Genomic DNA, 58242 nt, shown 5'->3' on the forward strand with positions numbered 1-58242 from the left:
AGGCACACAATAGCACACTTTTATCCGCCTTAAATGTTTATCAAAGCAATGCCAGGAGTTTAGCTAATTGCGAGAATTGCCATTATCGAAAACGATGACGTCCTCAGTCAACCAGTAACCATGGCCCCATACTGGTCTGCCAGCTAGGGTTTGCATAAAGTGCTCTTCGCAATTGTAAATTGCATTATAAAGTTTAAAATTTTTGCCGAATTTCAAAATTTTTCAATTATTTTTGACTTTTCAGAATATACTTACATTCACTGCACAATAAACACACTAAAGCCCAATTGGTACAATTATTCTTATTTAAATTTTCATTTTTAAATTGGTTAAAACATAAAAAAAAGATTTTTGAATACGTAAATTAAGACCGTTTTTTCGATTTGCGTATATTGAAGTGTAGTGCACAATTCTAAAACAAACTTGAGAAATTATAAAAATAAATGTAACTCAAATAGTCTCTGAGACATACAGTAACGAGCAGATGTGGATATACAGTAGAATCCGGTTATAGTGACATTCAAGGGACCGACGATTGTACGTCGTTATAGCCGGAAGACGTACTAACCAAAAGGAGCAACAAACAATTTTTTTGTTTTTTTTATAGTTGCCATGTTTGTAATGGGGTTTTAAAATAAAGCAAATTAATTAAAAAAAAAAAATAAAAAAAAATTAATAAATTTTATTAAATAACATGATTTTTTCATAATATGTAGTATACAAGTTAATTATTTGTTTTAAAATAATAACAAAAAATATATTTGATTATAGTTCTGGTCGGAACCGTTCTTTATTAAATCAAATTAGAGACTAAAAACTAATTCTGAAGCTAGCCCTATATAAAGCTGTGAGTTTCAGCAGCGGCGTTGACAGCGCTGCTTTGGTTGGTGAATTGGGTGCACTGCTCGATGTTCCTGGAATAGCTTGCACCGGCATGAGGCGGATGTGTTGGGCAACTTGGTTTTGGGTCTTCTTGGAATATTTGCACTCGGCGCATGCAGGCAGTTGGTCAGACGCTGAGTCTGCATATTGGACTTATGGGATTTGTCGTTTGAGTTTCGTAATGTTTTGTGTGTTAACCCTTCCCCCTCTAATTCGTGCTTGTCCTCAGGCCATCTTTTTTTCAAAAGAATGGGATGTTGTTGAATTGAGGCAGTGGAGTTTTCTGTAAATAATCTTGCTTGCGGAGTGGTGACTTCAATATTTCTGATCGGACTCGTGTTGGTCCAAGTTGAAGGGTGATGGTGTTCTTCTTCCGGCTGCAAGCGTGAAGTCCTAACGCCGTTATCAGGATGACACCGTAGAGCGTTAATGACCATGGAGTGCGTCTGTATGTATTGCAGCTTGTTGGTGTTATTGAGATGAGTGCCTCTAGGAATAGAATCCTTAAACGTTCAGCCTCTTCGGCTGTTATTTGTGAGATTGGTTTGCATAATGACTGGCTCAATATTGTTGAATAGCCGCTCTTTGATTTGCATGGAATTGTTGATTAGGTGGATTAGAAATGACCCTTCTAGATGATTTCCGGTTCCATTCCAGACCAAATTGCCGTTGAAGTTATAGAGGAGAATTTGACCATTGTCACTTTCCTTTATCTCCGGGATGTAATCCGCGTTGCTGAAACTGCAGAGTGCTTTCTCTCCCTTAACTAATTTCGGATACAATGTGTTTGGCTTACATCAATGACATTCTTTTTTTTCGCAAATTTTTATGTTTAAGTACGTTCTACAATTTTTTGGTATGCCATATACTATATTATTATACAAAAATAGTTGACCTATTTCTAAGTGTACAATTGCGTTATATTGGTTTTAACAAATAGATCTCCTGGGGTCGCAATAATGCTGTTGCGAATGATACGTTTCTGTTTTAGGAGGTGAGGCATCTATGTATTATATGGTTAATAGTTGTAGTACTCCAACGATATAATAAATAGGTGTAAATTAGTACTTTTGTGTTAGAATATTTGGTATATTGTATTTTAAGAATAATACCGTACGTTTTGCTTTTAATAAGTATATTCTGGTGAATTATTTATTTATTATTATATATGTATGTATTATACATAATGTATATATTCCCAAGGCAGCCTTTGATATAATTTTGTATTTTTCGGTATATTATTTGGTATATTATATAATTACTATCGAAGTGTTTTGCTTTTATTCACAATGGGTAGCTGGTATCTCGCAGTCAAGCATACAAGACTATAGCTTTCATACTTGTTTTATTTAGTTTTTGTATAAAATCTATGATGTATAAGATAGCATTTATAACGCTTATGTCCTTTTAAGGCTAAATATTTATTTTAAAAATGATTTCTACGTTTCTGGGATATTTTATATTGCTTAAAAGTTATGAATATGGAACGACAAATACTCATTCAGTGCTACCCAGAAGCTTTATTCGGTATATTTTTGCTCCATTTTTTAAGTTTCTATTAGCATAATGCCATTACTTATGTATGTTGTTATGAAACTTTGCTAACTTCCAAGTAATGTAGCAAGCAAGTATGACGATAAAATTTAAACTGGATATAATAGATTCGAACTGTTAGCTTAAAAGTGGCATTTGTATTCAGAGCCAAGCCAAAGCATAATCCTAACTCAGAGAAAATCATATTCTATTTGGCAATTAACATATAACATGAATATTTGTATGACATATATTTTATGCATTTTAGTTTATTTGAATGTCCTTAAAATAAGTATTTAATTTTCTCTTATGGTATAAGTTACAACTCGGAGTATGCTGTTGAGTAATTGTGTGAAACTAAGAATATTAATTTCCGCTAGTCCGCTTTTATTTTTTTTAATTTAAATACGAATTGTGTGACGACTTGTGCGTTAATGTCAAAAAGAAAAGCTTTTATAGTATAAAAAATATATATAAAATAAATAAATAAATACCAACTTTAATGCCCAATAATATACATATGTAGTTACAGAATGAAAAGTGTTTAGCACTACAGAGTCCAAGATTTTTTCCTTTAGAATTTTAGAAGAAGATATTTTATCGTATTTATTTTTGAAATATAGATTCTATAATAAGCACATTTTATGAATTGTTTGAATATTTGTCATCTATCTTTTTAATTGTGCTATTATTTTTAAAATTCTCCGCCACTCGAAGCGATTTGTTAAACATTACTTTAATTTGCATATATGTATGTATGCATCCTATGTATATACATATGTATGTACGTACATGTAGATGTAGATGTCGTTTACGTAGTCAGCATCAACGTGTGCTTCAGTGACATGTCGCTGCAACTTGTAGAACAAATCTGCTTAGACAAGGCTTCGTGTTCGTGCACGGGGCAAAGCAAAAAAAATCAAATTATTTATTATATGAATGTATATGTAACACTATGATGATCATTCGGTTGATGATAATGACCAACGCTTGACGCCTGCGACATCGACGCAGCTTAAATTTTTGCTTTGGTTTGGATTATGGCACGAGCTCAATTCAGTTGAGTCCAATTTCTGGAACGGGAAGTGTCGATCAGTCTCGTTGTGAAGAAGCCAAAAAGGCAACTTGATCGCATATAAAAATTCATAGGATTAAGATTAGTACAAGGTATAAGAACGAAAATTAAACGTATGTAATTTGTACTAATCTGAGTGAACGTAATAATCAGAATGCCAACCATTACCGAGGACTGCATTGATGGGTTTCAGCAGTACTATGCTAGGCCACTCGAGCGCCCAAAAAAGAAGTCATTTAAGCAAATGATCTATGACGATGAGGATAATTCATATTTCGGACGCACTATTGACAGTTGGGGTAAGTCTGGGATACATATATACATAGCTATATTTGAATGTGAAAGAATCTTTTTAAGTGTCTGCTTTTGTTGTCAACAATAGCGCGTTTAATAAACTACGCATGCATTTGCTCATTCATATACACATAATCAACTGTATTTTAGACATAAAGTAACTTTCTCATAAATTCATGTAAGTTATGAAAGCTTAAGGGTTTGTTTTTGAATAGCTCTCGTCAATTAGGGGTGGTAATTTATTTTGCACAGTATTGGCCGACATAAGTATCAGACTAATGTCGGGTCAAATATACTGCTCATCATGTTATTATCCAATAAATTTTACTACTTGATGCTGATTTATTGTGAAATTCCTGTTTATAAAATCCATTTGTTGACCAAAATAAATTATGTCGCAATTAAAATATTAAAGCATTTTGTTTTCCAAACAAAGACTAACCACAAAAAAAACTAAAGTTTGGATTAAATTTAAAATTATAAGTCTGTTTTATTTCTTGTCGTATTTAGTTGTTTACATAAGTATAAAATGTTACAAAATGTGATCTATTAAAAATGTATCCCAATTCTTGAGTAAGGCTTCCTTTCAAAAAAGCTTAAACAATAAAGAGTGTTGTATAGATTCAAATAATGTCATATCTAATTTATATTGCTTTGGAATAAATCAAATTGGCGTTAAAAAAAAGGTTGCTTTAAATGGAAAATTCATATTATCTGTAAGATGTATAGATTATACATTCTATATAACATTATAAAGTCAAAGATTTTGATTTCAGTTATTAGTTGAAATAAATATAAAAGGTTAAGATAACACAGATGTTAAATCTAGCATTTTAAATGCACGGCGGATGCAACTAATTTATGCCGTACTAAATTGAATGACCTTTTTAAATTGATGACCTCCAAGTTTATTATGTCTCTGATGACGACCTTTGTACGCATTCAAAGAGAGAAAAAACTTATGTCACAACTTTATTTTGTTTTCAAACAGGTAAAACTAAACTTGATTAGCTTTAAAATGGTAAGGGAAGCTCTAATTTAATTTTTAGATTCCAAGAAAACAAAAACGAGGCACTCGAAAATAAAAGAAGTTACGATGTTCGAGTGTTCAAACATAAATTTCATTTTTTTGTAAGAGAGGGAGCTAAAATCTTTTTTTAACAACAATTCTTGTTGCAAAATTTAGTGGTATATCAATCAAAAGCCTAATAGTAGACATGGGAATTTGGAGAAGAAGATTCACCGATCTACATTTAATTTAATTATATTTACAAATCACTTCAACAAAATTTGTTAGTGCTCTGCTATATTTTAACACTTTCCTTAAATTTACCTTTATATGTATTAGGTTGTTTGGTAATGACATACCCGTTTTTAGATTCAAATTTCGTGCTTCGCTTGTGAAGTCAAATATAGTCGTATTTACATGAGCTTCCACGTTAAAAAATTACAATCGATTGAAATGGAGTTCACAAACGCAGAAATTCGGGCAAATTTTAAATTTTATTTCGCACAAGGAAAAACTTCTGCGGAATCTCGCAGACAGATTATTGCTGTCTTAGGAGATAACAAACTTTCGATTCAAATCGCCGAACAGTGGTTTAGGCGTTTCCGAAGTGGCAATTTTGATACCGAAACACCCAAGCCTTCCGGACGACCAGTGACCGTTGATACGGATAAAATAATGGAAATAGTGGATCGAGATCGTCATGTGACATCGCAGAGGGGCTGCAACTAAGCACGGAAACCGACCATAGGCATTTAAAGTCGAAAAATTTAACAAACAAGCTCGATGTGTGGGTGCCTCATGTGTCATCCCAAAAAAAACCTTTTCGACCGTGTATCAATCTGCGAATCTTTGTTGTACCGTAATAAACTCGACTCATTTCTGGATCGGTTAGTCACTGGTGATGAAAAATTAATCACATATGACAACATAAAGCGTAAAAGATCCAGGTCGAAGCACGGTGAGTTGTCTCAAAAGGTGGCAAAGCCAGGACTGACGGCTCAGAAGGTGTTGCTGAGTGTATGGTGGAATATCAGAGGAATTATCCATTATGAAGTGTTGCCCTATGGCCACACCATCAATTCTGACCTCTACTGTGAACAACTAGAGCGATTGAAGATTGCACTTGAACAGAAGCGGCCAGCCATGGTGAATCGTAAGGGCGTTGGGTTCCATCATGACAACGCCAGGCCCCATACATCTTTGGTGACGCGTCACAAGCTACGGGAGCTTGGTTGGGAAGTGTTAATGCATCCACCTTATAGTCCGGACATAGCCCCAAGCGATAACCATCTGTTTTTGGCCATGCAAAATTTTTTTGACAGCTCCGCACCACTTTTGCAGCTTTCCAAATAGCGAAAACTTCAACCTAAGAAATGCTACCCCCACCCCCTTCCAACTTCGAGCCTTGATGGTTGTGGAGATCATTATGAATGCGCAGCCCTACATATATAGCAAAAAATATATTTATGTCGTCAGTACAAGGGAGGAGGGTAGTATAGTCAGACGCTACGAGATACTGGACTTCCAGTAATGACACTTGGCCCTCGCTTAACACATATCCTCTTATTTTGTACTGAATCCATGTTTCGCTTAACACGATGATGTATAGGAACGTAAACCCCGTGATAAGCGAAAGGGTTTAATGCAAAATAAGGTTCAATACAATATTCTAAATTGGTAGCAATAAAAATTTTGTATGGTTCAAATTTGGTCTGTTTTTATTAAAGTTTTCTACATTTAGTCAAAATTCACCAAAAGTTATTGTGGATATGCCTTTAATAAATGCATAACATTCATATTTTCAATATTATTATTTGGTATTATATAAAAAAAAGTTGCTTCATATAATTAATCAACCGGTTAAACTTTATAGAAACTTAAAAATGCTAAAAACTAAGATCATATATATACCCGCTACCCATAGGGTAGAAGGGTATTATAACTGTGTGCCGGCAGGAAATGTATGTAACAGGTAGAAGGAGGCATCTCCGACCCTATAAAGTATATATATTCTTAATCAGCGTCAACAGCCGAGACGATATAGCCATGTCCATCTGTCCGTCTGTGTGTCTGTCCGTCCGTCCGTATGAAACACTGGATCTCAGAGACTATAAGAGATAGCGCTATAATTTTTTTTCGACAGCATTTGTTATGTTTGCACGCAGATCAAGTTTGTTTCAAATTTTTGCCACGCCCACTTTCCCCCCCGCAAATCAAAAAAATCAAATAACAAGCGTAATTTTAAAGCTAGAGTTGCGAATTTTGGTTTATACAATAACTACTTTAGTAGTTATGATTCCTGAAAATTTGGTTGCGATCAGATAAAAATTGTGGAAGTAATTAAATAAATACTTTTGTATGGACAAAAACGCCTACTTTCTAGGGGTCTGAGTTGCTTTGGCCGACAATCTAGCACATTGTGCCGTCTATGGTATATTTTGAATGGTGTACTATATCGATATACCAAACATATCATTCGGTATATTTTTAGTATTTTTTAGTATTTTCGGTATATTTTTAAAATGATACCGCAATATTTTGGCTTTATTAAATTTGGGTAGCGGGTATCTCACAGTCGAGCACACTCGACTGTAACTTTCTTACTTGTTTTCTATTCATATCAAATTTGAAATGGATTTAGTTTCATTTATAGTTTAAACCAGTTCCTTTTTTTCAACATGTTTTCTTCTTTGGTGGCTCCCTATAAAAAAATCAGTCATTTTCGATTGTTTGGTGGCTTTTAAAACTTCTTTTAGCACTCCTTATAAGGCAAAAGTATTTTCGATGACCGGATCTGAATTTAAAAATTCAAGCTGCTAGCATATGCAAAACCTTCTTGGAGCTTTTCTATCGTTAAACCAATCTGATCGATTTCATCCGCGTTGAAATTTTGCTTGGGCAGGAATTCCTTTTCTTTAATGAACCTTTGTATTTCTTCTGGGTATGTGGTAGCAGCCCCATCATCGGCCGATGCCGCTTCGCCCTTAAATTTTAGGCAATGAATGGAAAACCTTTCTTTTATTTCTCGAACCATCCATTACTAGCAACGAAATCTATGCTGGAAGAGGGCTCTCCATTTTGCTCGAGCTTTCCATAAATCCTTAGTGCCGTTTCCTGAATGATCCGCTGTCTTAAAGGGATCTTTTCTTCGTAGCTATCGATATATCAATATATCAATATTTTGCAATCGTGCAAGAACGAGGTTTTTAACGTGTTAAATGGGGGATGGAAGCAAATTTGTAACCGTGTAAGGCCGAATTCGTGCTAAGACAGTCCGTGTTACGTAAGGGCCAAGTGTATGTCGATACCAATAATCTCTTCAAATGATTTAGTTGGGGTCAGCCTGAGAGCGCCTCTGATTAAGTAGCGCTTGACGGTTTGTCCTTTCCATGATGGTTAAAAAGTCTTTTATATTGCAGTTGCAAAATGCTTCTGTCCTCCATATAAGCACTTAACTGGAAGGTCCATCTATTGGATTAACAGCATGTGTTAAGGCTAGATTCCAATGAAGGAGCGAGAAGACTCCACCCAAGACTACCACATCGCGCCTCCTTTGTCATGGTCGAGTCACCCCATGTAGCTAACAATCCCATGGATTGAGGATTAAGGAAGCGATAGATCGCTGGTGCAGTGCTAATAAAAATAAGACCCTGCGTAATTGAAATCGCATGTCAAGGAATTATTGAAATCGCATGTCATCGATTGTCAAGGAATTTTTGGTTTAAATGATTTTTCTATGGAGAATACTAGAGTATAGAGAGGAGGCTCAATAGACACACCCTCTATGTACGCATGCTCGTTAGCCATCGGATGCACTGTAAGGCTGAATATCATATAATCGGTGGGAATCCAATGACTGTATTTACTTGCCTTCGACGAGAATGTTATCTTTGAGTTGCTCTAAAGGGTAAGGCATAAATCCAAGCGAAGGTGGAACATTTTAGTAAACTTACTAAAGTTGCATCGATCTTCTAGTTCGACTGCAGAGCCTGCACAATTTACGGAATGCGGTGAGGAATCCTTTTTATACCCGCTACCCATAGGGTAGAAGGGTATTATAACTTTGTGCCGGCAGGAAATGTATGTAACAGGTAGAAGGAGGCATCTCCGACCCTATAAAGTATATATATTCTTGATCAGCGTCAACAGCGATATAGCCAGTCCGTTCCGTATGAACACCTAGATCTCAGAGACTATAAGAGATAGAGCTATAATTTTTTTCGACTTTGCACGCAGATCAAGTTTGTTTCAAATTTTTGCCACGCCCACTTCCGCCCCCGCAAATCAAAAAAATCGAATAACAAGTGTAATTTTAAAGCTAGAGCTACGAATTTTGGTATATATAATAATTACTGTAATAGTTATGATTCCTGAAAATTTGGTTGCGTTCAGATAAAAATGAATTAAAGAAATACTTTTGTATGGGCAAAAACGCCTACTTACTAGGGGTCTGAGTTGCTTTGGCCGACAATCTGGACATTGTGCCGTTTATGGTATATTTTGAATGGTGTACTACATCGATATACCAAACATACGTTTGGTATATCTATTTTCGGTATATTTCAAAATGATACCGCAATATTTTGCCTTTATTAAAAATGGGTATTTTACTTGCGGACCTAGTCTGGATATTTACGTTTGATTCTAGCTTCTTCATCAAGTGGATTTTACTTGCGGACCTAGTCTGGACTGAATGTTGTTGTAATCCATGAATTCCTTCTAGGGCATTGGCGTCCGTGTCGATGATAAGCTACTTTCGGGAGAACCACTAATCTAATGAGATCTTCCGGTGGAGCAGGTCAGTCGTGCTAACAGCAAACATCCTACACAGCTATAGCATTACGACAGTAAGATCATAGGTACTGTAATAAGGCAGTATATGAGCTTTAAACTCCTTCCCAATAAAGATGGCAGTTCTCAATCTACTTACCATCGTCGGAATAAAATGGTTGTAGTTTTCGATTCCCTGTTGCCATTTGCTATGTACGGTTTCTAGACCAACGCCATGTAGACAACTCCTTTTTCTATGATAAAGAGGAGCTCCACCGAAACTGTTTTGAATTAATAGTGGTGTTAAGTTTAAGCACATTCAGTAGAGGTTCGCAAACACACTGTGGAGTTAGTGTACAGGAGGAGTCCGTAGCGCTATCTAGACCAAGATATATTTCCAAATCAACTAGCTACAACGGGTTCTCATTGAATGTTCTGAGGTAAAAGTTCACGTTACGCTTAAAGAACTTATCCTCGATTTTTTTTATCTGAAGGATCACGTGTCCTACTTTATTGGTAAGAGCACATTGAAACAGCCGGGTTCTCCTTCTTTACCTTCTGAAAAAGAACCCATTCTCCTGAACAACAATTGCGAATTGAATATTGGCTTTCCGCATGAACTTAATGTTGTGTCTATCCACTACGTCTTGCCTGACTCTCTCCTATAAGCCGACCAGTTCTTATGGTCTGCGTCTACAGGGACCTACGGCACCCGCGTAAATCAACCTCATGGTTGTGTTCGTGACAGTAGTGTTGCGGGGTAGCACCTATACCAAATCAGAAATGTGATCGTTGGCGATTTCCTTCGATTTCCTTCGACGTTTAATCTAACATCCTAGCCCAAGTTGTTTTCTTCGTATACATAATCAAAGATAAAATGGGTAATTTTATTCTTGTCAGAAAATAGGACACGAGTGGTCACAAAATTAATAAAATGGCGTAGCATATAAAAAACAAGTTAAAAAGGTACAGTTGAGTGTGCTCGGCTGTGATATACCCGCTACCCGTTTTGAATAAGACCAAAATATTGCGGTAATATTCTCAAAATATACCAAAATAATATACCTCAAAAATACTAAAAATGACAAATTGTATAATTGATATATTGATATGGTACTAATTTAAAGATAACCCATAGATTGCAAAATATACCAAATTGTCAGCCAAAGCATATAAGACCCCTATTAGGTAGGCGTTTTGGCCAATACAAAAGTATTTCTTCAATTTTTATCCAATCGCAACCAAAACCAGGAACCAAAATTCGAGAGTCTAGCTTTAAAATTACTCTTGTTATTCGATTTTTGTCGATTTGCGGGGGCGAAAGTGGGCGTGGCGAGAATTTCAAACAAACTTGATCTGCGTGCAAATATAACAAATGCTGCAATAGCTCTATCTCTTATAGTCTCTGAGATCTAGGTGTTCATACAGACGGAAGGTGAGACGGACAGACGGACATGGCTAGATCGATATATCGATGTTGGCCTGACAACTTCAACATCGATAGTGACATTACATCGACTGTTTTGACATCAGAGGCAAAATACGGAAATATTCTCCTATTTTTGAACAAAAATAACGATTTAATTTGATCTCAAAAGATCCCTAAATGAAAATTTAGTTAATGAGAAAAAACGAATTGTTAGTTTGTAAGAAACTGAAAATAGTGTTCTGTTATATTCATTTTAAGTTGTTTTTGAAATACATTTATTTACTTTTTTCGTCCATTTTTCGTTGTTTTATAAATTGAAAAAATTTGTTCGATATATCGATGTGTCTGGGAAACATCGAAAACATCGATATTGGGGAAACATCGATGTTTTTGCACCTCCAATAGTGATAGCACGATTAATCATATGATACCTCTCAATCGTTTAATTTTTTTTCAATTAGCGCTTTAATTGTATCGAAAAATGGAATTCGATTAATTGAATCACTAACGGAGTATACTACAAAATAATCGCGACACTAAATGTTTAGTAGCATTTTATAATGGTTCCAACAACCAGCAAAGTGTAGAAACATTTTTACAAAATGAAGGAAAAAAGTGCAGTGACGATTATGCGAGAAAAAGTTGAAATATTGCAAATAATATGTTTTAGCATTTAAAGCTGAGCTATACATTATAAGCTATATGTACATATATATGTATGAATATGTTATATCTGGCCTGTATTGCTTCCTTATTGGCTCATCAGTACTGGCAGAGCGTCTTTTTTATGGCGAATGCTACTTCTACAGAAAAGACTAATAGGCTAACTTCTTCGCGTCTAATTATTTTTTCTTCATTCAGTACTAAATAAATAAGTAATTGCATTACATTCACATGTAAAAAAAAAATTGCTACGCAAAAATTAATTAATCGATTATTTTTATTTTGTTTAGACTAATTGCAATTATAAATTGTATGGTTTCAATTAATCATATGATTTAATAATCGAATATATTAAACGGTAACCCAATATATGTACCAGAGAACGGCACGGGTATACACACTCAACGGGTGCACCCGTTACTCATGTGCCTTTTCGGTAGCCTTACACTCGCGAGTGGCCAAAAATACACACACTCGCGAGCCTTATACTCATGAGCAATAAGTGTATCGCGAGCCTTACACTCGCGAGTGCGAGTGCCGAGGCATACTCGCCACTCGCGAGCCTTACACTCGCGAGTGCGAGTGCCGAGGCATAATCGCCACTCGCGAGCCTTACACTCGCGAGCCTTACACTCGCGAGCAGTGTTGCCAATTCTTCTTCTCATAAAATAGCTAAAGTAACATATGAAAAACGCTAGAAACCGCCAGACAATTAGGATGATAGCCAAAATATAAAGCTACGTTAGTAAAACAATATTTGTATTAATTTGATTTTTTTATTAAGTATTTTTGATCAGTAAATTTCGTCAATCATGCCCTATTCTGGTGCAGTTTGTTCTGTGAAATTTGTTCCCGCACAACAATCCCAAATGGTCAATGGGCTGACCAATGAATGCGTCGCAATATATGGACATATGTATAAAGACAATGCCGCCTCTTGCTGGCAGGTTTTTTTTAGAGACAGTCGGTAACAATCGTTATTTTTTATTCGTCTGTGAAAACGCAGATGACGAAGATTTATGGTTGCGTGCAATTCACAAAGTTTCGTATTAATGGTGCATTTGCAATATTTACAAAAGCATTTGGGATCATCGGCTGCACCTAGAGGCAACCAATTCTTAAAGAAGGGCCTTGCAACTAAGCATGACGCGGGGTTTTTGTTTATAAATCTTGGTATTTTAACTGCCCCACACGATCGTTTTGGAAATTGTGAAATACCCAGATGGTCATGTATATAGAGTATAAAACTAGTAAAAACTATAAATCGATAAAAATGCAAAGATCTTTTGGCATATCGATGTTTTTTTTTCCATTGCAATGCAAAATTACTGCAAGGTTTTAAAGTGTGGCATAGTAAAACATAAAAATACACAAAGGTACCAGATGTTTTTAAAAAACTAAAGTTCCATCAGTTTTGTTTTGCAAATAGCTATAATTCCCGCTAGCCGCTAGTTTTCAATTTATCCCGCATTTTGCTTTTGAAAACCGTCAGATCTAGCGGGGAAATAGCTAAATATGGCAAAAGCTGCTCGCGAGCCTTACACTCGCGAGCCTTACACTCGCGAGTGCGAGTGCCGAGGCATACTCGGCAATTTGCGATCGGTGATTCTATGCACTCGGGTAAAGCCGGTGCCGGTGGTTATGGGTGGACCGGCACGATTGTATGTATGTACATACATATGTACGTTTGTGTGTATGTATATTGAGATGCAAGAAATGCCGTCGGCTTTTTGTATTGTTCTTGTTATTGCTGGTGCGATGTTCTTGCACTCATTTTATTTCTTGAAAATTTAAATTCGAAAACTATTTTTGGCTTTGTGTAGTGTATTTATTTGATGTCTTATATAATAAATAAAAATTAAATTTTAATTTTAAAGAATTTTTATATATTGATAAGGAACAAAACAAGTAAAAATACAACTAATCTGTTTTATTTTTATGCTTATAATAAGAATGTAAAAAATAAATTTCAGGAAAAACCACCTGATATTTTATTTGATCATTTGTCAAAGTAAAAAAACACCCAAAAATCATTCAAAGAAGTCAAAAGTCATAAAATCTACCCGCGAGCCGCGACACACAAGCATCAATAGGGGTGGGGGAAAAACACCCGAGTATTTGCTCAGACACTCGCGAGTGTCTGATCAAACACTCGCGAGTGTCTGAGCAAAACACTCGCGAGTGTCTGAGCAAAACACTCGCGAGTGTCAGAGCATTTCGTCAAGAGTGTCTAAAATGATCGGTTGCACGAAGAACAACCACCCGCGAGACACAAGTGTGTACAAGCCGAGTGCCTAAAATGATCGGGTGCCTTTGAATAGGCGAGTGCAAGAAAGGCTCGAGTATGACAATGACTCATACTCGCAGCACTCGCATGATTTTGAATGAGTGTGTATCTCTCACTCGGTTTGCGAGTGCACGAGTAGCACTCGCACTCTTAAAAGTACGGGTGTGAGTCGAGTGTCGAAATTTGCCACCCGTGACGATGTCTGATATGTACATACAATATACACACATATAGTAAGCAAGTCAGCGTATTAGTTGCCTAAAAATTGTCTTGTTCTTCTTTTATTATTCAGAATTATGTTTATGCAAATGATAATAGAAACAGCACATAAATATGGAATATTTTTTAAACACAAAACTACCAAAAAAAAAAAAAAATCGATGAGAATAAAATAAGTAACTATTTTCTTGGCGTCTCATTTAAAGTCGGCAATGGCGAAAAGTCAGCAGCAGACTGTATACTCGAGTTTCCAAGTCTGCTGCAGTTGTACAACCACCCGCGAGACACAAGTGTGTACAAGCCGAGTGCCTAAAATGATCGGGTGCCGAATAGGCGAGTGCAAGAAAGGCTCGAGTATGACAATGACTCATACTCGCAGCACTCGCATGATTTTGAATGAGTGTGTATCTCTCACTCGGTTTGCGAGTGCACGAGTAGCACTCGCACTCTTAAAAGTACGGGTGTGAGTCGAGTGTCGAAATTTGCCACCCGTGACGATGTCTGATATGTACATACAATATACACACATATAGTAAGCAAGTCAGCGTATTAGTTGCCTAAAAATTGTCTTGTTCTTCTTTTATTATTCAGAATTATGTTTATGCAAATGATAATAGAAACAGCACATAAATATGGAATATTTTTTAAACACAAAATACCAAAAAAAAAAAAACTCGATGAGAATAAAATAAGTAACTATTTTCTTGGCGTCTCATTTAAAGTCGGCAATGGCGAAAAGTCAGCAGCAGACTGTATACTCGAGTTTCCAAGTCTGCTGCAGTTGTTAGTTAAACGCTGTTCCCAGATGTGCGAAATCTTCACAACTCCATATAAAAAAACCGGCTTGAAAATTTTTGCGGCGACATTTCGTTCCGCAACTCCCAGTACAAAAAAAAAATAAACGCTTCGATTCTTCGAAATGGAATGAATGTGGATATCAAATCAGCAGATGCACATGCGAAAAAATAGACAACCTATTATTGCGCACTTATATCGGCAAAGTTTACAGAATCATCGATGAATGGGATTCATCGGTATTTTTTTAATTTCCTATATACATATTTAATAGCCAAATGTTTGAGTGGTGTGCCCATAATATTTTGTTTTTTTTAGCATTTCCGTGCAAAATTTAGAATCATAAAGTTTGCCCACAACGGTCACTCTAAATTTGGAACTTGCTAAATATATTGCTTTTCCGCACTTTAAAATTATGCTCATTTGTACATTTTTTTCGGTAGAGAAATAAAAAATGTTCCATGCAGTTGTAAACAAAAACTCATAAGAAATGTATTTACGCATATCTTTTGAATTATTTTTCCTCGACATTACTTTGGCTAAGATGGATCTTTTGTCTGGAATTCCCAGCATAGCGTCTATCAACACAGGATTAAGTCAGAAACAAATTTTTGCTTGCCCTTCCACAGAGCTTCGATCTTCTTATCGGCCTGGAGAGCCTGCTGGATTGGCGGGAAACTCAATGTAGTCCTTCTGAGAGGACATTCACAGATGTTTCTATTTGCTTTTCCGAGTTGGTTGCACTCGGCGGATCTAGAGTGTTTGTAACAATACTGGAGAACTCCATCTAGTCCGTATTGTAAGGGTTTCTGAATGTCTCAACCATGTAAACCCTGTTAAGTTCAATTTTAAACTGAGTTTACCTATTATCAGAGAGGGAGTATAATAGTACTTATATATGTGGGTTCCTCACCTATATTGCACGGTTCCTGAACCAAAGCATGCTCGCGAGGGATCTGTCTGCATGGACAATTCCGTCAAAACCTCTTCGGTCTTGTCAGTCAGGTTGAAGTTCAGAGGGAATCGGTTCCGCTCTCAAGACCGAAATCTGCCTCTACCTTCCTTGACCACAATATGTGTAGGACCTTGTCGGTCGGATGACATTTTTTGAGGCAAAGGTACACGCTTCATAAGCCCCAAGCCATATCACCTTTGCGCTTTTAAGGTAAAACCGCGGCTTCCTTATTGATCTCACTCTGAACGATTATCGGAAGGAGCACCTTTACCTCCGATATGGACGGAATATTATTTCTGTTCACTACGTCCAGGTTGGCCCCTTCCCATAAGCCGTCCAGCTTGAAGACGGTTGCCTTCAGCTAAAGCAATGTTGGGTCGTCCTTGCATGTCAGGGTGTTAACACCTTCAAAAGTGAACATTGGGCTGTCTCAGGCGTTCTCCATCCACAGTGTGTCGACCAGCCTGTTATAGGTCAACCGACATATCTCTGCAGACATTTTTCCGTTAGAGCAGCTGCTTGTTAATGGCTTCAACTAAAACAAAATTAAAATTATTTAGTTCAATAGACTAATTGGGAGAAGTGATAAGACTGCACGGAATTTTTAGAATTGTATCGGATTTATTTTGAAATTTTAAAAACCATATATTTTTTTTTTGGCAATGAATTTTAATTGTTTTTTCCCGGTATAATTATTGCGCTAAGAAAATAACGTTTCTGTTCCCCGTTCCCTTAGTCTTCCTCTCTTGTTTGTTTACTGCAATCTTTTATTCCCTATTTATTTTACTAGCCAAACCCCTGGAATATATACATACTTGTATTCTGCAGACCCATCTTTGCGATTTTGTTAAGAAATGTGGATATAAGGAGAGTGATATCACATTCCAACAAGATAGAGGTCCAAAACACACGTCCAAAATCGTCAAAGAATGGATCGCAAACAAAATGTTTAGTTAATGGACTGATCTCAATCCTATTCGATAGTGAAAAATCAATTGGGACTCTACGAATCGGTTTCAGTAAAACAGCACAAGTTGTGGCAAGAATGGAGAGCTATTCCAAAAGAAGTAATTCCAAATTTGGTAGAATGTATGCCAAATCGAATAAATAGTGTAATTAGAAATAAGGGTCTTTGGAACAAGTATTAAAAATAAGCGTGTGTTAAAAAGTTCATATAGAGCATAACTGAGCACATGTTATTTATTCCTCAATTAGATCAACTAGTTTATTTTGTTATATTTTGTATAAGAATTTGTTAATAAATATTCGAAGAAATAGCCCAACAAATTTAAGTAGTCAGTTTTCGAATTCACTGAAAAAGGGATTTCTGGCCCCGTAAAGGAAATTTTACAAATTATGAGTTAGCAGAGATTATACCTCTCTCACAGTTTGAATAATCAGTACTGTAGACCAGAAACTTGTAGTCGAGATTGAGGAAAGGTTATAATAATTGAAGATATAATTGAAGACGATTTTGTAGATCCTTTCTTTATTACTGTGCACCCAGTTCTTAGATTTTGGACGTTTAGTCTCTGCAGGTATGGAAGAATTATGTGTGGCCCGTGATATTCATTCCTGATATTCAGTCCTATATAATATGCGCCTCTTCGTTTTGCGAGAAACTAATGACGTAATGTACGTAATCGTTGCATGACTCCTATTTGCTCATTATTGTTGCCGGGAAAATAGTCTGCCCAATTCATATTTAACGTTTCAAACCAAAAATGCTGTTGCCTTGGCTGTTTAGTCCGTAGGATAGAAACGACATTTGTGTTATATGCAAGTGCTTTGTGAGATTTTACGAAAACACCTTCACACATTGCCATCATTTTGAATATGTTTGCCACATTCTGGAGAACCTCCTTCCTTATAATTTAAATTCATATGCGACTGTTTTTTTTCACACAACTCCATGCAAATTGTTGCAACTAAATTTCGTTCCGCAGTTCCCACCACTATAAAATTTTAAACGTATCGATACTCCGATATTGGAATGTATGTGGATATCAAATCATCAATTTCACACGCGAAAAAATAGAGAACCTATTATTCCTCTCTCATATCGGCAAAGTAAAGAGAAGCATCTAAATGAATAATTTAAAACCCAAATTAAGAAAAAAGCGCCTGAGGCATTTTGATAGAATAGGATAGAATATAACTTTTTTAATGATATTCCTCGCATTAATTAATATTATTGAGTAGTATATAATTGTAAAATTGAAATTGAATTTATTTAATATTATTATTATTATTATTTATTTAATGTTTTAGTGGTGTGTTTCTTACCGTTTCCGTACAAAATTTAAGGTCATAAGGGTTGCCAAAAACGATCACTTTAAGATTTAGGGAACTTGCGAAACGAATCGCTTTTCGCACGTTTAAAATTTTGCACATCTGGTTACAACACTTAAAATTAGATTTTGTGGTTGTCCGGGTCACCAGATCGATGCCGATAATCCCGTCAAACGTGGAAAGCGAGTGGAGCATAGCGAAATTCGCATTAGTTTCAGAGATAATCATTATACACTTTTGCGCGAAATTTATATATCTATGTTGTGTCTTCACTAGGAAATGTTTCTCCACGGATATAACAATACATAATTAATAAGTATTTGGTCTTGCTACTGTTCCACATGGGGAATCAGGACCTTATCCTTAAAAAATGAATATTGTCGGGTCCTCTCGATTTTGACTTTCTAGCATAGATTTTCTTTCTGGGTTGCAAATAGATTCTTTTTCTTCTTATAGTTGATTCCTTGGTTCCTTGGGTTAAGTGAATCTGATCGTGCTTATACAGATTTTAGGTTCTGATTTTATTATTGGCCGTAGCATTATCTTGCGACTTCCTGCAGGATTTAGCCACGATTAACTATTAAAATTTGGCTATTGCGGTTGTTATGGTTGGGGAAGTTAATTTCCAAAAGCGTGATGTTTTGAGTTGTGAGGATTTGTTAAAGTTTTTAGTTTGACAACAAAGTTAGTTTAATCGGAAATATTGTTATTTGTGCCATTCTATGAATGATGTTTATTCTGTTTTCGAAGCGAAGCTGTTCGAAAAGTTTCAAAATTTGTTTTAGCTTCCTTCGCTAATGCGAGGACTGAAGGGAAATGGACGAGAAGAGCCACGGTTATAACTGCAGTCTTTAAAATTTCTGACAATTTGGTTGGGATCAGATGAAATTGTTGAATGCATTAAAACAAATAAATTGTATGCGGCATATTTTGGCTAATATTTTGGTATATTTATCGAAAAAGTGCGATATCCATGAAAATCAGCTGGTTCACTTGCAAATTTTGACACCTTAAATTTATTTCAAATTGTTTTGTAATTCTAAAAAAATAAAAACCAAAGTCAAAAAATCAAAGAAAATAGACAGAGGCATACAAAATGTTTAATGAGCGATTTGCTTATTATGATGTAAAACAGAAAGAAGTAGAGGCATTTGATGAATAATAAAAGAAAATTATATATATCTATACCTTTTAAATGCCCTCTGTGAAATTGCTACTTTTTGTTTGATTTCTTTCCACTGTTTTTGATATTCTTCTTCCTATCTGAGTTTGTTTACTGTTCGCGTGATGCAGTTTGGTATAAACACTTGCATAGAACTGCATCATCAAAGCAAATATACTTGGTCTAAATACTCTTACTCTATTACACAAAATCTTAGAGCGACCGTTTTTGGCAACCCTTATGACCCTAAAAATTATGGCCACACACTGAACCATTTGCCTATAAAGCGGCTTTCCCAAATACGTGAAGTCGTGTTGTTTCCACGCAACTGCATATAAAAACAAGGCCTTTCAAAATTTTTGCGGCGTTATTTCGATTCGCAGTTAGTACAAAAAAAGTTTTAAGCGTAACGATACTCCGATATTGAAATGCATAAGAAAATTAAATCAACACATTTACTTGAGAGAACATAGACAACGTATTATTTCGAATTCATATCGGATGATATGTCATTGAATAAAAGCATCAGGGTGGATGATTTGAAAAAAAAGAAAGCGCATGAGGTATTTTCTCGTGAAGAGAAATACCATTAATTTATATTATTTAGTCGCATCTACATATGAAATTTAAAATAAAAAAAAATAGCAACACAGTTTCAGTAATATGTGGGATATTGTCGCCATAGAAATATAGTAGGCAATGAAGGTGATTTCATCTGTTGTTTTTTAACAACTACATTTATTTAATACGCAAATGTTTGAGTGATGTAGACATAAATTTTGGAATCTTCCAATTCCGTGCCAAATCTAGGGTTATAAATGTTGCCAAAAACGGTCACTCTAAAATTTTGGGAACTTGCGAAACGTATCACTCTTTCGCATGTTTGAAATTATGCTTATCTGGGAACAGCGTTTTAAAGGTTGTCGTATTTTTTGCATATGGAACTGCCGATTTGGCATTCACATGCATTCTAATATGGGAGTATCGACACGGTATTTTTTATATATAATATAATAATTAATTTGTAAAGAAACACAAATCTTTGACGCACTTGCAGTATCCATTTCCGATTTAATTTTTTACATTAATATAAGGAACGTGGTGTCATGTTGCACTGATCAATGCGTTTCATTTATAATGGTATAAAATAATCACGAATATAATTAAGAGTATTGTGTTTTTGGCTCCAATAATACATTTTTTATTTCATCTTGAACATAAGAAATGTGATAAAATTAAACTTTTTAAAATAGCTGAAAAGTTTCTTAAACCGACTCCACATCAGCTTTGTGTCACCTAAAATCTCATAAAGATAGTTGGTATTTGGTTGATAATGATTTCTGTGGCGCCTGTCAGTTTGGGATAAGATCTTAAAACACAAAGAAGCCACCAAAAAAACGTTTCCAGCTCCAATTTTAACATTAACTTAAATCATTTCTTTCCGTCGTATTTGACTGTTTTATGAATTGCTCATACAAATGTAGAATATTATGATATATGTATGTATGTATGTATGTACAAGTATTATTTTCACTCTGTTCTGGTATTACGTGGCACTGCTGCTCTTGAACTCAATGAGTAATGAGTGTAATTCTATTCTCTGAGACTAAAAGATGAACACATTTAGAGCTTAACCATTTTCCGTTCCGTAGACCTAACAGTTTTGCGCTCAAAACAAACTCAAAAGTCGCTCAGAGCGGATACCAAAGGCCAGGCTGAGAGAGCCCGCTTGCGAGACAAACACAGTGAAAAGGAGAATGAGAGAGTGAGGGTTATTTCTTTTTAATAATTTGCTCGCTGGTGGTTACGATGTTATGTGCTAGTAGCACAGTGCTACTCTGTTTACTTGTTGTTGTCAAAGTATCGATACAAAACACGACACGAGAATCAAGCCAAGCCAAGTCTGTTTCACTGTCCTATAGGCAGAGCTCAGTTTTGGTTTTCAGTCTTAAATTAGTTTTGAACGTCAACGAAACGTTCGACGCACAGCGTTCAGCGTTGGCAGCTTGACGGGTATAATTATTATTTAAACGAATAAATTATATGCAACGTAAATTTCACTAGTGCCCAGTAATAATGTAGTGCAATAACACATCCTTTTGTTTTGTGACAGTGCCTTTTATTCTGCTCAGTATTTCATTTCTTGAACGTGGTTGTAATGTTTTGTGTTCCTTGAAATAGTTGAGCAAGAAGTCATGCCTTGGCATTTATCGAAATTGTATCTATAGGGGTTACTTTAAGATATCAGTAGAGGATTTTGTCTTGAAGTACTATACTTTAACAAAAGAGATATGATTTATAGAGCAAAACATTTCTATAAGCTCAGCCTCATTGCGTTATCACATTATGATATTTGTAAGAGTGTGCGGGTCCAGCAAAAAAATGCCTCACTTGCAAACTAAAAGGTGTGGTTGTTTGTACATACATATGTATGTATGTATGTACGTGCAGAGCTAAGAGCGGAGTAGCCCCCGACAAAGTTAAGCAATTTTTTCTTTTTCTCTTTTATCAGCAAAGAGACTTAAAATACGCTTATAAATAATGGGTATGTTGTACATACACTAAGCAGAAAAAGTCTGCGTACAAACTTAACGCGCAACTTTGATGTTAAATAAAAATAGTTGTATTGAAGATATTGGCTTCATTTTTTTTTTAAATTAACAACATATCTATTATGAAAAAATATAACCAGTCTTCATTTATTTCCATCAGCAACTTTTTTAATTAAAATCAAAAAACAAAAAATACACCAGTTTTCGAATCAGAAAAAGTCTGCGTACAAACTTAAATTAGTTTAAAAAAAAGCCATTTATTAATAAAATATTACAAAAATTAGTACGAGGTAGGATAAATAGGAAGGTTTATTGTGCCAATCAAGCGTTTTGGCATTGATTAAACCAATTTTTGGTGAATTCTGGTGGTATTTCGATCCACTCATCCAAAATTGCTCCCGAGGGAGGAAACCGTTCGTCAAACTGGACCAAAAAGGGAAATCTCAGCGGGAAATTGTCGAATTTGTTTTTAAAACGCATTCTATGATTAAAAAAGTCAAAAAAAATTGGAATCAAACCGGCACAGTTCAATCAAAGCCACATTCTGGTAGGCCTCCAAAACTGACCGATCGAGAAGAGCGGGAGATTTTGATGTCGGTGAGGCGTAATCCTGGGTCAACTGCCGCAAAAATTGGTCAGGACATAAAGGAGAACTATAAGAAGGATTTACATGATAAAACAATCCGAAAAATTTCCGAAAAATTTCCAAAAAGTAGGACTTTCATGCCTGTGTTGCGCGGAAGAAGATTCTCATATCACCCGTCAGTAAAGCGAAGCGCTTTGATTTTACAAAAAATACATCCAATAGCCTTTAGCCTTTTGGAACAAAGTTATTTTCAATTATTGGAGCAATTTGACATAAAAGGGCGAAAATTTGAGTGGCGCAAACCTGGCACAGCCCTTGATGTGCATAACCTTGCGCCAGCAGTTAAGTACGGTGGTGGCAGCGTGAGCAACACAGGCATGAAAGTCCTACTTTTTGGAAATTTTTCGGAAATTTTTCGGATTGTTTTATCATGTAAATCCTTCTTATAGTTCTCCTTTATGTCCTGACCAATTTTTGCGGCAGTTGACCCAGGATTACGCCTCACCGACATCAAAATCTCCCGCTCTTCTCGATCGGTCAGTTTTGGAGGCCTACCAGAATGTGGCTTTGATTGAACTGTGCCGGTTTGATTCCAATTTTTTTTGACTTTTTTAATCATAGAATGCGTTTTAAAAACAAATTCGACAATTTCCCGCTGAGATTTCCCTTTTTGGTCCAGTTTGACGAACGGTTTCCTCCCTCGGGAGCAATTTTGGATGAGTGGATCGAAATACCACCAGAATTCACCAAAAATTGGTTTAATCAATGCCAAAACGCTTGATTGGCACAATAAACCTTCCTATTTATCCTACCTCGTACTAATTTTTGTAATATTTTATTAATAAATGGCTTTTTTTTAAACTAATTTAAGTTTGTACGCAGACTTTTTCTGATTCGAAAACTGGTGTATTTTTTGTTTTTTGATTTTAATTAAAAAAGTTGCTGATGGAAATAAATGAAGACTGGTTATATTTTTTCATAATAGATATGTTGTTAATTTAAAAAAAAAATGAAGCCAATATCTTCAATACAACTATTTTTATTTAACATCAAAGTTGCGCGTTAAGTTTGTACGCAGACTTTTTCTGCTTAGTGTACATATGTTCATGGGTGCATACATACAATGTTAATAAGTACCCTACAACGTGCGTGGTTAGCTATTTGTTTTAATTATAACAAAAAAAATCTGTAATTATTAATATTAATAAAAGGCAAAGATTCAAAAATATCTTATGGTCAACGCTAATGACGCGATGAAAATACCACTCCACCGGCAATTCCACTTCAAAAACACATGAGCATACATATATGTATGTATGTATGTTTATATTTACATATGTATGTATGTATGTATGTATACTTTTGTACATATCCTGACATATTTTCATATTGTCTTTAGTACATTAGCCACAGTAGTTTTATATGTTTGTTTCATTGGCATTAGCTCTAATTTACCACGATACAGATGCTTGATTTCTAACTAACAAAAAAAAAAAAGCTTCGCTGGTATTGCCTGAAAAGCGGTTAGTGGTGGTATATTGCGTCAGGAGCAAGCCAAAATGGCGCCAAGAGTCAAGCGGGGGAAACACGAGTGTAGAGAAATTCTCGGGATGCAAAACAAAGCATAGAGCCATTGAGAAATAAGCGGACATGTTATAAATTTAAAGTATTTCTAAAATAAAAAAACACATAATTTGAATTTTTAGATCGTCTAAATAAGTGCACTTCATTTTCGAAGTATTTACAATAACATCATATAAAAGAAACATAAACAACCCACCAAAATGTCGAAACCAGTACCAATGTCAACATCTAATACTGAAAATGACCTACAAAATCTTCGCAAACCGGAACCATTTAGTTTCAGTGATTTTCTATATAATCCCGAGAAGGGTACAGTTATGGGAAGAGATCGTAAATCATGGGGTAAGTTCAGTGGTTTAATTTCATCGTTACACCTGTAAATTGTAGTACAAAGTAATATTTCAGATTCAGAACCAAAAAAAGGCTACTTTAATTGTTTATTATATTCTAAAACAACAGAATATAAATACATATATATGTACATATGTACATAAATATATTTATATTGGACTCGACTGTAGCTTACTCGTTTCTATGAAGATACGATATTAGTAAAATATATTATTAAAATGACAACCCTGTCTAGGGAAATAAATAAGTACAAACAAATAAACAAATTTTAAATACCACATACGAGTAGCTGATGCAAATGTTTATAGTCTACAAGTGTATGTACTATATACATACATATGTACATACATGAGTTTCGCATTACAAAACACTTACATCCCATATATTCGTATGTAAGCCTATATGTATATGTATGTACATATGTTGTTTATATATGTACATACATATGTACATATGTATGTAGCACTACAGCTTTGTTTTTTGGCTGTCAGAAATACATATTTTACGCTGGTACGCCCTGACACTGCAGTTAGAAATTAGTTAAAATTTGTATCTACATACATGTACATACATACATACATACATATATGTACCTAGTAGGTACTACCTACCTAGTAAAAACCTGCTGATCGATATCAAATTTCGAATTTAAAGAAAATTATCGAGTTTTGTAATAAAGTATTTAACAGAACATATGTATGTACATACATAGACATATATGAATATACATATTACACACACTCAATGTTTCATGCAATATATACATACATACATATGTACGCAAATGCTTCATTCTTTTCTAACTTACATGATCACAGCTCTATGTGAATAAAATGCTGAATGAATGAAACTGACATAACCAGACAAGTCAACCATTGATCCACCGGTCTGCGCGGCAGTCACTCGCGGTCGTCGCATAACACGAAAATCAATTAGGGACTTTGCACATAACACATAATAACACACATATGTACATTGTTTTAATTGCCTGAGTTTATGACAGTTATGCATGTGCATGTTAAAGCGGCTTAAAAACTGTTTCCCTAATTAAATTTGCAATGTTTTTTTTTAATTCTTCCAATTTTTATTTTTATAGATGAACATATTTATGTATATAAAACACATGTACATACATATGTATGTATGACAGCTTGGCAACGATCAGAGAGCTATATTGAGCATAGTCAAAGGCAGTCTTGCCAGGTTCTGAGCACCCGTATAAGCTAGATTTTTGAAAAAACAAGCTAGAATAAGCCAAATTTAAAAAAAAAAATAATGCAGAAAAATAACCTACTCCCAAATGAGAGAAAACATTAAACCTTATGTTTTTATGTGGGTTGCAAAAATCTTTGGGGGCTATATTTATGATTAGGTCTTTAAATTTCCATTGCGACAGTTTCCAAAAGAAAAAAACACCAATTGGTATGGATTTATAATAGTTTTCTGTATAATTGAACAAAAATCTAATTAAATGTCTTATTACTGCCTATTGCTAACATATGTTTCTTCGATGCTGCGAAAAATTTGTTTATACATACATACATATGTACATATATCTCTTTTGGCATTTTAACAAACGCTTTATTTAATTTCACAACTCCAAACGATTAGTGGTAACACTACAAAAGATCGTTCTTTGATGTCACTATTAATTAGAAATACATTCACGATCATACCAAATGCACATAACCATCGGCAAAAAAAGAACAGATGAATTTTAAAATAAGCTATATTTCAAGCTATAAGCTAGATGCATATTTTACAAGCTTTTCCATTTTCAAATATGCTAGAACTAGCTTATAATAAGCTAAACTGGCAACACTGGTCAAAGAGGCAGAGGTCACTCTTAAGTAAAGTGTACTCTTGAAACGAGAATTTAAGAGAAATCATAGAAGTGAAACATGTACATATATACCCACATACAATTCATAAAAACATTATTCATTGCTTAAGTCGAGGTGTTCTCTTATACTCTGCGCAAGACAACAGTCCCAATATGAATAAACTATTCAATTGGCGAAATCCAATTTTTTTTTTTTTAATTAAGTGAGGTCGGCTGCTCCGATGTCAATTTAAAAACGATAATTCAATCAAATCAATTGAGCCGTCGACATTGTTGATCCACAGCAATGAATTTTGAATTGCATTACTATTTAATTGAGTTGTTGGTTTACATATAATGACAACCTAATCAAACACTTCCCTGAATTTTTTACAGCTAAAATCGGCACGTTTTATTTTGCTTTCTATGGAGTTCTTGGTGCACTTGTTGCCATTTGCATGTGGGCATTCTTCCAGACATTAGACCCACGAATACCGAAATGGACATTGGATAGTTCAATCATTGGTACAAATCCAGGTAAGCACAATGTTGCAAATTACTCACACATATAAATCTCATCTATAACTTTTTTCAGGTCTTGGATTTCGTCCTCTGCCACCAGTTGATAATGTGGAGAGCACATTGATATGGTATAAGGGCACACAACACGAGAACTATAAGCATTGGACAGACTCATTAGATGATTTTCTTGCAGGTAAGTCCTATTAATTCCATGTCATTGTCACATGTAGAAAACTTGAGTAACTACACCATAGATCTGCAAGACCCATAAGGATTGCTGGTTTATATACATATAATACATAGAAAAACCATAGATTGACTGGAGTTCTCTTTGTTTTTGCTAGAACTTAATGTCAGGAAATCGTTATTTCGATTTGGTTGTGCCGACTTCTAAAAATTTATTTTTTATCAAAAAATTAGCTGAGAATCTCAAAAAAAAATAAAAATTAGTATAAGCAAATCACTGTCACCTAACGCACCAAAAGCTTAACTCTCTGTTATGTTAAGAACCATAAAAAGAAGTAAGAAAGCTACAGTCGAGTGTGCTCGACAGTGAGATACCCGCTACACATTTTGAATAAAAGCAATATATTGCGGTATTATTCCCAAAATATACCAAAATACAAGCTCTAGCTTTGAGGTCGGAGAGGGTTCATGTTTGTTGTTCTCCTCCACTTTAAAAGTAGGGGACAGTTCACCGAAAGTATTAGTAACTGTTTCGCAAAAGTATTATCCCCATTCGGTTTTTTATGGTCCATGCCGATCAAGGGTTTATTTAGCCTAATTTGCTGAACTTAGAATTATATAGGCTATGCTTACTTCCGATCCATACCAGACTGCACGTCAAACTATTTTTTGCGGCAAGCGCACTGGTAAGAGATGTTTTGATTGCCGGCTCAGCAGAAGGTGTTATTAGGTCGATGAACGGTTGAAACTGTTGTAGTTGTTGATAAAGTTCCAGTTACAGTTGCTAATGGCGTCACTGTACTGTGAACGTAGTTTTTTACTATCGATTGCAGCCGCACCAAATATGAGAGCGGACGATCATGAGTTATAGGATGAAGTTAATTGTTTGTAGTTGTTGGTTTTGATTTGTTGTTTAGATACTTGGCTGAAAACAATATTCCAACAAAAAATTAAATGAAAAAAAAGCTTCTTAGAACTGCAGTTATGCCCATTATATTTATTTAACATAAACAATAGCTAATAGTGAGACACATATGTAAGTATTATTGTTTCATAAGTATTATTAAATCCAATAACTTGCCTGGGACGAAAGTTATTTTGATGCTAATGGAAAACAATTTATTGTATTAATAATGTCAACCTTTTTTAGTGTACAAAGTGCCCGGATTGACTCCTGGACGTGGACAAAATATTTACAACTGCGACTACAATCAACCACCACCAAAAGGGCAGGTGTGCGATGTAGATATCAAGTCATGGTCTCCATGTACTAAGGAGAATAACTACAGTTATCACAAGAGCTCCCCATGCATTTTTCTCAAGCTAAACAAGATATACGACTGGAGGCCCGATTTTTACAATAGTTCGCAGGATTTGCCAGCTGCCATGCCCGAAAATTTGAAGACGTACATTGCCGATATCGAAAAGAAGGAGGCACACAAAGTGAGTAGTAGTACTATAAAAGACTCATAGTGAAAAAACAACTTAGAAGATACTAATGGAAGTATTCGTGTAACATAGCTTAACACAATTTGGGTCTCTTGCGAGGGAGAGAATCCGGCTGATCAAGAGAACATTGGCCCAGTCAACTATTTGCCCATTCGCGGCTTTCCAGGTTATTTCTACCCATACCAGAACTCAGAAGGATATTTGAGTCCCCTTGTTGCCGTGCACTTTCAGCGCCCGAAACGTGAGTATAACTCGAAATATGATGATTTAAATTTATATATTTTTATTCATATATTTCATCCTTTTCAGGGGGCATTATTATCAACATCGAATGCAAAGCCTGGGCACGCAACATTGTTCACGATCGCAAGGAAAGAATCGGATCGGTACACTACGAGCTTTTGATCGATTAATGAGAGACTAAAGAAAGGCAAGAAAATGTTAGTAACTAATAGATGTTTACTCTATTGTCTCTAATAGTCAGAATATAATAACAAACACAACACCATATTTATATTTTTCCTAACAACTACAAATAACATCAAAAACACAACTTTGCTATTATTATACATATGCATATATACCACCAAGATAAAAATCGAGTTTGATAAATGCAAAAAGAAAATTTTTTTGATAATGCAATCTTTGAATACAACTCCTTTTTAAATTATACAAAACGCTAAATTAAATGTAAGCTAATTACGAATCTCATTAAGAATGGTTCCATGCTATAACTATTTTACGTGTTATTGCTTATTTAAATTAACATTTAAAAAAATACAAAAACGGAGGCAAACTAAAAATAAATTAAATTTGAAAATGATAATAAAACTGCCATTTAGAAGTGGAAATTTGTACAAGAAAGCTAAATTCTTGTTGAATGTACTCTTCAATTATAGTTATGTGAAATCCACTCTAAACAGGAAACCGAATTATAATAATAATTTATTATTATAATAGGAGTTCACATATTTAAAGTTAACAAAGTAAATCGTTTCGACCAAGAGATGTACAACTTAGATCTACAGTTCAACTTCAATTTGGGAGCCAACAAAATTTTCCAAAAAGAGTGAAACCAAAAAAATTTAAATGCATAAAATACAACAAATTTTATACACAATATTTATATACAGTATCCTACGAAGAATATTTTAATCTATTTACAAAGAAACATAAATAAAAGATGCAAGTCAAATGAAATGTATAACAATCAACTCAATAAAAAAAAAAACAAAAATTTCACTTTGTGTTTAGTTTATTTAACTAAGATTTTTTAGAATATCTAAGAGTCGTATCGTAAATCTTTTGAAAATAATAATAAAGCGTATAACCCCAAATCCGCGTTATACTCCCATTGAATTCAGAATTTTGGACAAGCGTCATATAATTATGAAACTACATTCAAGCATTTACGTGGTCATATGCTATTGTCATATGTTACTGTCAGATAAGATAGGCAATATTACCTAATAAAGTAGACACATTCGCAACCAAGATAAAAATCATGTCAATGAATAGATAAGAGCTCTTATAGAGTGAGTTCTTATACTTTCTGCAAGACTGATTCTTTGTCATTTCTTTATCTCTTCCAATATAGTTCTGTTTCATGAATGCACTTAGTAATTTTCAATAGACCTCAGCGGCGATTATTATTTTTACTTCATTAGATTTTTTAGAAGGGATAATACGACGAGGAAATCGAATTGGACGAATTACGAACATTTATTATTTGCCAACAAATATATTTGGGAAATACTCCAAAAATTCCAGGTCCACAGCCCAACTTTTTTTTTGCTTAAAAGATTTGGTATCCAAATCTTTATTTGACTTTATTGACTAACTTTTAGGTAGAATATTACAAAAACTAGGTAACGAATCGAATTTATATTTTTGGGGTAATTGATATATTCATTAAATATATGTACATATCCCAAAACAACGTGTTGCTTGCTTTGGGTTGGTTCAGGTAAATTGCTAAATCAATTTTAATTTTTCTGTTTTTTTGGTAGGCAATAATAAAATATCCAGTAAATAGCACCAAATCCTTTTTCATTGTATCCGCTGAATGGCAGCGCCGACAACAAAAACTGGCAATAAAAGAAAAAATTGGTTTTGTGCACAAACTAACATGGTATTTATTGACAAAGATTCAAAACCGCTGATAACCCAAAAAATGCGAAAAATTATTGAAAAATAGTTTTTAATTGTTTGGTTTCAGTTTTATATGGTAAAAACAAAAAGTTAATTAAAATAGAAATGTTTCCCAAATATTAACTTTGATAACAAAAATGTGTTTGCTGGCATAATTTAAAAAATTGTATCCCGGACTTAGCACTAATAGTTCGCACGCTATCACAATTTCTAAATACATGTAATATAATGCAAATATTGTGTTCAACATTTTCATGCGTTGATAGTTTAAAGAAAGAATAGATCAGTCAATACAGAACATCAAAAAAGATTTAAATTTCCGGAGTTAAGACATGTTGCCAGGTAGTGGCAAGAGAAGAGTACATCATAATTTTCCTGAAATCAGCTTTCAGCTTGGAAAAAAGACGACATTTTTTGAGCATCAATAAAAAATATAATAATAGTAAACCAATGACAGATAATAATGAGCATAGCTTAATGATTTACGGTTTTACAATCAAAATTAAGGAATTTTGTAAATTTTCAAGACCAATAGTTATAAGTTTTTAATATTTTGACAATAATATTAATCAGGCGTGCTCCGGTATTCACTTTTCGTTTTCGTTTTGGGAACAAACCTAGATTTTCGTTGTTAGGTGGTCCAGTTTTCACATTTTTGTTTGTCATCGTTTTTCTATCGGAACGTTTCACTTCTTACTGCTGACTTGTGTTTTGGTCAGAAACTTACATTAAAAAAAAATCAGTGGATGGAGCTATTAATTTTAGTGAGACCGTTTTTATATCAACGTTTGTTTGATTAAATTTGGCTTTGCTCTTGGTTGGTCCCCATTCAAACTTATACATATGAAAGGGCCTCCGCTTAGTACGTTTCCGCTTTTATCGAAAAACTGGATATTGCAACGAGGCAAAGAAAAACAAAAAATAAAAATACTGCGAAATAATGCCATCAACGACGCTGTTGGAAATGTACATACATACATATGCATTTATCAGTAATCGGCACACTTGCTTGTGTGCGTAGCAGCGACACAAAGGTTCTTACATTCTCAGTCTCTCTCTCTCTCTGCTCTCGCCTTATGGTAAGCTAAAGCTTATGAATATGCATGTATACTACTTATTATGAAGAAATCATGTAATTGAATTAAATTTGTTACATTTTTTGTTTTGATTAAAAAATTATTTTATTTTTATTTTAAAACCCTATTACGAACATGGCAACCATAAAATAAACAAAAAAAAAAACAATTTCTTTTGTTCCTTTTGGTTAGTGGGTCTTCCGGCTATTACGACGTATAATCGCCGGTCCCATGAAAGTCGCTATAATCAGTATTTATTAGCAAAATACCAGTTAATAGTTTAGTTTATTGTAAATTACAACAAGTTATCCCAATATTGTCAAAAGATTGTCTATTCGTATTGTTTATGAGAAATGTACATTCCACTATCTCAGATATCGATACCTTTTATTCTGTTAATTTATGACGACTTCCCTTTGTTTTCTACATACAGTGGATCACAGCTTATTTCAACCACCACCAACCGACAACTTTGAGTTAGTATACTGGCCAAACTAAAAGAGGTATTAACTTTATTTAAACGCAGGATTGTAGTTTAATGTTTTAACATACAAGATACTTTTTCATTTATCCTCTAATTTTTTGTTTACTATATAAAATTATTGAAAAACAAAAAAATGCCAAAAAAAAGTACCACAGCTTATTTCAACCAGCAACTTTGCTGCTGTGCAAAGATCAGTTTCCTAGGAAAATAACGGTTCTTTATTGATCTATTGCATTGTGTATAGTATTTTTAATGCTTAGAAGTTAGATTTTCGACATTTTAAGGTTTAGATCTCGAAATACACGCGTGTTTTACGAAATGGGTCCGTGAACCACAATTGAGAAGGAAAATGACGTCTTAACTCCTTTAAAGAATGGATTATCCCGTCCAAAAAATTATGAAATGATGCATCTGAGTGCTTAGACGGTGCAGAGCATCATTCACGGTATTTTTTCGCGAAAATATAGTGCATTAGAAGGGCAAAAATGTATGTATGTGAGAGCCTTCGTATTTCGAAAAATGTTCCCATTTTTATGTGTGTATATTTTAAGTATACCGAAAAAAAATACCATTAAAAATGACAAATTCTAAACTCTACAAATTTGATATTAACTTAGAAACTATTGTGAGATGCGATTTTGAACTGGAAATTTCTATGCAGATTTCAAAAGCTTTCGTATAAACAAACGTAATGAATTAAAACAAATATATTAATAAATATATGTATTTACCCCAATTATTTGAAAATTTAATTACCTTTCGGGAATTAGCGTTCCTATAGAATAGAATAGTTAGATATTACTGAACTACACCAAATCAAAGTGATGGACAAAGTCCATCTCATCTCTGTGGCACCTATGTTAAAATATCCCAAAGTTCGTTTTCCGTTAGAAAATTGGGTGAACTAGAATGTCATAATATGTTCAGAATATGCCTTAAGTTATTCGAGGAGGCCACCGAAATCTCTGAAGATTTTGACCTACGGTGCCACAGAACGTTGTTTTATTTTAATGTTTTTCCGGAAAACTTGAACGGCAAATAAAATATTTGACTTCTCTTCAGAAACAAAAGTTTATAATATATATATATATATATATATGTATGTACATAATTTGCTTTGCCACACAAATTTAAAAAAATGCGTACATATATTAAAAATGCATAATTGAAAAATTTCGTTATCTTTTATACGAAGTTTTCAACTTACATAATATTGGTAAAGTAATAGCAAATACAATGAAAAGCAATGAAATTTTTGGCGCTTTATGTAGTTTTTCAAAAATATTATGGACACTGCCAATATTGTTACATAATAACAAAAGGATATGATGGAGTAACTTGTTGTAATTTACAATAAACTAAACTATTAACTTATATTTTGCTAATAAATACTGATTATTTTGAATATATGTATGTATATATTTTCTTTTGTTAAATCAAGGAATAACACGAAATAAGCTTTTGTGACTTTGGGCAACTCATTTATTAGAGAAGTTTGTGCACGGTAACACCGAATGGTGAGTTGAAAGGGAAGTGCATAAAGATTTGGTATGAACAAAAGATATGAATTAAAACAATTGTATTGAAAAATATGTTTATCCCAATAATTTTCGATCTAGAGCAAATCAAAAATACGATTTGAAAATCGTTTCCATCTAAGATCTCATTTGGAATCTGGTTGGTTATGGTTTCTGATTGTCAGCATCACTTTGATCACTTTGGAGGAACTGCTATCGGACTAACAACTAATTAGCGGAGTATATTAAAATCATCTAAAAATTAGTAAAGTAGACAGATCAAATCTATTACTTAAATGATAGATAAACAAACACAGTCAAGTGCGCTCGACTGTCCTACCTATTTTAAATAAAAACAAAACACATACATGTATGTACTATGTACACATATCATGTAAGAGTCTAGTGCGAAAACGGTATAATAGCTCAGATGCATCACTGCCATGAATATTTTCAACCAAACCAATTAAGTCAGTGCTGCAGCACCTGGGTTTCACGCTTACATATGTACATATTGTATTAGAACAGACATTGGAGTATCGTCCCAGCTGTTGACGCTGATCGAGAATTGAAATTGTTCTTTATGACGGGGATATGTACAAATATGTACCTCTTTCTGTATGTACCACATATTCAACATATGTACATATGTATGTATACTATTACATATTTAACGCCCGGATCAGATGTTTTATGTTTTATTATTACAAAAGTACATATGGGTGTGTATACCTACATACATACATACATGTATGTACATATGTACATAAGTTTGTAAGAAGTCACTTAAGTCACTTAATTTCCATTCATTTGCACTCTCGGAAATGCTTAATTATGTGAATTAATACATTTTACATTTTAATACATTTATGACAGTGAACATCTGCATGCTTACATATTTTCATATGTTTCATACATACATACATACGTACATACATAGATTCATAGAGAACATTTTACAACAAGAAATACTTTCAGATTGACAAAATAACAAGTTATTTGTACAAATTTACACACAAGATAAACAGGTTCACACATGCATACATACATATGTACATATTCCATTGCATGTGTGATGCATATATGTATGAACACATGTCATCTCTTTTTTTTAATTTAGATTGGCACGAATAGTTGATTAAATAGTTAGTAGAAAAGAAGCGATTACGAACACACCAACATAACCTTAGCCCTAGAAAAAAATGCACCAAAACAATCTGTGGTATATGTATGTATGTATGTACACACATACTTATTTATTTATATCATGTAGATTGAGCGCATGACAAAGAGAGTGACAGAGAGAGAGAGAGAACCCAGAGAGAATAAGCTCGTCAGCATGTGCTTGCTTGCTATTTTGTTGCTAATTTTCATACAAACAGTGCTTATGGTTAAAAATATCACGCATGGCTGTATTTCATAATGTAAAGGCAAAATTTATTTAAAAAAAAAAACAGTATAAAACTTAAGTTTGCATATGTACGTATCTAAATTTTTATTCTGTATTTATACATACATATAAGTATGTACATACATATGTAAGTGCATAACATGTGCTGATCATCTTGCTTGTATCATGATCTTGCACTTTTATCATGTACATATGAGCTTACGTACATATACATAATGTATTTTTGTAATGCTTACTCTTTGGCTATAAACTTTACCGCCCACTAATCGTTTTGTTTATTATATGTACATATGTATGTATTTGTACATACAAATATTCCCGTCAAACAATCATAGATGATTGTCAATTTAAACACTGTTAATGTGTTGCTAATCCGATAAAAAATATGAAATACATGAATATGTGAATATGTGAATAAATACATACATATGTATGTATGTACATACATATGTATGTTAAGTGTATGTACATACATATGTATGTATATATTTGACTTGGACATATTGGCAATATGGAATTAAATTAGTTTAAAACATGAGAATTTACATATGTATGTACATATATAAACATTATGCAATTGAATGTAAGCGTTTGAGTTTAAAATTATAAAAAAATAAAAACGGCGAAGAGCATTCTTCTTACTGATTTCTGTCTATTTCTTAAAAAAAAGCTAAATTCACTTACTCATTTTGATAGGTTTTTATATTTTTTATTCTTTTATATAGTCAATATTAAAAAAAAAGTATTTGATCTAAAGGACAAAATTATTATATTCATAGGGACGTTTATGGTTTATGTTTTTCTAACTACATTTCAGAAAGTTCACGCAATATTTTTGAATTAATAAATGGCAAACGTCACTACGATTCTTCGGAATATTGGTTATCGAACTAAAAAATATAATTTTGAAATAGTTTTCTTCTAATTGAAATTTAATATTGTGATGTAGACAATATTCTTTCATCAAAATGGCTTCAAGTCAAGATATGTTACAAATAAAAAGATTAAGAATATGAACATAGTGTATAATTAGGTATATATAAGGCAGCCAAATGTGGCTAATACTTTCTAAAACAATAATTTTAAATCATACTAAAATAGGGAAGGTAATATTATGAAGTACAGTAAGTATAATTTGTTGCGTAACAATAACAATGTGGCATTGTAACTTTCTCAATTGTTTTTTACTGTGTAAACGGATAATATAAATATGTACATACAAATAAAAAATAAATTAAATGTATTATTTTGATCGTGGTTAGTGGCTGTTTTCTTGGAAATGTTTATATACGAAAATAATTTGTGTATATATTACATTATATACTTTATAGGTTGGTAAACGCGATTTTGAATTAAGATTTTTTATCAATGTCCGGTGAGTTTTTATATATCACATATCATTTTGACTTACAAGTTGCAAAGATATTTAAGGGTAGGGTACATCGTAGTCGACCATTATGAATGAGAGTTTGTACTTTCATTTGCTTGTGTTACGGCCGCATCATCGCAAAAAGCTTTCAATAGCTGTCTGCTTCATTCGAACACTCGTATCTTTCTATTCTTGTTTTTTTTGATTGTGTGCGTGTTGACTGAGAGGCATTGTTGAATGTGTGCGTGTTGCGCAGAGAGCACCGAAGTAACAGAAGGCCTTATCGACTCGATGACTTCGATGCCTCCACAACATTTTGTGGCTCAGTTGACGATCTTCCCTAGAGAGCGCAATACACGGCACGCAACGAAAATTGTGTACCGAATTTCAAGAACGCAATCCAAGAGTAGCTTTTTTGTGTTTTGTTTGTGTGATAGTTTATGTAAAGCTGAAAATACAAAGTGAAAAAAAAACAAACAAACACTTATAGTATTATGCCAAGTGATATAAATAATTTTTTCGAATATAATTAAAAACATTAAAGCTTTTAAACCTATACATACAAACAATCTCAAAAAGCACTAATATGTCGAAGAATAACGGAAAAGGCGATAAATGTGAGAACGATTTTCCTCAACCGGCCCGAAAACAGACTTTTTCCGAGATGATTTATGATCCCCGGGATGGTTCCTTTTTTGGCCGTACTGGAAAGAGCTGGGGTAAGATAAAAAAAATTGTTTAGATACCCAGAAAAACGTCATTTACGGATTTTTTCTGACCAAACAAACAAACAGAATTCGAGGTTTCTCTTTATCACATTCTCTCACTTCCAACTTGAAGTCTCTTTAAGTCTAATCGTAGGAGTGTGTAGCAGTATATATTACATATTATAATGTTCATATTATGTACATAGAAGAAACAGCAATAGTCGGCAAGAAAATGTACATATGAGAATATACTTAAATGCATACAGGCATTTCCAAAAATATAATTAAAAAATAATAAGAAATATTTTAATTTTACGAAATTAATGAGAAATATTATAATAATAAATATATATTTGTTTTTGTTGTAAAATATTTTGATTCTCGCTTTTATTCGTAATATTTTATCAAAATCTTTGCAATTTTATTTTTAAAATATTTATACCAACAAGCTTCAACAAAATTTAAACAGAGATAAGGCAAGCATCGACTATCGGTACATTTTTTTCATAAGCCCTTTGTAAATTTGGGCACGTTTGGGTTGTCACCTTACAAATATAAATATAAATTTTAAAATAAATAAAACAATAACAATACTTTATAACAATGTGAACTAATATAATAATATATAAGACTGAATTATTTTATTATGATTTAAATGTATTGTCAGAGTAATTATTTACTGATGATTTCACTGATTTTCACATTTTTCACGATTCAAGATTTCAGGAGCTCCGTTTTTTGTCTTAATATCTCGAAAGCGACAAGGCTTGTCTTTTATTTAGAAAAAATTCTTATACAATGCATTTATCATGTAAAACATGTAAGAAAGCTACAGTCGAGTGTCCTCGTCTGTGAAATATCCGTTACCCATTGAGAATAAAAGCAAAACAATGCGGTATTCATTTTAAAATATACCAAATCATTATAATAATAAATATACATTTATTTATATATTCAAAACATACCATTGAGTGCAAAATATACCAGATTGTCAGCCAAAGTATTCAATAGTATTTCTTCAATAACTTCCACAATTTTTATCTATCACAAATTTTTAGAAATCCCTAATACTATAGTTATTATTGTATGTTTAAAAAATCATTGCTCTAGCTTAAAAATTACGCTTATTATTAGATTTTTGTCTATTTGCTGGGCGGAAGTGGGCGTGGTACAAATCTAAAACAAACTTGATCTGCGTGCAAACATAACAAATGCTGTCGAAAAAGTATAGCTCTATCTCTTATAGTCTCTGAAATTCTGACAGACTTACATGGCTATATCGTCTCGGCTGTTGCTGTTATAGGGTCGGAGATGCCTCCTTCTGCTGGTTACATACATTTGCAGTAGGCAGAAAGTTCTTATAGCCTTCTACCCTATGCGTAACGGAAAATGTGCTTTTATGACATAGTTTTTTCAGTTTAAAGATGCCACGATAGTGAGTGATCCTGGAAATGCTTATATGTACATATGTATGTATATGCATACATACGTGTGCATGTATGCATGAAATTGTTTGATGTAGGTTGCAATGATGCAACGGAAAATGGTGTACACGAAAATCTGTAATTAAATGTTATTGAATTTAAATGTAATATAAATTCAAAGGCGTTTCTCCTTTTTCATTCCTTGTTTTGAGACAGTCGATAAATAAGATTCTAATTTGTGCTAATCAGTAGACTATAAATACTTGAATAAAATCATATAAAAAAATTTGACTTAATGGTAATTCTGAAAACGATTGTTTTGTACAAAGTCAGGTGCATCGTTACATCGATTCCCAAGAAATGTTTAGAGGGTCTCTTACTATAAAGTAAACTCTATTATAGTACACTACTAAATAGTAATGAGTATGGATATATAAGTAAATGTAAGATATTCAGACGACAACATGTGCGACTACGTTCTTTTTGTTCGTGCTCACAGTTGTTAGATAAACTTAAAGCGTGAACTACCTTCTGAATTAAATAAATTGATTTAGTCTATTACATAAAGTAATGGATTCTATATAGGGGTATATTACCACAAAATAACCTTTTACAAACTTGCTTTTGCGTCGTTTCCAAGACCAAAATGCATTTGAAGTGTTTACAAATTTACATCAAATTAAATGTAAATTGTTTAGAAATAAATACGTTTCAACAATTTTTGACTTGGTAGACCTATTTAAGTGCCTACATTTAACTGTTAAGTAAAATAATAACATTCGTTTTAGTCACATTGATTTGGTGATATTGTGACTCTTTAAGAGTAAAATGGTCAGTTGTTATTATATGTATATAGTTATATTATTTTATCTAGTTACATTATTTTATCATCCTTACTATTATTTCATAACTCAGACCAAATGTGATGTTTACAATTGTACATTTTAGAGCACACATAGCAAAATCACGAAAATAGCTAACTTGCATTCAATCACGTATGTGTGAATAAAACAATAAAATTGCACATTCTCGGCTTTGAGATACCCCTACCAATTTGGAGCAAATATATTTAAAATGCATACTTACATATGTACATATGTATGTATGTATGTTATGCATTTTCTGGTTGCATACTTAATTATGTTATGTATTTTCTGGTGTAAGTGTTAAGGAATACAATTCGCATCATTCAAACGATTGTTTGGTGGTGCAAAAGTAAACAAAGTTAAGCAGAAAAATTAATATATGTAGAAGGTAGAACAAATCAACCGAAAATGAACAATTTAATAAATAATGCGGGCCTGTGTGTATTCGAAAAGCATAAGTTTGTATATATTTAATTTATTATTTAATGTGGCCAATGTTATCGTCTTGGCGACCTTCAATAAACAATTTCTCATGCCCTCCATCAGAATTCCTCTATTTTGAGCTTTATTTGTTTTTTCTTATTTTTTAAAAGTTGCAAAGCAATTTGAAACAATTTTAAAGCGCCACTTTGTAAGTGCAATACTCATGATTACTTTCGATATCGCACTTTTTCGATAAATACACCAAAATATTAGTCAAAATACGGTCACCTTTTCATATCCATTACCGAATCATTAATGATGCGTTTTCATTAGCCGCATATGAAATGATGCTGCGAAAGGTTCCAATCTTCAGCAGATATAAGCTCTACCGAAAAGCATATTGATGTATTATCTGTAAAATTAAAATTAGGTAAAGCCTCGCTGGGTACCGGTAAAAAATGTAATTTTCAATTGAAAAATATTTGAATTTATTCAAATAGATATTAATATGTAATGGGATAAAATTAATACTAACAGATTGTAGATGCAGGCTGTTTTGATATCTTTTTCACTTTGCACATATGTAGATTTGATTTGCAATGTGTTATGTCATTCATAAAATGTGGTACTGTTCTGAAGATACGCGAACTTCTCATATATCTTGCTATTTTTAATGTTCTCTTTTATTCTTTTTGTTTTTTTTTTTCACACTGATTTCGATATTATTATCGTGTAGACAACCACATATGAAGTATCACCTAAAGATTTTTTTTATTTTTCGGATGAATTCACTGTGCCCAACTGCAATAAACTATCTTTTCAATTTATAAATGTGTGTTAAAAAAGTTTATGCTGAAGAAGCTTTCATAAATTCAAAATAAACTATCCAATACTAGCTGCACTTATGTCAAGAAATACTACAACATGTTTAACATAAACAGTTAGAAGAAATGTGACATATGTATTCAAAACTTCGAGTACATATTTGTAAATTATGTAGCTTAGAAACTAAAAGCAGCTCCACGAACAGAACTATTTTTCATAAATAATTCCATGAAAAATAAGGACGAATAAATAAAATATTTCGAAATTTTGTATAAAGTTTAATGATTGAGCTCATGAAATATGATTATTGATGTTATTTTAGTGATATGTTGAACAAATATGCGATATTTCCGACAAGCTATATTAAAACACAGATTATTTAAATAGTTAACCTTTCCGACATGGTGGCGAATTTTAATAACCCTTACGGGCATTTTGTGTCATGTCATGTCAACAGGCCCTAAGCCCATTGCTGCCACACCTGTTATTGCCCATATGGCAAATAAAACTAGGACTCATTACTACGCGTATAGGTTTATTTGTAAATATACATATGTATGTGTATTCCTATCACATATTCAATTGTCTAGTGGTTTTACTAACTTATTATTTATTCAAGGGGTCTCTTTTTGCAAACTACATTATTCGTACTAGATACACACCACTATAATATTGTTATTTCTAAAACGTAACATAGCAACAACACTATATGTATGACCGTAGATCATGTAGGTGGACAACAGACCTGAGTTCTAACATATGGGTAATTGTTGAGAACGGTACTATTTTAATAAAAAAATAGAACATAAACTGAAACAATTCTACAAATTAATAAAGGCTTTTGTTATAGCTCTGAACATCAGTACATATTATATTCTTAGAGTTAAGATTGCTTTTAGAAACTTTTTCTTTTTTACTAAAAAGTACATATATTCGATAATTTTGTTTGTATTTCGCACGAATTTATTCATTTTTGTAATTATCTTTACACGAAAAAAAAATCCAAAATCAACTACTTTTAAAGTTTTCCACGCCACATTTTCGTCAGACATTTTCGTAATATATATGTATGTAACATATGTATGTCGTTTCAACTATTATAATGTTTCGGATACGATTCAATTGTTAACATGTTTGCGAAATTGGAGAATGTGAAATAAGTTTAATCACAAAAGTGTCTAAACAAAATAAATAATGTATGAAAAGAAAATACGCTTTAATTTCCACTCATTTTGGACTGAAATACATTTTCAGCAAAGCAAACCGGAAAAGCTTTGAATTTCATTATATTATAAATACCGATTTGGCCTGCATTTCGTAATGTATCATTGTTGAAGTATTGTCGCACTCAACAAGCAAAATGCGGGTTGCAATAGGCACCTTTGTTATTCCATGTTACATTTAAAACCGGTTCGATCTGCTGATTGTCAGACTTTATTTCATTATGCATATTTATTGACCCTTGAAATCATTTGAGGTAACTAGTGCTATGGCTGCAACGAACAATGGAAGATGGTTATTGATTTGTTGAAATGTTTACATGAGACCTTCTACTTTTGTTTTGTGTTTAAAGCGCCTCTTATTTTCTTAAAAATGTATACCCGGTAAAACCAACATAGCACAATTGACTTATTAGCCAAGCTAGAAACATTTTTAATGTGTAACAATTAAGAAATATGTTTTTATATTACTTTGCAATAAATGTATGTGCATCTGATCGATTTTTTCGAATATGAACTTAACGGTTGCTCTGAATTAAATACGAAAACATAGCTTTTGTGACACCTAGTATGTTTACCAAGTCATAATTTCTAAAGATTTACACGGCATCCCGTATAATACGATTTTTGGCCATTTGTAAATGACAAACGGTGTATCAACCTTAGTGTTTACATTCCAAGTGAGGCAGTCACTTACGGGTGGTAAGACTTTATTACATTGGCGACGGTCGACGGTATACAACGCCTTAAAGGTCTTTGTGCAGAAGGCTAAATTGATGGACGCAGACACTCGCCCTTATTGACAACGCATAAATGTTTGTTTTCTCGTTTTCGTCTAATGAAAGGGAGATAGCTGATGTCATGAAATGCTAGTACTTACATACATATGTATATAGACATGTTATACTTCCTTAACTTAGGTACCGATGTGCTTGCAGCTCATGTAGTTTGACAAATAAGCAAAGAAGTTTCATTGCATTTAAATTTATCGCACAATCCAGTCTTAACTTCGTTCCTTTCTTCTCAAAATGTTCATTACATTTTAAAATCATTATTATTTATATAATATACATTTTAATTCATATTTATATTTGTGCATGCGAAAACCATTTGCCATTCTTATGATATCATGCTTTGACAATTAATCTAAAACAGTCGGAGTCTAGAATTTATCATATCTCTTCCTATCTATAGTTCTTGTTAAACATAATCAAATAGAGTATTAACTGGCAATACACATGTGAACATTAAATATTCTTTATAAGAGAGCTCCAAATTGGGGTTTCTTCGATAACACTTTTAATCTTGCACATTTATTTGCCATTAAATACAATGGTTATAAATACATAACCGGGCAAAATTTTATAGAGTTCTTCAATTTTACTTTGGATTTATGTTTCCTGAATGTGTTCCTTTGTTAAATGAATTATTATATATATTATAGGAAGCAATTCTTCTAGATTATCCGACACAATCTCATATCCATTATTCTCTTTGAGTTTCGATAATGGACTTTTTGTTTTTGGCAAATAAGTAAAGAATAATGATTATTTTGTTCTTATTTCTGATAGTTTTCGCATTTCTGGTGCAGTTTTCAAAAATATTGTCATGATTATTATCTTATAATTATAGTTAACAAAAAAGTGAAAGGAAAGAAGATCAGGGCCAATAGAAAAGTTCTTTGAGTCGCGAAATTTGAAGTAAGTAAAATTCAATGCCGCAATGCAATGCATAAATTCAATCAAGAGCGATTACGAATACCATCGGCCTGGATTTTCTTACTTTGACAGTCTGAAATTATCAATGGGTTGTAGTCGGAGTTAAATAGCTCCTGGCATTGTGCCCGATTGGAGCTTTGGGTTAGCTTCATTGTGCAAATAGTCAAATTCAATTCAAATAATTTACGGTAAGTGATTAACGATGACTGCACAGGCGTTTTCCGATACTAGGCATAACCTTTCAAAATCACTACCATTTTCCATATCGTTGAACATCTTTTGTAAATTTTTTTTTTAAATTAAGTAATCAAAAATGTCTATCTAATACGTTTTCTCACTAGGAAACCTATATACATATGTATGTAAATTGCTAGCGCCCAGACGATTTCGAAATACGCTGCAAACGGCATTGAATTCAATTCAGTTTCAGATCGACTGTGGAACGCTGAGCATGGATGTGATTTGTCGTACAGTCTTTTCTTTTGAATGCGTGGGTGTTTTTACATTTACCTGCTTGAGCATATTCATAAGCTAATACATGAGCTAATCCCATCGAAAGTCTCGTGTATTTTTTAAATCGATCTAAATTTTTTTTAACTTTTTGATCCTTTTTGCTTACTGATTTTTTATTACTTAAAATGTTGTATTTTGAACGTACACTTAGTCCTCCACAAAACTTACAATTGACATACGAAAAAGAAGATAAAGCACATCTACATTTAGTTAGTGTATTTATCGATTAAGGGAAACAACAGGCAATCATTTAATGTGTGAGCAATGTTGGGTGAGTGTGTGTGTTTATGTCCGAGTTCTTCTAATTGAAGACATATTAATGTCGGCAGCCACGTATTTGGGGTGTATAAACATATGTACATATGTATGTTTATATCGATATTTGTAACACACGCCACGGACGTCCACCTTGACCGGGGCCATATCGTGGAGAACCGGTCGTCTAACAGTTGCCGTAGGAATTGTCAGCGAGTAGACATTCATCATAGTAACAGCACTGAGCTACTGAACTTGAATAGCGCATGTTGTTTTGGTCATTGTCAAACTTTTTGCCGAATAGCCCATCCCGCAGAAATAACTTAGGCAATATTCTGTGTATTGTGTATTACAATGATGAAGTAATCAGTCGAAAACTTCCTTTAAAATTAATTGATGGCCGAAAACTAGGAGAGAAACGATATAGACAAAAAAAATTTATTGACCAAATTGATAACTTTTTACTGGAAACAGAAAGATAATTTCAGAATCAGTCCATTAAAATAATGCGAAACGCTACTAAGTCGGGTCAATTAATGAATACAGCATTAAATATAATATACATATGTAACACTTTTATATAAAAAATCGCGATCACTACCCATTTCTAAAATCAAAGCGGTGAGGTACACAAAATACAAAATCCGTATACTAAGTAAAAACAAAAAATAATATAGTAGATATACATTTAAGATATATTTAACATTTTGGAAACTGTGTTTCAAGCAGCTCAGACGGGTTTTGCAACGAAATCACGTTCTTTGCCTATTTCAATAACAATATTTTGCAATATTTTTTATTTAAAATTTTATATATATTATAGTTTTGCGACTTCACAATATTAATTAATGCTATTTCTCTTTACTAGAAAATTCCTCACACGTATTCTTTTTAATTTTTTTAATTAATCGTCATGATGCTTCTATTCACTTTGCCGATATGAGTACGGAATTATAGTTTGTCTATTCTTCCGCATATAAATGCATGCTAATTTGACATCTACATATGTACATTTCAAAATCGGAGTATCGATACGTTTAACAATTTTGTTGTGCTGGGAACTGCGGAACGAAATGTCGCCGCAAAAAAATGCTAACCAATTTCTTTCCACTGAATTCCATTATTTTTATTATACACTTTAAGCATTTAAGTAATTGAATTAAAGAAATTAATTTCTGTAATTTTTTTTTGTCATTCCAGGGGGGGGGGGGGGGGGGGTTTGTCAGAAATAAGTTGTTTTTAAAATAATAACATCCTTTATTGATCTTCTGGCGGTCTTAAATTAACGTCAATAAACCAAATATACAATTAACATATGTTTACTTTTCATGTCGGCGAGAAAAACTGGCTTAAGCATTTGTTTTCAAAACGAAAACCAAATGTGAATGTGAAAACTGGAGCCTCGTTGTAAGTTCTATCTTTGAGATCTATGTATGCAGTTTCACACCAACTGGCGGACATGACTAAATCTTCTCGGCTACTAGTGTTGATTGGATCTTGAAAAATATACCGACAAAAATGTTGGCCGATAATGTGACACTTCAAATTTTTTGAAATACATGGAGAAAAATCGAACTTTTGGTTAGTTTAAGTTTCACTACTAACTACATAATAGTACGTGGTTACTGGCTTTTCGGCTGATTTCGAAAATCGACGTCACACAGTATTGCTTCGGTTATTACATTCACATTTCGTTTTTGCTTATTTTCACATCCACTAGTTTCTTTAGATTTTCAAAACGAGTTTGTCATATCGAAATGACAAGCAAATGCCTTTTTCTATATCAAATCGTATCTTATTTGCAAAAGGACGAAAATAGTTAACTTATTGGTTTATTGGCGTTAATTTCAGACCGCCAGAAGATCAATTAAGCATGTAATTATTTTTAAAACATTTAAGTTCTGAACCCCACCTTGAATTCGCAAATAAAATTTTGCCGTCGATAATAACAATTTACGTTTTGGTGAGCGAGCGATAAATCTGTCACCATGAGATATCGAAAAAGTTTCTGTACTTTTGTTGGAATTAGAAAACTAAATAAAAATTTAAAACAACATTTAAATTCTGAACCCCACCTTGAATTCGCAAATAAAATTTTGCCGTCGATAATAACAATTTTCGTTTTGGTGAGCGAGCGATAAATCTGTCCCCATGAGTTATCGCAAAAGTTTCTGTACTTTTGTTGAAATTAGAAAACTAAATAAATTTGTTAAGTGTAATGGGTGGCATTAATTTATTTGAAGTTGTGAAAACATGTTTTTTTTATAAATTAATTTGTTTAAATTAATTACTTTATTGCTAAAAGTGCATAAAAAAGTATTTAAAATCAATGGAATCAAATCGGTTAAAAAGGTGGTCCCTTTTTTTGTGGAAAACAGCTGATTGCCGTTAAACTATTTTTTTTTTTTTAATATATGTAGTTATATTACTTTCAGGGGATAGTATTAATCAAGTATGTAGAATAAAATCTTTATGTCAGTTCTATCGAGGCAGGCAATTGAAAATACGAAATGTTTTTTTTTCGCGTTGATTACATTGGACAAAACCAGCTTTCAGCTGTTTCAGCAGTAAGCAATTCAAATAACAAAACGATGAACGAAAAGTAGTGAAATCCGGAGCACCTAAAAACGAAAAGGTACGCTTTGGTCCCAAAATGAAAACGAAAAGTAAAACCGGAGCACGCCTTACGGCGAAAGTCTCGAGAACGAAAATGATTTGCAGTGCTCGTACATTCCAGACGATGTCCGAAATTTTTTTTTCCCAAGGCAGCGTTAGGGCAATACGTAAATACATGCCATGTCAACCAGATAGTTTCGTTTTAATACATAATAGTTCAAATATAAAATTGGGAATATGCCAAGAAAAATGGTTCCAAAATGTAAGAGATCAAATTACATTTATTTAAACTGAACAAGCGTGTACTTCAAGTAATTTATTAAATTCTATTCTTCAGTGTCTCGCCAGTTCCAGGTTGCCGGGGTGAGCGTCGTTATCGGGACTCTATGAAGATTGTGCTGTGGAGGTGTTACTCTCCCAATGCGCTTGACTTGTGGCAATTAGAAGTTATAACGTTTTTTGCGCAGATGGCCGGAGAAATTATATTTTCAAGACTTTGCTTGCGTTAATCAAATATAAAACTAAAAACTCAAAGTATTAGGAATTACAGCTAAAGCTAAGCATGACCAGTGGAAAAGTAGAGGCAACGGTTCTTCCTATAAATCAGTTGATGCTCTCTCAGCAAAATATGTCCCAAATGCATTGCCACATACGATTGTTGCATTCGCGTGGATCCCTATATGACTTCGTCCTGCGAGAGTGCAAGGGTAGTTAGATGTTTACTAGCGAGTGACGCTTGTTAACTTGTATGTTTTTATACCCGCTACCCATAGGGTAGAAGGGTATTATAACTTTGTCCCGACAAGAAATGTATGTAACAGGTAGAAGGAGGCATCTCCGACCCTATAAAGTATATATATTCTTGATCAGCGTCAACAGCCGGGACGATCCAGCCATGTCCGTCTGTCTGTCTGTCCGTCCGTCCGAATGAACACCTAGATCTCAGAGTCTATAAGAGTATAGAGCTATACTTTTTCGACAGCATTTGTTATGTTTGCACGCAGATCAAGTTTGTTTCAAAATTTTTCCACGCCCCTTTCCGCCCCCGCAAATCAAAAAAATCGAATAACAAGCGTAATATTATAGCTAGAGCTTCGAATTTTGGTAAATACAATAATAACTATAGTATTCATTAGAGGTGGAGAACTATCGATAGTCTGCGCCATGATAGTGATTGATAGTTTCCATAAACTATCAACTATCGACGATATCATGGAAAATCTATCGTCGATAGCTGTCGATAGTGCAGTAAAAGAAAATAATTTAATTAGTTTTTAAAATAATACATATTTGTTTAAAGTATAAGATTATGAAATTGGTCCTCCAATCTTTATCTAAAAATAATAAATAATTATTATTCAAATAATATGAATTTTTTTAGGTTAGGTAGAAGTTAAGGTACTTCTATTTATATATTTATTTCAACTAATAATTTTGTACACCTATTTGAAATGATTTGTCCTGCTTTGCCGAAGACCCTCCCGACTCTACGGAGAGCGTGTCGATAGTGGCCAACCATCGATAGTCCCGATAGTGCCATCGATGATTCTCATCCTCTAGTATTTATGAGTCCTAAGAATTTGATTGCGATCAGATAAAAATTGTGGAAGGTATTAAAGAAATACTTTTGTATGGACAAAAACGCCTACTTACTAGGGGTCTTAGTTGCTTTGGCCAACAATCTGGTACATTGTGCCGTCTATGGTATATTTTGAATGTGGCACTATATTGATATACCAAATATACCATTCGGTATATTTTTGTATTTTGTAGTATTTTCGGTATATTTTTAAAATAATACCGCAATATTTTGCTTTTATTCAAAATGGGTAGCGGGTATCTCACAGTAAATTAATAATGATTTTGAGAAAAAAGAGCGAAATTAGACCTTGAACCTCGGACTGACATGTCAGCAATTGCTTTACTGGTCTGTACAGCATTTACGGTCATAGCATGAGTCGAAATTTAATTAGCTACTGGCAATTTACGGGTCTTCACATTTGAAATACGTTAGCTTGTTTAGTAATTTGTAACAACTTTGCTTTGCTCGGGTTAACTCCTAATCCTGTGGATATTTTATACCCGCCTCCCGTAAGGTGTCGTAACTTTCTGCTTGCAGGAAATGTATTTAACAGGGAGAAGGAGGCATATACGGCCGATAAAAAAAATATGATCATGACCAGCGTAAACTGCTGAGACGATAGAGATATAATGTTTTTTTGACATCACTTGTTTATATTTGAATGTAGATCAAGTTTCTTTTGAATTTTTGACCCGCACACTTCGGCTCTCGCAATTCGAAAAAAAAATCACGTCAGACCGAAATTGCCATTCGCATACCATTCATACATAGATGCATACATACAACCGTAAGCACAGCAGTGAATACCTCCGTATTTTAATGTAATTATTAATTCATTACTTCAGAGCATATTCAAAAAAATAAACTTTTGAGTAATTACATTGTCTTTTATCAATTTGCAGGCCAACTTTTTTTATTTTATGTCATCTTTTATATTATACTTGCAATTCTATTTGCAATTTGCATGCAGGGCTTGCTAGCCTCAGTTGATGATTATAAGCCAAAATGGCAACTTGAAGAGTCTTTGATAGGCACAAATCCCGGCTTAGGATTCCGTCCACTTAGTGAACAGACCGAACGAGGTTCAGTTATTGAGTTTGACAATAAGAAGCCCGCTGAGATTGAGTACTGGACTGGCTTGCTTGATGATTTTCTTAAAGGTAAGTTTCCGAGACTATCGAGCATTTTGTGAAATTTTTCTAAACACTATACCGAATGTCCTAGAAGAATTATCCACCAAAATAAATATAATATTAAAGAATATTACATTCGCATATACGTTTGTACATTCGCAGATTATAAGCAAACTGAAGGACGCAAGATGAAGCACTGCGACTACAATCAAAGCCGTAACCCTAACGACGTATGTGTTGTCGATGAAAATCAATTTGGACCATGTTCCTCTGCAAATGGCTATGGTTATAGGGTAGGAAAGCCCTGCATATTCCTTAAATTGAACAAGATTTATGGCTGGGTTCCCGAAATCTATGATACACCCGCACTTAATATGCCGGACGATCTTCAACATCTTTTTAACCAAACTAGTGAGGTTGAAGTAAGTTAAATACACATTATAATAATTAAAATGACTAAATAAACTAATTTATTTACCAAATTTGTAATTGCAGCGTCAGAAAATTTGGATATCCTGCAATGGCCACTACGGCAAGGATAAGGAGCAATTCCAGAATATAAGTTATTATCCAAGTCAGGGTATTCCAACATATTATTATCCGTATTTGAATCAACCTGGCTACTTAAGTCCCATTGTTGCTGTACAATTCAATAGTCCACCCATCGGCTCAATGTTGGATGTAGAGTGTCGCGCTTGGGCTAAAAATATCATTTATAGTGGAAGTATACGTGATCGCATGGGATCGGTAACTTTTCAATTTTTAATGGATTAGGATACCAACAATAAAACCATCATGTGATCGCAGCAAACAACGCAAGCCTTATGAGATCTGAATCCTTACCATCGATTAATAAATCAAATTCTTTATCTAAATACTTAAATAAAGTTTCAAGATTAAAATATGTCGTGTATATTTACATAAAAAGAATGTTACAAATGTCAATAGTTATACAAATCTGCCGATAAATAAAATGTGAAGTTATAATGTCGTCACCTCTACGATCATTCTAGTAAAACTATCATAAACACGATTCTAAACTTATCCATGCTCTTTTCATCTATATATTTTTAATTTTGGTTTAAACATTAAACAAAGCATCTCCCCGGTATGTTTCTTAAAGAATCTAAAAGTTTAATTAAATTACAAATAATTCAAAAAGTATCAATGGTGGTTCTTCTAAATATTTTGGGAAACGGTCTAAATAACATGATTGTCTAACTTAAATGATAACGAGAGCTACGTATAATTTGTATTGTATTAGTTAGAGTTTTCTGTTTACCAATGATATTAGTTATCAGTATTTTATGTATAATTATCATATACTTTAATTCTTTTAAAATGTGAATATTAAAGAAACCAAATAAAACGAATTGATGTACATAATGTACACCATTTAAAAATGATAATGAAGTACTTATATAAATAATCTTTAATAATATTAACAATTATGAAATTTCTTTATATTTTGTTTGTACTTTTTTAATAATAATTTAATAAATATTATACTAACTAACAATTGATAAGAACTTGAAATATTGCTTATTATACAAAGCTTAGGGACCGCAAATAATAATTCAAGCTGAAGTAAATTAAAGCCCAAGATAAATTTTAGGACGAGAAGAAAAAACCATTGATTTATTTTTTATATATATATATATATATATAGAAATATATATTTTTTGATAGAGTTGGTTTGTAGCTTGTATATTGTCTATATTGTTAACTTCATAAAATTTCTAACATCAAAGTAGTCATGGTTATATTGTTTATGTGTTTGTTTCGACAAGTTGCAGTGTGAAACTTTTTATCGAAGCTTTCCTGTAAGCCTTACATATATAAATAAAACAAGTAAGAAAGCTACAGTCAAGTGTGCTCGACTGTGAGATATCCGCTAGCTAGTGTGAATATATAAGCAAAACAGCGCGATACTCATTTCAAAAAATATTAAATTAATATACCCCAAAAATACTTACAATATATCACGAGATATATTTGGTATATTGATATATAGTAGGTAGGCAGGCTTTCCCTACAAGGGACGGAGGGTATCTTCTTCTCAGAAGTCACACAGTATCGATGCATTTTTGGAAAAATCCAGCAACAACCTGCTGGTAGCTCGAAGCTACAACGAAATAAAGATCGCTTAGACACGGCGAATCGAGGTATTTCAACCGGAGTTGGGATAACTCTGGACATACATAGACGAGATGCTCCAGTGTTTTGTAATGCCTATTTTTACCGCATGAGCAGCCGACAATTTAAACCATTTAAAATGCCGAGTAGCCTGCAGTCTTTTCTTGAAAGCTTCATAACGTATATGGTCAAATTATTTTTATTGAAACCTTGCAGCTTTGCATAAGTTTGTAGTTCGCCAACTCCCATCTCACTTAAGCCTGGAGCGTACTTCAATTTATCTGCTTAGATGGTATCTGTAAATGGTATCTGCAATCGTTTGCAAGAGAATTTGGATAACCAGTACGTATTGCGATGGCTTCTGAATGGTTTAGCCATGAAAACCCTGTTGTGGTGAAGTGAGACCTATGAATGTGGATTCCTCATCCTTATTGGCTAACTTTAATGTTTAGAATAAAATCTATCTATATAACTTTAGCTTATAGTTTAGAATGAAATCTATTGTTAAGGGAGCAGACCATATCCACCAATCTCCGCAGCTCTTTCAGTAAGGGTGCAGTCCATGGCAAGCAAGCGCATGAGAGTCCCTGAGAGCACCTGACTTCACAACATCTCAACTGGTATGGTTGAAATTTCAGTCACCAAACTGGAGAGTTCCTGACTAAGCAAAGTTTGACGTGGTTTACAGATTACAGGTTCCGACCGTGCCGAAGGTAAATTTCTTGTTCCCTATAGTCGAGCGAGCACTTCAGTTGCTTAAGCACGTGATCATTCAAATCAATAAAGAGGTTGAGGATTTGCTTTACAAGCGCAACTGTAATACGGCGTGGGGCTTAGTAATTGTGTACCTTCATCTCAAAAAACGACATTCAACGGCCAAAGATGAACACACATTGAAGTTAAGGAAGGTAGACGCAGATCTCGATCTGGAGACCTTGACCGCTATCACCCTCTAGCTCTTATTGAGCTTGCAAACTTTAAAACGCGCGGGGTTCCTTCTTAAGCTAGAGGCCGTTTACGTGGCTTTGTCTCACGAATCATTGATAACGTAAGGCAACACGGTCGCCGGGCTGAAGAATTCTAACTACAATCCCATTTTCCCGACAATAGTAATAGGATCGAGATTTGCCATCCTTATAAGAACTGTCATCCTTATAATTTTAGCACATGTTGCTGTAAAGCTGTGAAGGATGTATGCTGCTAGCATCCTGCTATATGGCCGACGACAAACCCGCTTTGCCAATGAAGATGAGGTAACCACTTACACTAATGTGCTACTCTCACGTCTAGTAATGTCCACAATTTTACATTAACTAGAATGAAGAGTATTTAACAGACAGTTTGCTCTGAACAGTTCAGTTAAAAATTCAATTTAACAGAGCTTCCACGGCTGTGGAAGTTCTTCTCCGGTTCTCTTCATGTTGTTGCAATACTCCGGCCAAACCAATGACACTGTCATCTGTATGATAACTAGCGATTACTGGGTTCGATATCAGGCATCTCTTCAACTCGTCAAATACATCTTGTTGTGCTGGCTTGCACATGAATTCCTGTTCCTTGCGCAATAGAAAACGCAATGGCTCTGAGATGATAGCAAATACAGCTTCGAATTTGCGAAAATAACCAGTGAGTCCCAGAAACTTTCTCACATCGGTTACATTGGTGGGCTTCGGAAACATTCTAATGGCATTCGTCTTAATATCCGTCTGCGTGTATTTGGTGAAGAAGGAATGTGATTGACTGCTTGTAGTTCACATTTATCCATATTTAAAGTCAATCCACACTCATGCAAAACTTTAAGGACTCGCTCTAGCTTCTCATACATTTCGCTAAAAGTATGGCTACCAATAAGGATGTCATCCATGTAGTGTATCATATCGCCTTTGTACACTCTCCTCTGTAATTCTGTTATAAGTCGATTAAAAACAGCAGGTGCGTTTTTCAATCAAAATGGAAGTCGCTTGAATTCATATAATCCATCGGGGGTGATAAATGATTGGAATTTCCTACTCTCTGGTGCTATTTCAATCTGGTAATAGCCACGTTAATGTCCAGGGATGAAAAGTATTTATATCGTTTTGCCTCCTGCAGTCGCTCCTCAATGTTCGGTACTGGGAACTTTTCCTTCTCGATCAACTTGTTCAGACGTCTGTAATCGACACACATTCGATCACTACCATTCGGATTTCTGATGAGCACTATCGGGCTGTCGTACTCTGATGTGGATAACGTTATAATATCCTGCTCCAACAACTCGTCGATTATTTTGCGAACAACTTCCTTCTTTGGCTCGTAAACTCGATAACGCACTTGAGAAACTGTCTGACCGCTCCTAACAATTATATGGGTTTGGACTAAATTTGTTTTTCCTATGGGTTCAATCCTATAGAGAAAACATTGGGGAATCTTTCCAGCAAATTACGTATTTGGCCTCTTTCCTGATCATTCTGAAAATTGACCAAAAGTTTGTCTATAGCATTGTCGATTGGAATTAACTGCTGATGAACTCCTTTAACTTTTGTGACATATGGCTGAAAACTTAGCGTGAGATAAGCGCTAATGATAACATCTTGACCCAAGCGAAATTCCTCCTGTAACAGGTCGTCGTCTGCTACATATACTTTGGCTGTGACCACTTTTCCTTCGATGTCCATATCCACAGTGATCGCTTCTGTGGGGATACATGAAACCCCGCAAATGACTCTTATTTGCATTTGCGTTGATTTTTCTGGCAACAGATTGGCGCGCGATACTAGACTGGCTACCTGTATCAATGAAGGCGCTATACTCGTGTGAATTTATAAAGATCCTGTAACAGGTCGTCGTTTGCTACATATACTTTGGCTGTGACCACTTTTCCTTCGATGTCCATATCCACAGTGATCGCTTTTGTGAGGATACATGAAACCCCGCAAATGCCTCTTATTTGCATTTGCGTTGATTTTTCTGGCGCGTGATACTAGACTGGCTACCTGTTTCAATGAAGACGCTATACTCGTGTGAATTTATAAAGATTTTTCTGATGAAAAGTTTGTCATGGTTGGTGGCGGATTGACAAGCTCCATTTGGCTCATGAAATTTGTTGCATTTATTACAGCGCAGCTTTTTCTTTTCCTTTGAGCACGAATTAGCAAAGTGTCCCAACTGTCCGCAGTTGTAACACTTCAGGATTTCCCTTGACGTTGATGACTTTACATCGCTGTCCTGCTTTTGCGCGAAGTTGCTGCCTTTTAGTAAGAATTCTTTTTTATTTGTGCTCGGTCGACCTCTATTTTCAAAATAAGATTCAGCTGCATCACGAAGTTGCTTCATTGACGAGAAGTGAATCGCTGCAATACTGTTTTGCAGTTCTCGGTGCTGTAGTCCTGATCTCACGTATCTTATAATAGCGGCTTCGCTTAGCTGGTACCGCACTCCAAGGGCGGACATCCTGAAACAGTACTCCTTGACCGTCTCCTTTGATCGTCTGGTTGCATTTGCCATATTAAAATGCACTTCTGCTTCGTCTGGATTTGCTCCGAACTCATCCAGTATAGCTTCAGCAAAACTATTCCATGTCGTGTGAAGAATAGGTGAGGAATCGAGCCACGTCTTGGCTGGTCCCGTTAGTATTGTGTATATTGCGAGCAATACAAATTTCTCGTCCCATTGATAAGCATCAACCACTTTGTTGACTTGATCAATGAACTGGTTTACGGAAATGGCGTTCTCATCACGATCGAACTCCGGCAATGTGTTGCAATTTCTTTCACTGATACTTGCCTTATGACCTGTCCAATATGTCTGTTATCATTGTTGATATTTTCGGGTTCCACCTCAATGATCTGATGCTGTTGATTGTTTGCCATTGATGCTTCTGCATTTCGCCTTTGCATTGCGAGTAGCTGACCCATCGTATGCTTCAATGCTTTCATTATACCCGCTACCCATTGGGTAGAAGGGTATTATAACTTTGTGTCGACAGGAAATGTATGTAACAGGTAGAAGGAGGCATCTCCGACCCTATAAAGTATATATATTCTTGATCAGCGTCAACAGCCGAGACGATCTAGCCATGTCCGTCTGTCCGTCTGTGTGTCTGTCCGTCCGTCCGTATGAACACCTAGATCTCAGAGACTACGATAGATAGAGCTATAATTTTTTTTCGACAGCATTTGTTATGTTTGAACGCAGATCAAGTTTGTTTCAAATTTTTGCCACGCCCACTTCCGGCTCCGCAAATCAAAAAAATCGAATAACAAGCGTAATTTTAAAGCTAGAGTTGCGAATTTTGGTATATGTAATTATAACTATGATTCTTGAAAATTTGGTTGCGATCAGATAAAAATTGTGGAAGTTATTAAAGAAATACTTTTGTATTGGCAAAAACGCCTACTTACTAGGGGTCTTAGTTGCTTTGGCTGACAATCTGGTATATTGAGCCGTCTATGGTATATTCTGAATGCGGTACTATATCGATACACCACATATACCATTTGGTATATTTTTAGAATTTTTGTAGTATATTTGGTATATTTTGAGAATAATACCACAAAATATATTGCTTTTATTCAAAATGGGTAGCGGGTATCCCACATTCGAGTACACTCGACTGTAGCTTTCTTACTTGTTTCTTAATTCGATCGTCTCTCTGTTGGCGTTGATTGCGAATTTCATCACAACTGAATTAATATGCCTTCGAGTGATAACTGTTTGTAGGCTTATTAAGATAATTGAGTGGATATGTTTTAACAGTTTAAATTATAATATTCTCCTGTAACGTGCTTCTTGCTCGAGTGCGTGCTTCATAATACTCGTGGTTGAATAAATTAGTGCGAACTCTTTATCGAATATGGTAGATTGTGAGATACTCACTACCCATTTTAAATAAAAAAAAGCGGTATTTTCCGTTAAATATACCAAACTAGTAAACTAAAAATGGTCAAAATACATCAAAGACTGTAGTTGGTATATTAAAATAGTGTTACATTCAAAATATACCATAATGTGCTATATGGTCTGCCAAAGTATGCTATGACCCGATTGGAGTAGTCGATTTTTGCATTGCAAAAGTATTTCTTAAATAACTTCTACAGGTTTATAATTATCTCTACTCTATGGATAGCAGGTGTAACAAACAATAAGCTCTATTGTATTTCTTCTGCCAATCCAATACATTGGTTTGCAGATACTAAAAAACTACCAAACTGATAAGCGTGAAATCTTTATCTAAGCTAAGACATATGAAGAAAAAGTTATATAATTCGCAAGTTACACAAATGTTAGGCTGACTATTTTTTTTTTTATCAACTTTTATGTAAAATGCAAAAAATTCATGGCCATACCACTGAAATGAAATTATTCAAAGAAACAGATGAACTCACATTCTTCTTGCAACTTTTATTGCAATATTTATTTGATTTTAAATTTTCTATGCAGTTCTGCGACTTACAAGTTTTATCTAATGCTATTTCTCTTCACGAGAATATGCATCAAGAGCTTTCTAGTCATTTGTTTTTAAATTTATTATATTTTTGCATGTGATCGCTTTGCTGATATCAGTCAGCAAAAATAGGTTATCTTTTTTCGTCAGTAGAACAGCCAAATTGATATCAACATACTTTTCAGCTTCAAAGTATCGGTACTCTTATTGTACCCGCTACCCATAGGGTAGAAGGGTATTATAACTTTGTGCCGGCAGGAAATGTACATATGTAACAGGTAGAACGAGGCATCTCCGACCCTATAAAGTATTTATATTCTTGATCAGCGTCAACAGCCGAGACGATCTAGCCATATCCGTCTGTCCGTCTGTGTGTCTGTCCGTATGAAACACTGGATCTCAGATACTATAAGAGATAGAGCTATAATTTTGTTGTTTGCACGCAGATCAAGTTTGTTTCAAATTTTTGCCACGCCCACTTCCGACCCCGCAAATCAAAAAAATCGAATAACAAGCGTAATTTTAAATCTAGAGTTTTGGTACATACAATAATTACTATAGTAGTTATGATTCCTGAAAATTTGGTTGCGATCAGATAAAAATTGTCAAAGTTATTAAAGAAATACTTTTGTATGGGCAAAAACGCCTAATTACAAGGGGTCTTAGTTGCTTTGGCTGACAATCTGGTATATTGTGCCGTCAATGGTATATTTTGAATGCGGTACTATATCAACATACCAAATATACCATTTGGTATATTTTTAGTATTTTTGCAGTATATTCGGTACATTTTGTGAATAACACCGCAATATTTTACTTTTATTCAAAATGAGTAGCGGGTAACTCACAGTAGAGCACACTCGACTGTAGCTTTCTTATAGCCTATTTCCACTGCACCAAAAAAACGCGGTTTTTTCCGTTCAGGTTGAATGGTACGTTCGCTCAATGTAAAAACCCATAAGAAAAAAAAGTCGTTT

At 34.0% G+C, this 58242-nt stretch overlaps 2 protein-coding genes and 1 long non-coding RNA gene across 5 annotated transcripts; all 3 read left to right on the plus strand.

Annotated features, from left to right (window-relative positions):
* Nucleotides 1-3452: 3452 nt before the first annotated feature.
* Nucleotides 3453-29641, plus strand: LOC117565620 (sodium/potassium-transporting ATPase subunit beta-2). 2 transcript variants are annotated; one of them, XM_052003223.1, is made up of 7 exons: nucleotides 3453-3582; nucleotides 3644-3789; nucleotides 26657-26797; nucleotides 26856-26975; nucleotides 28119-28411; nucleotides 28490-28658; nucleotides 28727-29641. In XM_052003223.1, the coding sequence occupies exons 2-7, from the start codon at nucleotides 3645-3647 to the stop codon at nucleotides 28828-28830; spliced, it is 972 nt and encodes a 323-aa protein (XP_051859183.1). In that variant the 5' UTR covers nucleotides 3453-3582; nucleotide 3644; the 3' UTR covers nucleotides 28831-29641. The 2 variants fall into 2 exon arrangements, with proteins under 2 accessions (XP_051859183.1, XP_051859184.1); XM_052003224.1 differs by lacking the exons at nucleotides 3453-3582; nucleotides 3644-3789 and adding exons at nucleotides 21276-21378; nucleotides 24210-24429 and having other exon boundaries at nucleotides 28727-29640.
* A 7108-nt stretch (nucleotides 29642-36749) lies between these two features.
* Nucleotides 36750-51226, plus strand: LOC117565621 (sodium/potassium-transporting ATPase subunit beta-1). Of its 2 annotated transcripts, none has more exons than XM_034244834.2 (4): nucleotides 36750-37144; nucleotides 49477-49734; nucleotides 49870-50129; nucleotides 50203-51226. In XM_034244834.2, the coding sequence occupies exons 1-4, from the start codon at nucleotides 37012-37014 to the stop codon at nucleotides 50479-50481; spliced, it is 930 nt and encodes a 309-aa protein (XP_034100725.1). In that variant the 5' UTR covers nucleotides 36750-37011; the 3' UTR covers nucleotides 50482-51226. The 2 variants fall into 2 exon arrangements, with proteins under 2 accessions (XP_034100725.1, XP_051859185.1); XM_052003225.1 differs by lacking the exon at nucleotides 36750-37144 and adding an exon at nucleotides 45921-45957.
* On the plus strand, nucleotides 45978-49470 carry LOC117565625 (uncharacterized). The gene is made up of 3 exons (XR_004571895.2): nucleotides 45978-47011; nucleotides 47114-47254; nucleotides 47330-49470. It is a non-coding gene; the product is annotated as an uncharacterized LOC117565625 (long non-coding RNA).
* Nucleotides 51227-58242: the final 7016 nt, after the last annotated feature.

The sequence above is a fragment of the Drosophila albomicans genome, chromosome 2L (genome assembly GCF_009650485.2).
Source record: "Drosophila albomicans strain 15112-1751.03 chromosome 2L, ASM965048v2, whole genome shotgun sequence".
Taxonomy (NCBI): domain Eukaryota; kingdom Metazoa; phylum Arthropoda; class Insecta; order Diptera; family Drosophilidae; genus Drosophila; species Drosophila albomicans.

What these genes read in the sequence shown, in the direction of transcription:
- LOC117565621 (XM_034244834.2), top strand. Translation starts at nt 37,012, where the DNA reads ATGTCGAAGAATAACGGAAAAGGCGATAAATGTGAGAACGATTTTCCT. An exon ending in CCGTACTGGAAAGAGCTGGG is followed by an intron (nt 37,145 to 49,476) that starts GTAAGATAAAAA and finishes ATCAATTTGCAG; the next exon opens with GCCAACTTTTTTTATTTTAT. An exon ending in ACCAAACTAGTGAGGTTGAA is followed by an intron (nt 50,130 to 50,202) that starts GTAAGTTAAATA and finishes TTGTAATTGCAG; the next exon opens with CGTCAGAAAATTTGGATATC.
- LOC117565620 (XM_052003223.1), top strand. Translation starts at nt 3,645, where the DNA reads ATGCCAACCATTACCGAGGACTGCATTGATGGGTTTCAGCAGTACTAT. An exon ending in AAAAGAAGGAGGCACACAAA is followed by an intron (nt 28,412 to 28,489) that starts GTGAGTAGTAGT and finishes CGTGTAACATAG; the next exon opens with CTTAACACAATTTGGGTCTC. An exon ending in GCACTTTCAGCGCCCGAAAC is followed by an intron (nt 28,659 to 28,726) that starts GTGAGTATAACT and finishes CATCCTTTTCAG; the next exon opens with GGGGCATTATTATCAACATC.